Source organism: Cajanus cajan, chromosome 3 (assembly GCF_000230855.2).
Source record: "Cajanus cajan strain Asha chromosome 3, NIPB_CcT2T_4, whole genome shotgun sequence".
NCBI lineage: Eukaryota > Viridiplantae > Streptophyta > Magnoliopsida > Fabales > Fabaceae > Cajanus > Cajanus cajan.
The window spans coordinates 69,784,612-69,856,700 of NC_138519.1; the positions used below are offsets into that span (position 1 = coordinate 69,784,612).

The window sequence follows — 72,089 nt, forward strand, 5'->3', positions numbered from 1 at the left end:
AGCTTCCTAGGATGATACATCAACTGGAAGTTATAGTCCTTCCAGAACTCCATCCACCTTTTTTGTCTCATGTTCAACTCTTTTTAATCAAACAAGTACTTCAAGCTCTTGTGATCACTAAAGACATTGAACCTCGCACCATATCGATAATGACTCCATATCTTCAAGGCAAAAAATCATCGTTAACTTCAAGTCATGAGTCGAGTAATTCCTCTCATGAGTCTTGCCTTGAAACATATGTAACTACTCTTCTTGAATGCATCAACACATAGCCCAGTCCCTGGTAAGAATCATCACAATACATGTTAAAGGGTTTACTAGTGTCTGACAATACCAAAACATGAGAAGTAGTCAACCTCCTCTTCAGCTCTTGAAAGCTCTTCTCACAAGTATCGGTCCAAATAAAAAGTTGATCCTTTCTAATAAACTAGGTTAGAGGCATCACTATCTTGGAAAATCCCTCAATGAACCTCTTATAGTAGCCTGCCAAATCCACAAAGCTCCTAATATTTGTAGCAGTCCTCGGATGCTCCCACTACAAAACTACCTCCACTTTAGTTTGATCCACTACAATCCCCTTAACTAAGATTACATGGCCCAAAAGCATCTCCTCACTCAGCCAAAAGTCACACTTTGATAGTTTTGCATACAATTGTTTCTCTCTCAGCACCTTCAAAACTTACCTCAAATGCTCACAATGATCCTCCAAGGTTCTTGAATAAATAACGATGTCATCTATGAACACCACCATAAACCTATCCAAGAAAGGTTGAAAGATCCTATTCATGTAATCCATGAACACCACTAGAGCATTGGTAACACCAAAGGGCATCACAACATACTCATAATGACCATAACTAGTCCTAAAAGCAGTCTTTAGTATGTCACTATCCTTCACCCTTATTTGGTGATAACCAATATCATATCTATCTTTGAAAACACGGATGCTCCCTTAAGTTGATCCATCAAGTCATTTATCCTAGGAAGTAGATATTTGTTCTTGATAGTCAACTTATTTAGTTACTGGTAGTCCACACTCAATTGAGGACCACTGTCTTTCTTCTTAACCAACAACATTGGAGCACCCCACGGAGACATACTTGGCCTCACCATCTGTTTCTCCAATATCTCCTTTACCTATTTCTTCAATTCTACCAACTTAGTTGGAACCATCCTGTAGAGGCTATTGATACTAGTTCTACACTTAACACCAGATCAATACTAAACTCCACATCCCTAATAGGAGGTAACCCATGCATCTCATCCGAAAACACCTTCGAGAAATCCTTCACCACCTCAATCTCATTGATCAAGTTTTATGACTCTACACTCATAGTAACTAGCAAAATGAAGCACTTAGTTCTTCCCCTCAACAATTTTTTAGCTTGACTAATTGAAACTAACACATCATCATCTACTTGGGGAAACACCAACCCTCTTTGAGCACAATCTATAAGTATGTGATTGACAGACAATCAATCCATCCCTAAGATTTTGTCAATCTTCGTCATAGGCAAACAAATTAAGTTCACCTTAAACATTATACCAAATACCTCTATTGGGCATCTCACACACATATCTAATGTCACAACATATATAACAACTAAAGTAGAAATAAATAAATCAACAAGCAAGAAGACACAACCAAACCCAACCTCCATACAATCAACAAAAATGAAGGAGTGTGTTGCTCCTTAATCAAACAAAAATATCACATCCTTACCAGCTACCTTGCCCTTCCTTTTCACCAAGTTTGATGAAATGGAAGCCTCCGCACTAGTTAGCATTAACACCCTCCCTACAATTGTAAGCATAACTGGCCTAGGTGCACTGCTTGCTTGAATAGGCCTTGCTAGGAAATTTGTAGAAATGTGACTCAACTTACCACATTTGTAGTAAACATTCTTAGAATGAGAAAAATCTCTCGCTAGGTGAGCTCCTCCACATCTATAGCATCTAATTGCCTAAGCTCCACCCTGAGGAGTAGAAGTTTGAAGTCTCCTAGTGATAGTACCCCTTGTTGCTGATAAGGTCTATCATAAGGTCTCCTCTGTTAGCTTCCCTTCCTAGACCTAGATGGTCCCTCTTGAGTCTTGACAACTTTGCCACCACCACAACCCTCCAATCTCCCAATAGTCTTCGCCTTCTCAACTAAGGTCGGTAACTCCATGATGGATATAAGGACCACCATACGCTTCAATTCATGCCTCAATCACTTAGCAAACTTCCTACATCTTTAAGCCTCAAATATAGCTTGAGAGTGGAAAAGAGCCAGATGCTCGAACTCCGTAGCATACTCGAAAACAATCATATTCCCTTAGTAAAACCCATAAATCTCACCTCCTTAGTATATCTAACATTATTCAGGAAGTACTTCTCCAAAAAGACTTTCCTAAAGCACTCTCAGTCAATTGACACACCTCTACTCTCAAGCATCTGATGGGTGCCCCTCCATCAGTACCCTGCATCTCCAATAAGCATGTACACTGCATAAACTAACTTCATCTCATCTATGCATCCAAGAACTCCAAAGATCTTCTCCATAAAGGTGTTGGTCAAGCACAACTAAACAACTCCAAAAGTAGTCATTGACTACATTGCCAATCAAAACATGGCCCACTGATAGCTTCACTGGCTCTCTACAGCTAACCTTGCCTTGCTCCCATGAAAATCATTATCATCGTAGTCCATACCACATGGAAAACATATAAGGGTAAGTTATATTTCAAAAACATACACCTGTAAGAATAAAAAATCTATATTATTCACCCATATGTAAACCTTCAAACCAACAACACCACAAGGTTCACATCATACAACAATACTTAAAATAACAACTAGTTTGAAAGCTACACACCAAGTAGTCAAACTCACACCAAGTAATTATCATACAATAAAATGTTCAACCAATGCATATGAACATACCAATCAACAACACACCATATGCATACACCTCAACTAATGCATCGTTACATATTCACCTATGAAGATCTCATAATACACCTGAGTAGTCTAAATGACTTGACTCTATCGAACCAACCTAATCTTTTTCACACTAAAATGTGTCTGCTCGATCATAGTTAAAATGGGATACCAATCTCTCTTTTCATTTATCGAGTGTCGTCACTTACACTAGGAAAGCCTAATTTCACTATCAGAAAAATTATAGTTGGGTATAGGCATACCATGAATTTGGCATGCATTATCAACTCACATGTGGAGTTAGTTTACTGACTATATACAAAGAACCATGCAACCTTTCCAATAATCAGTTAAGGGTTGTAGCCCTTAACTTCATACTTCACTCCACATTGATTAAGGACCTAGATGAGACTCAATAAAATCTATTCCAAGAGTTTTACACCTATTCAAGGAAGGTTTTCAAAAATTGGTCTTTCAGAACATCAAAACAAGATTCCTTATATGAGATCTTCAACTTTCTAAATAACACATTCTCCTTTAATCCTAAGTCAATCAACATATTTTAATGTCTGCAACATTTTTAGCATCAACATCTCAACATACATCTTCTATACACATTATCCCGGGTCAATGCATATAAAGATCAAATCACACAATCATGTATAACATACCAATGCATAACACCTGAACTAAAAATAAATAATAGCATATCAATCATACAAAGCATATCAATGCTCATTACCATTTCAATTATACAAATATAGCATATCAATGTTTATTATCATCACCCTACATACAACATATTCATTATCATTTAGTCGCAAGACAACTCCAACAACAAGTGGTCATCACCTAACTCATCCATCAAGTAAACAATCAACTCAATTAGAAAAGAAAAAAAAAATTGATTAAGTCCCTACGCTAAGTGTGTAATCTCATGCTCAGTCTCAACCACCCAAAGGCACATTCGTCCCTCATGTTAAGCATGAAACTCAAGCTCGACCTCAATCTTCCAGAAACACTTCTCAATTCTCATGCTCAACGTGAAAACTCACACTCAACCTCAAAACTCAAAATTTTCAATATCAATGAAGAACATCCCCAACAACTATGAACACCACCGAACCTCCAAATCCTCTAAACTTATGCAATAATCCATGCATCAACCCTAAAATCTTCCAATTCTAACAACATACAATTCAAAATTCAAGGAAAAAGGAACATGTATCAACATTCAATCATCTATCACCCTAAATTTCCCCCATTTTTCAAGAAATCCAAACCCTAATTTCAACATGAGACAATTTAAACTCAGTCACGAATTTCAATGATTCTTAACAAAGATTAAGCTTTCTAGAAAAATAAATAATCAAACAACTCATATGACAGTTGAATCTAATTTCTCTTACCTCGATTTCGAGCTTCTAAAGCAATGAAAGGAAGAAGAAAAAAAAGAGAAGAAGAATTCCCAGGAACACTATGCCTATACCAATGCCTTCTGATCCTTGCGCACACAAAACAGAGTTTTCCCACACACACAAGAACCTCTCTGCCTAAACTTAGAGATCTGAAGGGCAAAAAAAAAAAAATTAACCGATAACTCTTATTTTCTCGACTAACATTCTCCTAACCCTCTCATAAAGCCCAATATTACAACTAACCCAAACTATAAAACACCGGCCACGACCAATCATCCAATCTTGGTATAAGGAATTTGATTTTGACAACTTCATAAAACTCACGACATTTTATTTCCAAACCAAAAATTTCCTTCTCCAATATATTATATATACCATATACCTGAACACCAATTAAGGTCCCATACCTAAAACATGTTTTTCGTTAGAAATGCTATGAAAGATACTGTACCTGTCTGAGGGGCACACTAGTAATCTTCTCGTATTTGGTGGGCCGAACGAGAGTTCCGATCGAATATTCCGGTGAGGGGGGATGCACCTGCAAAAGGCACTCCGACGCTCAAGTCAGGACAAAGCACAAATATCGATAGCAATTAATGAACAGTGACGTTACCTCGTGACATGAGCTATTTATACTGACATTTATGAGCCCGGATTCCCATGGGCCCTGCAACAGGATTACCGGATTAGGTAATGTGCCTCTAATCGGCTTATTGGTATGATTAACTCTTAATCCCTAATTAGGGGGAGTCCTTAACTTTTCATTAGTGGAAATCTGGATCTATGGATCATGTGGTGGCTAATCGGCCACCTGGTTCGGCCACTCGGGTGCCGATTGGGTGTCGGAGCCAGGTGGCCGAATAACCCTACTAGTACACTTGCCCCCTAGCCTTGTGAAAGGGAGACCTTTTGCAAGGGTATAGATGTGAGGTTAAGTGATGGGGCAGTTGAAAGGTTGGGATGATCTCTAGCGTTGGATCTTGAAAATTAGGCAGTTATACTTTTTCGAATTTTTGAAATTTTCCCGCCTTGTTTCTTTGCTATATATAGCGATGAGTGGTGGGGCCTTTTACACATATCGCTCTCAGCCGAATCGTGTTGTCCGAGCAAGTTTGAAGATTGAACTGCGCGCCGAGTGACCGTTGTGAATTCGCAGTCTTGGTAAGTCTGCTTTTATGACTACTTCATCTGAAAGCTCTTTGGCTAGTGAGGTTCGGTCATCATCATCCGAGGGGTCATCATCCAGTGATTCGGGACATTCGCCGAACGAAGATGGACGATCTACTGAGATTATGAGCGCATCCGAAGGGGCCTCGACCAGTGGAAGTGAGGGGGAGCCAATTAGGACTAGGCGTGCCTCAAATCGACAAAGATATGGGCCTTCCGAAGTGCCGGGGTATGAATGGGTGAATGGAGAGGTGACTTCATACTACTCGCGTTACCGAGATACCACAATGATTACCAACCTATTGGATTACACGAAGTGTTTACATTTTGATGCGAAAGAGGAACCATACCCGATTGGGGTTCGAGCGTGCCGAAACAATGCGTTCCCCGATCCCAACACGGTCTACTTAGACAAGCAGGCCGAGAGGATGGCGTCTTTCTATATATATGACTGCCTTTTGAGAGATTTGAAAGTGACGCTGCCCTTTGATGAGTTTACAATGGGAGTTCTTCGGGTTTTGAATGTGGCGCCGACCCAGCTTCATCCGAATAGCTGGGCCCAGCTTCAAGGGTTCAAACATCTATGCCGATGTGTAAATATTAGACCTTCTCCCTTGCTTTTTCTTTACTTTTATTCGTGTCGGCTGTCAGACTTGGCAAAGTGGGTATCTCTTAATCGAGTGGGGACTCGGCAACTTCTGGATAGCTTTACGTCGTCCTATAAGAACTTCAAGGCTGGGTTCTTCCGAGTGGCCATCCGGCCGAATGGACGTCGTTTCTTCTTTGGTGTGGACGACAGGAGTTTGTTTCCGTTGTACTGGACACGTGCCCCTCGGCCATATGATGTAGTGCCGGATGAGCTTCTCACAGCCGAAGAGCGACAAAACGTCCAATTTTTGCTTCAACTTCCTCGGCGTTTGCCGACGAGGTCGCTAATTAACTTGGTCGAGTCATCCCGATGGGATTATGATTTGATAGGTAAGTGACTTTCTAGTTTCAGACTTAAGCTAAATTCATATTGATGTTCACTTGGTTATTCGTGCAGGAATCATGGTGAAGAGTGGTGCAAACGAGTTCAACATTCGTGACCTCCTTGCCAGTCGGGTGCACCAGGTGAAAGCTTCCGGAGTTATGGGTAGTTCATCAGTTGCTCCATCGCCTCGGCCAGAACAAGACAACCGGGCTCCTCCTTCACCGACCCGCAAGCACAAAAAAGGGAAGAAAGGGAAGGAAGTGGCCGAAGAAAGACATAAGAGAAAGGTTGCCGAAGAGAGGCCTGAGAAAACCAAAAAGTCGAAACAAACCGTGTCTTCACCAGGCGGAACGGTAATTTGCGTCCCTCCGGGGTTGATGTCTAGGGCCTTTTGGGGTGAAGGTGTGTCTGCCGATTCACTCGTTCGGCCGGAGGGCTTCTCGGAGCAGGGCCGGGAATTATTGAGTCAGATGGACGCCACGTCCAAGTGGAAATATTATTGCGAATTGCAGTCTCGGTCTCTCGCATTGGTGAACCAACTTGCCATGGGGCCGATAGGTGAATTGGTGCAGATGAGGCAGAGGTTGGAAGAGGCCGATAGAGCGGTGGCCGAAGCCCGTGCTACAACCCAAGGGGCCCTAGCTACGAACCGCCAACTTGCCGCTGAGCTAGACGTTCAAAGGCGTAATAATGATACTCTTCGGCTGGACCTTCAGAAAGCAGAGAACGAGGGGAAGCGTCTAGCCGAAGAGGCACAGGCCGAGCTGGAGAGGGTTAAGGAGTCGGCGAAGGATCAAATTGTGGCGCAGCATGAGGCCGGATTTCGCCACGCCATTCGACAAGCAAAGTACTTCAGCCGTTTTCGCGAGGACTTTGAGTTTGACATGACCAAGGACTTTTACCAAGGGTCTTTGATGTCGTTTGCCGAAATGCCTGCGGGAGCTATGCCTGATAGTGATGGACCGGATGATACTCCCGAGGGGGAAGAGGCGCAAGGTGCTTCGGACGATGAAGCCGAGGATGATCAAGAAGGGTCGACCCACGAGCAAGAGGACGAGCCCGAAACTCAGGAGGGTGCCCCCACTCACCCTGATGAGTGACTGCCTTTTTGTACTTCGTAGAATATGAATAGTGTAGGATTTAATAGGCCGATAGAGCCTTTTTTGTATTTTTGCTCCAAGTAATGAAAGCTGACTTTTTACTTGCATTTCGTAAGTATCTGGCGTATTGTTGAATTGTTGAATCCGGAGTTCACGTAGAACCGTAAGTTAAATACCGCCGTCCTAATGAGAATCAATCTAAAGTTGGTCTTTTACTAAAACCGAACAAGGTCCGCTTAAACGAGTTAAAACCGAATGGACTCTTTAGGAATTATTTGTTCTTTGAATCAAGGCCGAATGGGTTCGTTTGGTCATGAAAAACTGGGAGAGTTCCCTCGGATTTGATTGAACTGAACCGAGTGGAGTCATTCGGACTTGATTGCTTTTGGACAAAAACCGAAAGGGTTCTTCGGGATCAAGACCTTTTTTAATTAAGGCCGAACGGAGTCACACGGAATTGTTGCCTGAATCATAACCGAATGGATTGATTCGGAGTTGATATCTTTTGAGTTAAAACTGAGTGAGGTCATTCGGAATTGGAGCTTTTTAGGTCAAAACCGAATGAAGTCATTCGAAATTGGAGCCTTTCGTGTCAAAACCTAATGGAGTCATTCGGAGTTGATGCCTTTTTGAATTTAAACTGAATGAAGTCATTCGGAACTGGAGCTTTTTAGGTCAAAACCGAACGAAGTCATTCGGAATTGGAGCCTTTTGAGGCAAAACCGATTGGAGTCATTCGGAGTTGATGCCTTTTTGAATTTAAACTGAATGAAGTCATTCGGAACTGGAGCTTTTTAGGTCAAAACCGAACGAAGTCATTCGGAATTGGAGCCTTTTGAGGCAAAACCGAATGGAGTCATTCGGAGTTAATGCCTTTTGAGTTAAAACTGAATGAAGTCATTCGGAATTGGAGCTTTTTAGGTCAAAACCGAATGAAGTCATTCGGAATTGGAGCCTTTTGAGTCAAGACCGAACGACTTCATTCGGGATTAAAACTTTTTTAGAAGGTACATCCTTGGCCGAGTTGGTTACTCGGGAGGGAAACCTTGAGTGAGATTTGAAGGTACATCCTTGGCCGAGTTGGTTACTCGGGAGGGAAACCTTGAGTGAGATTTGAAGGTACATCCTTGGCCGAGTTGGTTACTCGGGAGGGAAACCTTGAGTGAGTTTTGAAGGTACATCCTTGGCTGAGTTGGTTACTCGGGAGGGAAACCTTGAGTGAGTTTTGAAGGTACATCCTTGGCCGAGTTGGTTACTCGGGAGGGAAACCTTGAGTGAGATTTGAAGGTACATCCTTGGCCGAGTTGGTTACTCGGGAGGGAAACCTTGAGTGAGATTTGAAGGTACATCCTTGGCCGAGTTGGTTACTCGGGAGGGAAGCCCTTTTTCGAGTGCAACTTTAAGTAACGAATGATAAGACTGAGCTGGAACTTTCATTTCATTGATATGTGCCTCGTTAAAAACCTTGTCGGCCAAAACCTCTTTTCACTTTTTTCTAAGAGGAGAAAAGACCGATCAAGGAAAAGAGTGCACTCTGTATGTATACATGGATCACGATCTTTACACAGAAAATTGCTAACTAAAATAAGCCTTCAAGTGAGTTGAGTTCCACGTTCTTGGGATGATCTTTCCCGAAAGCTCCTCAAGCTTGTAGGCACCATTATCTAGAGTGTGACGGATTCTGAATGGGCCGTCCCAGTTAGCTGCCAATTTTCCTTCGCGGGGGTTGCGCCTTGCCGATCCTTGTACACGCCATACTAGGTCACCCTCCTTGAAACATCGCTTCGAAAGGGTGGAGTTGAAGCGCCGGGTCATTCTTTGCTTGCATGCTTCCGCCATTATACGCGCCTTGTCTCGGATCTCGTCTATGACATCAACTTCAACCCGAAGAGATGCATCGTTGCCTGCTTCATCAAAATGTAAACGGCGGAAGGAAGGTTCACCTACTTCCACTGGAATCATGGCCTCAGTACCGTATGTCAATCGGAACGGTGTTTCCTTTGTTGTGGATTGAGGCGTACATCTATAAGCCCATAAAACTTCTACTAGTTCTTCGGCCCAGGCGCCCTTAGAATCTCCCAGGCGCTTTTTCAACTCTGTTAAGATGACTTTATTTGCCGCCTCGGCTTGTCCGTTCGATTGAGGATGTTCAACCGATGTGAATCGATGCCGTATGCCTAAGTCTTGGATGAACTTGTTCAACTTTTGATCTGTGAATTGGAGACCATTGTCGGTTACAATGGCATATGGTATACCAAAGCGCGTGACAATGTTCTTCCACAAAAACTTCTGCACCATACCAGCTGTGATCGTTGCTAACGGTTCGGCCTCGATCCACTTTGTAAAGTAGTCTATGGCAACTAACAAAAATTTGCATTGGCCCTTGGCTATAGGAAACGGACCGAGTAAGTCCATCCCCCATAAAGCAAATGGCCAAGGGGAGCTGATGCTATGCAGCTGTTCTGCCGATGCATGGATTAGGTTGCCATGTTTTTGACATTGAATGCATCGCTTAACAAATTGTGCGCAATCACTCTTGAGAGTTGGCCAATAATAACCTGCCCTTAAGACTTTCACCGCAAGAGTCCGTCCGCCAGAATGTGACCCACATATGCCTTGGTGAATTTCTCTCATCACATAATCGGCCTGCGCCGAGTCTAGGCATTTCAGCAATGGGGTTGAGAAACCCCTTCTATACAATTCACCCCCGATGACAGAGTATCTAGCAGCTTGGGCTCGTAAATTTTTGGCAGACGATGGCTCGACCGGTTCTTTGCCGTGAAGAATGAATTCAAGAAGTTCCGTTATCCAGGTTGCATTGGATGCCGCCGAACTTGATTCTTCCACTGCTAAGTTTTCAGCTGTGGCTATGCTCGGGGTAGGTAACTCAAAAATGTAGAGTGGTTCTGAGCTGGCCTGGTTTCCGAGCACTGCTTGCCAATCGGGCTAGTTTGTCGGCTCGTTCATTGTTTTCTCTCGGCGTGTGTCGTACTTGAACTTCCTCGAAGTTGGAGCACATGTTATGGAATAGGTGATAGTAACGTAGCAAATTTGGATCTTTCACCTGGAAATGATTATTAACTTGTTCCGATACGATCTGGGAGTCTGTCCAACAAACCAATCTTCGGACCCCAATGTCACCTGCCAGTCTTAGTCCCGCTAAAAGTGCCTCGTACTCGGCCTGGTTGTTAGAGGCTCGAAATCCGAAATGCATGGATTGTTCAAGGATTACCCCCATCGGCCCTTCGAGTATTATTCCTGCCCCGCTGCCTGTATTGTTTGAAGAGCCGTCCACATGCATTGTCCATTGGTCGCTTTGAAAGTGACCGTTGGGATGTAGCTCATTGACGAATTCAGCCCAGTGTTGCGACTTAATCGGCCCGCGCGGTTCGAATGATATGTCGAATTCTGAGAGCTCGATGGACCACGCCATCATTCGTCCCGCCAGTTCAGGTTTCCGCAGGACTTTAGCAATGGGGCAATCTGTCCGAACTACAATCTTGTGCCCCTGGAAGTATTGCCGAAGCCTTCGAGCTGTATGAACAAGTCCGAGTGCTACTTTTTCCAGCAACTGATATCTAGTTTCCGCTTCTTGCAGCATGCGACTAATGAAATAAATAGGTAGTTGTGTGTCCCTCTCTTGGACCAAGACCGAACTGATGGCCTCATTTGAAACGCACATGTATATTATGATGGCCGATAAGGGATCGGGCTTTGAGAGGATTGGAGGCGTTCCGAGACACAACTTTAATGTTTGAAAAGCCGTTTCACACTCTTCGGTCCATGCGAATTTGTTAGATTTTCTCAACAACCCCAATATTGGTTTGGCCACCTCTGTGAGGCATGGAAGAAACCTTGATAATGCAGTGAGACGGCCAGCCAGTCGTTGCACTTCTTTAACATTATGGGGACTTCTCATGTCGATTATTGCTCGGCACTTGTCAGGGTTGGCTTCAATACCCCTAGTCGAAAGCATGAAGCCGAGAAACTTGCCGCTTGCTACCCCGAAGACACACTTTTCCGGATTGAGCCGCATGTCGTGTCGTCGAACCTGGTGGAAAATCTCAATTAAGTCCGAGATATGATTATGAAGGTCATTTGACTTAACAACCATATCGTCCACATAAACCTCCATATTCTTGCCGATTTGATTTTGAAATATTTTATTCATGAGTCGCTGATATGTGGCGCCGGCATTCTTGAGTCCGAAGGGCATTACCTGATAACAATAGTTAGCCGAATCAGTAATGAATGCAGTCTTCTCCTCATCTTGTGGATGCATTTGAATCTGATTGTATCCTGAATAGGCATCAAGAAATGTCAACATGTTATGCCCCGAGGCACCATCAACTAGTCGATCGATATTGGGCAATGGGTAGGCATCCTTTGGGCAGGCTTTGTTCAAATTTGTGTAATCCGTGCACATTCGCCATTTCCCACTCGTCTTCTTGACCATAACTACATTTGCAAGCCATGTAGTATATTGTATTTCCCGGATGAACTCTACTTCAAGTAGTTTGGCCACTTCTGTTTCGACCGGTTGTTTCCTTTCGGTACCCATCTTCCTCTTCCGTTGTGCTATCGGTCTAGCCTCCCGACAAACAGACAATTTGTGACACATAACCTTTGGATCTATACCTGGCATATCCGAGGGTACCCAAGCAAAAAGATCTTTATTTTTCTGAATAACCTTGCTCAGTGCGTGGCGATCTGCCTCATGCAATCCCGCCCCCAAGTATGTAACTTGCAGAGGTCCCTGGCCGACCTGGATTGCCACCTTCTCCTCGACTGCTTCCATCCGTTCATCTTCATTCATTCTTGGATCTAAATCCCATGTCTGGGATTTATCTGATACTGGAGGGTTTACCACATGAACTCTCCTTGACTTTGATTGCTTTTCTTCCACAGGAGTTACTCGCAAACTGGCAAAGTAACACTCTCGGGCAGCCTTCTGATCAGCATGTATTGTGAGAATTTTGCCTTTGTCAGATGGGAACTTCATTGCTAGGTGCGGCGTTGAGACAATAGCTCCCAACATATTCAACGATGGCCGACCCAGAAGAATATTGTAGGAAGTGTTAGCATGTACTACTATGTACTTCACTTGGATTTCCTTGTATTCCTGCTCGTCAACACAGAAACGAGTGAAAAGCTTAATGTATCCCTTAGTGCTGACTCTTTCTCCCGAGAAACCAACTAGAGGGTCGTCGTATGGAACGAGTTCCTTTTCCGAGATGCCCAACTGCTTAAAGGTGTTCCAGTACAAAATGTCGGCCGAACTACCCTGATCCACCAACGTTTTCTTCACTATGCAGTTGTGGATTTCAACACTAATTACCATTGGATCATCTTGCACGGGGTCAATTCCTTGAAAATCAGCATCAGTGAATGTTATTGCTGGTAACCTCCGAACGGGTTGTCTATCGACCGAATTGACCGAACGAACGGTGCGCAAATGCCTCTTTTGTGCCGAAGAAGTTGAGCCTCCACCGGCAAACCCCCCGGCGATGGTGTTGATGACTCGCCTATGGGAAGCTGTAGGCTCATCTTTCCTTTCGCGTGACCGGCTTCGGTCGTGGCGAGGTCTATCAGTCCGGTCTTGTCGAGGTCGGTCGTGTCTAGGTTGATACTGGCGCGATCGATGCGAATCGGGCCGATCAACGAAATTATGAAGCTGGCCTTGCTTGATTAAATCCTCGATTCTGTCTCGGAGGGCCGCACACTCCTCGGTAGAGTGCCCCCTATTGCGGTGATACCGACAAGATTTGCTAGTATCGGCGCGCGGTGGCGTGGCAGCTCTTTTTGGGACGGCCAACACCTCTGATGCTAGGGCTTGTTCAAGCACCGCAGCTCGGCTTGCATTGAGGGGAGTATAATGAGTGTATTTCGGACCCTGCGTTGGTCGGTCACGAAGAGTTATCTCCTTATTTCGCCCCCGATAAGATGGTTCTACTGGCTTGTCAGACTTTCCCGATGGTTCAGCTCGGGCTTGATTTCGGAACTCAGCCAACTCCTCCATCTGCATATATTTATCGGCTCGTCTTCGAAGTTCATTCATGTCTGAAGGGGGTTTTTTGCACAGGCTATTGACGAATGGCCCGGGCTTCAAAGCTATCGTCAGATGATGGAGTGCCACTGCGGGATTAAGATCCCGAATTTCTAAAGCGGTTTTGTTAAAACGATCCATGAAAGCCCGGAGAGTTTCCTTCTTATCCTGCCGAAGACTAACCAACGACAGAGATGTCAAATTGTGAGGCCGACTCGTTGCAAATTGAACCGTGAACTGAGAAGATAGGGTGTTGAACGAGTCAATAGAGTTGGAGGGAAGCCGAGTGAACCAGCTCAAAGCTCGGCCTTTTAACGATGTGGGAAAAATCCGACACAGAGCAGCATCGTCCGTTGTGCTTAATGTTACCTGCGTAAGAAAAACATCAAGATGTTCGTCAGGATCCGAAGTACCATCATATTTATCAATCGGCAGCGATTTCCAATTATCCATTAAAGGCAACTGCATGATAGAAGGTGTAAAAGGATGTCGGTGTGATCCCACTGTTGCTACATCGGTGGGACGTCCAACTGTAGGCAGGGCCGATTGAAATTTTTGTGGTGCCGCAGCCGAGGCATGGATAGCCGAGGTATGGATGTCATGGGATTGGTAAGATCCGTGTGTTTGAGTGTTAGTAGGCTGGGTAGGTTTCCATGAGGAGTCTTGACTCTTTAACGCCTCATTTTCGGCTCTCAAAGCCGAAAGTTCCTTTGCATCCTTCTCTCGCTGCTGTTTCATTGCAGCCATCTCCTGCTTGAGCAAGCGCACGGTCTCGGTGAGATCAGTTTCGTCCTCAACTTGAACATGCTCTTCCTCGGTTTGGTGATTTTCCGTGTTCATTCTCCTTGTCTTCGTCATAGTCTTGTTAAGTCTTCAAGTCTTTCTCGGTTCGGCCCCACGGTGGGCGCCAAAATGTACCTGTCTGAGGGGCACACTAGTAATCTTCTCGTATTTGGTGGGCCGAACGAGAGTTCCGATCGAATATTCCGGTGAGGGCGGATGCACCTGCAAAAGGCACTCCGACGCTCAAGTCAGGACAAAGTACAAATATCGATAGCAATTAATGAACAGTGACGTTACCTCGTGACATGAGCTATTTATACTGACATTTATGGGCCCGGATTCCCATGGGCCCTGCAACAGGACTACCGGATTAGGTAATGTGCCTCTAATCGGCTTATTGGTATGATTAACTCTTAATCCCTAATTAGGGGGAGTCCTTAACTTTTCATTAGTGGAAATCTGGATCTATGGATCATGTGGTGGCTAATCGGCCACCTGGTTCGGCCACTTGGGTGCCGATTGGGTGTCGGAGCCAGGTGGCTGAATAACCCTACTAGTACAAATACTATAGGGAATAAATTCGTCAAACCATTCCTTCTATCAACACATCAGTTCAAAATTTAATGTTTTCACAATTATTATTATTTTTCTTTATTAACAACCTAATGAATCAATCTAGTATCGATTCTTTTTGCCATTTTCTATCCTATAGATGTCCTTTCCACACAAACTCCATAAAAATTTAAGTCAACAGATATCGTGTGAGGTTTTATACCAAATGACATTATACTCCTTTAAAAATTCCCACTCTCCACTTAAAACTAAACCAAATAATATTTTTAATCCCCAGACCAGTCCAAAATTTTAGTTGGCAAACCTTTACCACATCACCTTAAATATTTAAATTATAAATATGGTTGAATATTAATTTTTAATGTAGCATATTTAAATATTTTATTTGATTTAATTTTTTAATATTAAAAAAACATAAATTTAATATTTCAATATTCTACATTAAATATTCAATCAAATTACTAACCGATATCCTATCATTTTTAATGTTTTTTCAATAAAAAAAAATTAAATATGATAAAGTAATAACTGATCGTGAATCACAAATTTAGTTTCTAAAATTGTAATGGTCAGTCAAATAGATTATAGTCTTTAAAATTGTAAATTAATTTAGTTTCTAAAATTTTAATGATTTGTCAAATAGATTCTTGAAATTAAAAAAAAAGTTGCAAAATGATACTTAAAAATCTTAAAAATCAATTTTAGTTCTTATATTATTAGCTATTGTTATCTAATATTGTTAAAAGAGAAAATTGACACAATAACTAGGCATACATGATACATTCATAGTTATCACATCATATGATATATAGAAATGACTGAAACATTGATGGAATAATGATTGTTTATTTCCTTCCCTAAGCCCATGTCCTTGAATTTTTTTTCTTTCTGAAATAATAAAAAATATATTTTACCCAATTGAACTGGTCAGTAATTTATTTACCTAAACGATACTGATTATTGTTTATAGTTAGAATTCAGTTTTTGGGAAGTCGAACCTTCGTAATTCTAAAAATTAGTGAATCTCCCTCTCGAAATTCGGATACGGGGAAGTTGAATTTCGATTTTTTAATATTTTTTTTAAAAAAAGAATTTTTTAAATAATAATTTAAAATTTTAGTTAATTATATAATTAAAATTAAAAATTTTGTTATTAAAATAAAATAAAATTTGCATATAAAATTAATAATAAACAATAAATAATTATATTTATATATTTATTTAAATTTGTAAATTTTTTAAATAATTTTTAATATTAATATGATAAAATAATTATGAATAAAAATTTTATTTAAATAAAATAAGTTAATTAATATTAAATATTAATGTGTATTAAAATGTATAGTTAATTTTTTTAAAATTAAAATTTTTAATATTTTAAGAAATTTTTTGTTATTAATATTAATAAAATTAATAAATAATATTATGTAGATATATATATATATATATATATATATATATATATAATTTAAATCATAATTCAGAAAATATATTATGTTCTATTAAATATTAATTTTTATTGATAAAAATTAATTATGAAATTATAAAAAAAAATTTAAATAATATTTTTATTGTTATTGATTTGAAACATTGTTAGTGATTTTTTTAATTTTCGTATAAATAAATCATTTTTTTATTAAAATATTAAAACTTTAATTTTAAATAAATAATTAACTATAAATTTTAATAAACCTTAATATTTATTAATAATTAAATTAGTTTATTAAAAAAAATTTATATTCAAAATAATTTTATCATATTAATATTAAAAATTATTAACACAAATTTACATATTTAAATAAATATATAAACATAATATTATTTATTATTTTTTATTAATTTATATACAAATTTTATTTTATTGTAATAATAAAATATTTAATTTAATTATATAAATAATAAAATTTAAATTATTATTTTAAACAATCATTTTTTAAATAAAAAAAATCTTCAAAAGCATGGAGTTCAGAATTCTGACCATGAACAATAATCAATACCATTTGGATAAATAAATTGCTAACAAGTTTAACTGGGTAAGATAATTGTTTTTATTATTTTAGAAAAAAACTCGTCAATCCTTACCTATTAATTTTGTATTAGTCTTCTTATCTATCTATTGAGGAAATTTCACCACATTAATTCTTAAAATCAAGTTTATGAAAGATGAGATCAATTTAAATTTATTTCTCATTTAATTATATAAAATATATGAAAATTTAATTTTCAATAATTTCATAAATCAATATTAGTTTTTTTTCAGAATTAGTTATTCAAATGTATGAAAAAAGTTATCTTCCATAATTTTATACTCAATTTTTTTAATATTCAACCAACATTAAATATAATAAATGTTCATTAATAAGGGTCCAAAGATAAGCTAAAACAAATCACTCCAACAAGTTCCCAACAAACATACTATTGAAAGAGGCTTAAGTCGAATATAAATGACAGAGCTAACAAAAGTCCAAATACATATATTTCTAAAAAAACAAAAGTCTAAATAAAAAAATATATCTAATCTATTAATAGTTTGTTTGGATTTGCGTTAAGAGGGAATGGATATCCAAGTCTCTCCCAAAGCTACTCTCATAGCTTATCCCTCTATGTGCCATTTGACGTAATTTAAAAAATAAAATAAAATATGTGAACTTTTGACGCATAAAACATGCATTAGTTGTACTCCTTTAATAGGTCTTCATCATTGATATTAGATTTAAATGGGCTAATTTATTTTTCATTTGAAAAATTTTAAATATTTGAAGATAAAATATTTTATTTGAATGAAAAATTTATAAAAAAAATTGAAATTAATTTAAGTATTTATAAATTTTTTTAAAATAATAGAATTTTAAATTCTCCTAGAAAAATTAAAAATTAAAATTTTTTATTTTTTTCTGATCTCACCTATATATCTTTTATTTCTCTCCTATCACTTCATTATTAAATATTTAAAATATTTTTAAATTATTAAATATTATCTAATATTGATTTTTAAAATTATTCATATTTAAAAATTATTTAATATTTATTTTTATAAATTTAATCTTAATATATATATATATATATATTTAAAATCAATTGTACCATGATAAAAATTAAATTATCATATTCAAATTAAGAATTTAAAATTTTAAAATTTTGAATTGATTTATTCAAATAAAAACATTTAAAAATAATTAAAATAATTTAAATTTTAAAAATTTCAAATTTTTTACGGTTCTAAAATTCTTAACCCACACATACCATTAAAATCAAATTATAAAAAATATGCATTATTTAATGGAAAAATTCGGACTTTCTAACATTAGTTAAAAAATACATAATTGAACACACATGCTTAATTTTTAAGTCTTTTCTCTCGTGCATGTTTCATTACTTAAATATCATATAAATACTATCTTTTCAATATTTAGTCAACATTAAATATAATATTTAAATATTCTATAACATTAAATATATTTAAATATTCAATCAACATTACGAACTAATACCCTATCGTTTTATATGATATTTAAGTTTTTTTTTTTTTAATTTCTTTTAGGTATTCATCTTTATAACATGGTAACATAATATTTAAATATTCAATCAACATTACAAACTAATATTCCATCATTTTATATAATATTTAATGATTTTTCCTCTTATTTTTTTTTCAGTATTCATCTTTATGACATGGTAACATGTGTGTTTTTAGTTGTATTTAACATGTCAATTCATCCCTCTCATGGTAGATGATACTAACAGTTAAATGAGAAACTCTAAGAATTAAGTAATTCTTATGAGTTTTAGGCTTTTAGGGATTTTTCTAGGTAGAAGTCTAGTTTGACTTTGAGGAAAAGGTATATAAGTTTTTTTTTTAATGACTTAAACTTTATAAATTCATTTTTTAAAGAAATCTTAGAGAGATAGTAGAGAGAAGAACTTAGGAATTTTGATATTCTTTTTCTTCTTTCTATCTTTCCAAGAGTTGTAGAAGTTCATAATTGAATAACTGATTGACGATTCAAAGTTGTTGAAGCTAAGAATTGTAGTGGGTGCAGTGTGGTATGGAGCTTTTTGAAGTTAGCTCAGAACCCATCTTCTTCTTCCTCTTTTCTTCTTTGATTCTCAAGATTTTGAGGTAAGAAAAGCTCAAATCCTATGTTTGAATTGGTTGAGTTGCATGTTGATTGATTTCCACAAATTGTGTTGATGTTGGTAAATTTTAAGAATTTAATGTTAAAGTTGGTTTTTTGTTGTTCATGAGATGTGTTAAAGTGAAAATTTTGATTTATAATCAAATTGGGGGTTGCATGTTGGTTATGATGTTGGATTTAGGTTATTTGAAATGCCTATATATGTTGTTACATGTTGCATGCTTGGATACTTCGAAGTTTTAGGTGTTTTTGGCCAATTCATGATTTTGTTGAACGTAGATTTCACCATTGCATCATGCGCAACTTCAAGGCGCCAAGCATGACATAAGTTAGAGGCTCTTTGCCTCAATGACACCAGACGTGGGGTTGGTAATGTCAAACATGAGTTAGAGGTAAACTCTTCAACTTGATCACCTTAGGTATGGATTGAATGGCGTTGAACATGATGAGAGAGAAATGCCTTAAACTTGGTGATGTCAAGACCAAGTTGAGTGATGCCCAACGTAACCAAGATAAAAACTCTCTACTTAGACAACATCAGACACCAATTTAGTGATGTCAAACGTGAGTTAAGTAGAGGCTCTCCACCTAAAATGGGTTTAGGCATGGATTTAGCCATGCCAAGCATGATTGCAACGGAGGTTCGCTGCCTCATTCACGCCAAGTGTAGGTTAAGTGGTGTCAGACGTGAGGTAGCCTGAGAGCTCGATGCCTCAATGGCATTGGGCTCGGGGAGGATGGCATCGGGTGTGAGTTACCTTATGAAATTTTATTGTTTTCTTGATAAAATGGTGAACATGTATATGTTAGTTAAATGTAATACATGTATATTGATATATGTTGTTTGTTCTTTATACATTGATATGAGATAATGTATATAGATGATGCTATTGTTGTTTTGGTGAGGCGATGGTGTTGAGAATACTTAAGGCATTATGACATGTTGTGTTGATTAACTTAGGATTAAAGGAAAGTATGTTTTAGAAAGTTGGATATCTCATTGTGAGGATATTGTTGTGGTGTTCTACGAGCTCAATTATTAAAAACCCTTCTTGAGTGGTTGACTCTCAAAGTGGATAGATGTGTATCCTCTAAGACCTTAGTTGATGCGGAATGTCGGTAAGGTCAAGGCATACCATCTATAAGTTACCATAGTATGGGGATCAAGTCGAGCCATACTAATTACAAGTGATCAATGTTGACTAATTTGAGTAAGGTACAAGGTCAAAAGCTAGAATCCTTAACTAAGTACTATAAGGGTGTAGTATTTGGAGGGTAATCGGCATGCTAATCCTATAGGTGGCTTAGTTATGCAAGCTAATGTCATGGTAAACTCACACCTAAGTTGCTCTACCCTGATAGTAATAATATAATTTATAGTTTAAGTGGTGAAATCCGAAAAGTCATGTTATGGATTGGTATCCAAATTGGTTGTTTATCCAACAGGTGTATGAAAATCATGTTGGTTCGGTAGGGTCAAACTTCTTAGACTGCTCATCTTTTTTGTAAGAGATCTTCGTAGTTGAATCTTAGACGATGAATATATTTGAGGTGTTATGTATATGATGTGTTGGTTATGGCGATGCTCATGTGCTATGTGTTTTTTTTTGTTGTCAAATTGCTTGGTTGTGGTGTAAGTTGATATAAGGTGATATGCTTATGTTATTTACCTTTTTAAGATCATTGAATGTCCTATTGAGGTGCTTGTTAAGGTTGTAAGCCATGTGGAGGTGTTATGTTGTGTGATTTCCATGTGGATTGGTAGTATAGTTGTTGCTACTTCTATACTTGATATGTTTTGTTCTTTGAATACTAGCTTACCCTTAAATATTTTTTTGTAGTTGGATTGTGATGATCATATTTATATGAGAGTAAGGTAGGGAGAAGTTGAAGATAAGTGTCAAGTTGAGAACCATGTTGGATGGTGGCATAGCTAGGTGCTACCGTTTTATATATTTTGTAGATGATCGACAACTTAGGTTACATTTCTAATTTTTTCTTTACTATATATAAATATATGTGCACAAGATAAGTTGTAGTTTCATTTAAGAACAATTACCTTTTGGTTGGTTGTATCCTTATGTATATATCTATATTATTACATGTATTTTTCATGAACTATTTGTATGTTAACCTTAGGCAGATGTTTTATATTTTTTTTGTGAGTAGTTAAATTGTTAAATGTAGGGACCTTGATATATTGTTACATATCTTACTAATAAACAACAATGTTTAATAGTAATGTGCATTCGAGTGTAATGACATGACATAAGAAATTGCTTAAAAATAAGCAATGACTAAACAACATTACTTAGAACACAAATCATTCCCACAAATAGAAAAACAAATATGCATCATCAATCCTTTATCACTTATGAATTAAAAATTAGTCACCCATCACAATTATATATTTATCATGGTTATGTAATTTCTTTTCTTTTAATATTTAATATTTTTTATACGTATTAAATTAATTGTGCAAATTTTATTATTAATTTTTATGTTAAAATATTGTTTATTATATTTAATTAATTTAATATTTAATTATAATAATAACATTAATTTTTTAAATTATTAAAAAGTAAAATATAAATAAAAATTTATAAAAGTGTGAGTTTATTATAATGTAAGTTATTTAAAGCAAAATAAGAACCTTAATAAGTTATTTAGATTAATCAAAGATTTAAAATTTAAAAACTTGTTTCATTATTTTTGAACTTTAAGAATCAATATAACCAAACATTAGAATTTTAGAAATTAAATTAACTACTAATTTACAATTTTAAAACTAGATTAATTGGCAATTCATAATTTCAGGAACGATTTTATTGTTTTATTAAATTTTAAGATCAATTTAATCAGACATTATAATTTCAAGACTGATTTAGTGATTCGGTCAATATTAATTTGTAAATCATGGTTAAACATTTTTATTCATTAAAAAACATTAAGATTTTATAAATTTATATTATTTTATCTTTATATATATTGTCATTAAAATAATTACTAATTAATTAAGTTAATTTTGTATAATATTTTTTTCAATTTATTTTTCCATATTTTTATAAAGAAACACGTTTCACGGATACTTATTAGTTACTAGTTAATCTTGTAAAAAAATACTAATTACTAGTTAATTTTAAAGTTTAAGACGTTAATAATATTTTCTCCCGATCTTATTTTGACTTATGAACGAAATTTATAGTTTACTTTTATTTCTGAAAATTTTGTGGTAGGCACCAAAAATATCCTCACAATAGACAAAAAATAATAATTTATTTCAAAAAGCACCGAATTAGATTTTGTGTCCCCCAACTCTTTTTTTCTTCTTCTGTAAATCTATTAGGTTTTTTTTAAAAAAAACTTGAATAAGTGCGTAATAGGTGGTCAACGTATGGATAAAAAAATAGGTGGTCAAAGTCAAATGTACCTATAAAGATATACTAATTGATGAATTTAATTATCCTTTATTCATTTTTTATAAATAAAATATTTGTAATAACTAAAGAATGCAAGACATGCCCCTCAAAAAAAAGAATGCAAGACATGCATTTTTTTTTTCAACTAACCAACATTACAAGAAAATTACCTTGCTTTTATACTTAATATTGTTAAAGAGCTTAATTAATTAATGTAGTGAAGATATTTGTATTTATTTATTCAAATTCAACAATTTACTAACGCAATTTTGAATTGAAATCAACATCGGGCATATATGTCAAATTTCTCCTTTGAGTTAAAATATTTAAGTGATGTATTTTAAATATAAGAACTTTAATAAAGAAGAAAATAGATTATAGAGTTATGATGCAAATAATTAATTTAAAATAATATAAAATAATTTTACGGAGAATATTACGCAAGAACATTAAACTCTTGAAAAAGAAGGAGAGAAGAGGTAACATAACAGAACATTATATGATTGCGCGTGTGTGGGTGGTGTTGTGGTGTGTTGTGTTGTGTGGGTTTATGAGAGAGCATGGGAAGGGTTTTTGTTCTTGATTTGGATGGCAGATCTTACGGATGCAGATTATGCGATACCCCTCTTGCCCTCGCTGATAACATTCTCTCTCGGGTTAGCTTCCATTTCAATGCCCTCTTTTTCTATTATTTTCTTTTCAAGAATTTAATTAAAAACTCGCTTTTTCTGCTGCTTAAAGGTTGAATTTTCGCCGCTTTTTTAAAATGGATCAGGGCCAGGACGACCAAATGGATTGGTCGTTTCGAAAGTTGTTTTCTTTTTGTAGATTATTGGTTGCATGCATCTGGGTTGGGAATTGCAATCAGTTTCTGGAAACGTATAATCCATTGGTTCTTTTTGTTTTCATTGGAATGATGTGTCTAATTTGATATCTGGAGAAGGATGATTTGAGTCTCTAAATTGAGGCGAGCGTGTTGTACATGGTGCTGGTTTTTGGAGTTTGGAAATGCCTAAATTATATGAGATGATGCTAGGTTGGAAATTGGGGCAAATGTTTATTTCATGAGCTCAATTAATTAACTTTTTAGGCTTTTAGCATCGAAGTGAGAAGCTGTTGGGTGAAAATTCAGGGAGGGAGAGTAACCTTATGAGTTAATTTAAATCTGTAAAGAACCGTATGTTGAGCTAACGTTGGATCGTGTGGGTAAAGAAGCTCATATGAAGAGTTAATTCTTCGAAGTGAGAAGTGCTGACTTTTCTCATAGGTAAATAAATCAATCTTTTAGGGTCAAATTGAGGTTAATGAGGATATTTTTTTGTTGAAATTGGAATAACTTTTAATGAGAGAACAATAGAACTTTAATTTGGGGGAAAATGTAAATATGGAGGTAGATCATGTTTCAGTCCACAACTCCACTGTAAATTCTGATGATGAAAGGGAATCCATGGATTTGGAAAGTAATTGAATGAACATGTGTGTTATGTATTCTTCTAGAGCCTGTGCCCTGTGGAAGGATGTACATGGGTGGTGTTTTTTCCCCCACTTATTCCCATGCAAGAGACCAAAGAAATGACTTGGAAGTTGGAGCAGGAGTTTTGTTTTGTTTTTTTGCCTTTTTTTTTTTAAATACTCGATGCACACGAAAAGGTGTTTGTGTAAAATATAAGACAGCTTTGAGAATGAGACACTTGCCGTTATGTTTTGTCACACTTCTACTACACCACATCCATTGTGGGTGTGAGACAGGGAGCTCTGTTTTAAAATGAACGTCTCCATACGGTTGGTTAGAATTTGTTTATTTTGCCAAAATTTTGTTTTCTGTGGCTATATATGATACATAGATTAAATTTTACTAAGGTTCTGTAATTAAAGATGCATAACGTTTTAAATTTTCCTTTTATCTTGAGCTTAAATGCAAAGAGTAGACAGTGGGCCAACATCTGTGATTGCTTTTGCTTTGAAAAGGAAACTGAGTTATTTCATATCTTGATACTTTTGGTACATTTATGCTGGCTACATTTAGAATATAATAGAACAAGTTATAGATATCCAAAGTCGTGAAAATAAGTTCAACAGTCAAATTTAGTCCTGTCTTAGCTAATTATCATAAATTGCTGTTACTTATTCCACTGTTGAAAATGTACCTAGTTTGTTTCCATATGCTCTAGCTATTTGACTCTAGTATGTTTCCCTGCAATTATCAGAACTTCAACTGCAGTCGAGGGAGAGCATACCTTTTCAGCAATGTGTAAGTTGTTTGAAACACTTTCTATTTCCTGGCCCTCTCTCCCATCCCATGTTCCTTGTTTTTTCAGATTATTATTGTACTTTCATATCAACCCGCTTCAATATTTGTTAAGTATTTTGTGATGGACGAATTTAGTTGTCCCACCCTCAGGATCCTTCCCCCACCTTAAGTATTTTGAATGAAACATCATGGTTTTGTCAATGATATTGAAAGAAAAAAAATGATTTTCTTCTGACTCGCATAATTATTGCCTTTCTTTTACCTATCAACACCTTACCTTGAATCTTTGTGACTAACTATTTTTTCCTTGTTTGTTAACTTTTGGCCTCTAATAGGGTGAATATAACCCTTGGGCCTCAGGTGGAGAGAATGATGATGTCTGGATTGCACACAGTTGAAGACATATTTTGTTGCTGCTGTGGACAAATTCTTGGATGGAAATATGTGAGTTTTACCTTTGCAGCTCTAGTTTCCTTTCTTTCATACTTTATACATGAGGGTTTTCCTCAAGATCATTAATTAGTGGTTGGGTGAGTCTTGAAAGTTAAAACTGGCAATGAAGTTGATTTAGTGCATGTTTGGTGATACCGTGAGTATGACAAATAGTTGCTTTTGTGTTGATTTCACCATGATTTTATCCTCATCATGATTTCTTACCACCAATTCAAACACACTATAAATAAGTGAGCACATCTGAAATTTAAAATCCGATACTTTTATGTCAATAACCCTGCGAGTACAATGAATCTTATACATAAAATCATATTAAACACTCAAATTTACCCTAATTATAGTTTCCAACAATTTTATTGCTAATAAAAATAATACAGATGAGTAATTTCTGTTTTCCCAATCTATTGTCTATAAATCCATTTATGATCTAACATGAAAAAAGTAAGCTGCATTTAGAGGGCTCATTATCTTTTTAACTGTAAATTAATACAAAGAGTTGTTTTCTATCCCACTGGATTTGTTTAATGTAAGTCATGTTTCGACTCAAATTAAATTAGCTATCATGGAAAGAGAATCCTAAATTATTTAAACATTTGATGCCATTAAGAAAGATGTGGTCTCCGGATTCATTTAAAAGGATTGTCTATTAAAGCACCCATGGTAACAATAACATCGTGTACATGCAACCACTTGTTTTAGTCTTTCTCTGTTTTCCTCTTATTAACATATATCAGCATAACGTTTTTTATGAGCTCAAAGCAGTTTGAAGTAATAACGAGTTTGGATTCATATTCAGGTTCTAGCACATGAAAAGAATGAAATGTACAAAGAAGGGAAGTTCGTGCTTGAAAGGTATAGTGTCAAAATATGATTATGAATTTGATCATGTCAAGTTAAGCTAAAATTTAATTACGGTTGATGCATCTAACAGGTGGAGGATAGCTGACAATGTTGAAGAGGAGTTAAATTTGGATGCTCAAACTGGCTCTCAAGCTGGCTCAAGTGACACAGAAAACGCTTAGCGAGTTGCTTCCCTTTCATGAATTTGAAGCATTGTAGCTAGCAATTATATTACACCTATAGTGTCGTAGGCTGCAAATATATTATACCTTTAGTATTCATCAAGATGCAATTTTACATAGAAACTCCTTAGAGCAACATAAGCTTAGCTTATTTCCAGCATTTATAAATAGTCACAGCGCATCGAATCCTTTCTAGATATTTATGGAGGGCATATATTCATCTTATATTGTGAGTCGAAGATCTTTACTTTGCTTGATCTCAATAATTCAGATGTGTGGATAATTAGATTACGGTGCTAGCAATAAGTTTACAATTACAATTTTACAATAGTTGAGTTTGTTATGTAATTACGTGCATCCCAACCAAGTAGCGTTCAACTTGTTCAAAAATAGAAATGTTCGTATCCTTTGCTCACTAGTTTGGCGGTCTATTTCCTTTCGAACAAATTGTAGACACGTACAAATATAATTTATCATTTTTTTGGGGACAAGTGATAAAGAGTGGCTTCCAAACACTTGTGATTGTGGATTAAAAAGTACTTTCTATATTTCTTTTCACCTTCAAAACTATTTTTCTTCTCCCCTTATCCTTTTCTCCTCTCCACACCTTCCTCCCAAACTTATTAGTTAAGAAACTGTTTAGAGGAATAAGGAACAAGCTCAAATGTGACCGGGCCGGTCTTGTGTGCAATTAGTTGGCCCAGTACTAGTGCTGCATCAGAATTGTTAAAAATAGTAGAAGTGATATAAAATGGGGGATAAAATGAAATTAGGGAGGAAGAGGAGAATTTTAACAGTTTTGGGGGATTGTACATTCTATTTTGTTTTGGTATGTCCGTGATACTGAGTTATAAAAGTTCTTCTAGATTGCTTTGTTCTTTTCTATTTTTTTCTTTTACTCATTCCTTACGGAAAACACTTCACTTTATCTTACTCCAAACTCCCTTTCTTCACCCTTCATCACCTCTTTCACATCCTCTTTACCTCTTTCTTTTATAAAATATGGAGGACGAAGTCAATACTTTTTTGGCAGCGTGGCTAGTTTCTATGATGCAGTGCGTTTATATAGAAATTTTTTCTTCCATCATAGGTTCTAAGTAGTCTAGAAAAGGACAAAAAAAGTAAACACGATAATGAACAAAATTTTCTGATTTACAATTTTCGGAAGTTCTCAGCGTGTAAGAAGTGTCTTGTCTCAAGAAACTCTCAGTATATACGGTGTGGAAGTGACGCACCATCAGATGGTGGATCAGATTATATTAGTAGGGCGATTCTGCAATCTAAATTAAAAAAAAAAAAAAAAAAACAACTTGATGGCAGGTAAACAGAGGAATACCAAGACTCAAAAGGTAATATAATGATGTGTGTCATCATGAAAGCAAAATGGGCCCATTCTCAGCTGCGGTGTAGGTTTTGCCTTGATTATTATGATGCCTTGTCATTTGAATGTCACGTGAAAAATGGGTCCTGGCTTTTGCATATGGGGCTGCTCTTGCTGCAAGAGAAAAGTAGCATGAATTTTCACTCAATATAATTTCTTGATGCTTATTGCTTCACAAGGTCATCCGTGGGAATTACAAGCACATGTTGGCAAATGGGCCGACCAACCAGACCCATTAAAAAGTATTTGGCATCAAATTAATTCTAAGCATTTTTAGTTCGACCTAAGAGCATTTCTAGTGAAGGTTGCTTATAAGCAACCTCCTGTGCCACATCATTGCCACATTAGCTCTGGTCTACTTTATGAGTTGTTTAAATTTTAGTAAAATTACTTTATAAGTTGCTTAAATTTAAGCAATCCATAAAGTGAACCAGAACTGATGTGACAATGATGTAGTACATGAAGTTGTTTATAAGCAACCCCCAACTCGAAATGCTCTAACTAAGTTTTTGAAATAGTTCATCAGTTAAATGAGTTGAACCAAACATGCGAGATGGAATCATGGAAGTGAAAGTGGAACATACAATGTGTTTTTTTTTTTTAGCGCAACTGTAATCCACAGATCATGAGTATCCCTTACCTGCTATTTGCTGAGCTCGGAGGATATTATGCCTCCTTTTCCACCAACAAACTGAACAGATAATAAGGAGGAGAAATGTAAAAGAAACCCCTAATCCAATGCTGATTTTACCACCGGCAGAAAGATGAGGCCCACATGTAGGTAATCCAGGTATACCACAAAGACCTGCATTATCAGTAAAACTGCAGGCATCCACAAGTTAAAGTAAGAAATATTTGTTACTTAGCAAAAACAAAGTGAACAAAGATGTACATGCGGAATATCCTGTCGTAGCACTAGTGATTACGTATTATATAATTGTCTATAGTTTAATATTTGATAACATACTTGAAGCTAGCTCTGTACAGTAATCTTCCTCCTAGAGTTGCTGGGACCTTTCCAGACAGGAGGTTGCTGTTAAGATTCCTGCATGAAGACATTTGGATACAGATTTGTTGTCCTCATATGTGTTTTATGGGTTTACTTAAACACTGGAAAATCTTACAGTCTTTGTAATGATGTCAACTGTCCAAGGCTTTCTGGAATTGATCCATTGAAAACGTTGTAGGATAGGTCACTGCATGATTACATGGCACTCAGAAATGACAATAACATGATAGCCAAAGCCAAGACAACAATTCATAGAACGTGTTTCCCACCTTCACAAACTTAAAACAAGAAAAAGAAAGAGGCAGAGATTACTTAACAGCACTTGCAGACCAGTTATTGTACCAAGTGAGGATGGAATTGCTCCGTGGATGTTGTTCCTACTCAAGTTTCTGCAATTCATATGCTAATAAGTAATAAGCACAAAGAAATGGAAAACGAACTAGCTGGTCGTTTCTGTATGTTGAAGAATAATAAGTTACAATTGAAAAAAATCCAAAATACTAGACTCAAGAAATAAACACTGAATTCTGAATAAATTACAGAAGTAATATGATATTTTAGGCTAGATACGAGTAAAAATATCAATAAACACAAGGTTTCCCCTCACAAGGTGTTTCCGCATTCAAAACACTAGAAATGAAACACTAGGAATAACATCAATAAACAAGTCTGCCACCTAGCAAACATCAACAAACATGGAGTTTCCCCCTTCAAAACATTATAAATAACAATCTGACACCATAATTGTCTTTTACTGTCACACAACCTATATACCATTATAATGGTCATAACATACAACTGCCTATTCTGAAATTAATATAAAAATAACTACCTAACAACTTCCTAATACAGAATTATAATTTGTAACCACTTAATTCAAAACTTGGCCTATTATAATGCCTCTCGTACAGATGCAGCCTTGTCTTCATGGTTGAAATAAGCAAACTGTCCCTTGTAGATCAGCATTGAAATTTAGTTCCAGTAAATCAACCCCTTTGAACTCTTCCCTATGGAGTGGCAAAGTGATTGGCCAGATAGAAAACCATGATTTTCTTTTAATATATTCTTGATAAGGCAAATGCCTTGTGTCCCTATTACGAAATTGTGTAGACTGGTTGATGCTAAAATTGGCATTTGAATTTCCAGTCAAGGCCAATGGGCAATGATTTTAAATTGTAGGTATAACACTGTTCAGTAGCTCGACTTAAATTGTCTGGAAAATAACAGTTTCTCCAAGCAACTCGCCTTCAATCAGTCGTTTAAGGAAGATTGCCTTTGGAACACTTTGCAGGTCATGTATTCGCACCATCCTTCTAATTAATGCATTGATAAATGTTCAAACAACATTTCAAACTGCAACAGATAATCTTACCCAACTTGTTTAATGGATACCAGGAAGTTGCCCAAAAGGATTCCCTACTCCACTTCCAGCATATGTGTTGAGCAATTTTGCTGTCAGTCTTTCCCAATCCATCTCAAGCAGTCTGTTTCTCAATTACCAAAACTAATTTACAGCAGAGCCCTCCATTTGCACAAAAGCTAGAGGCATCTTCATCTCTAGTCTTGTGTTATGAATTTTGAAATACTTTTCGGTCTGAGCCAACCAACCTATTGGATCACTTAAACCAAAATTGGGCAATTCAACTCTCTGTTCCGCCTATTTGAGTGTTTGTGGAATTTGCATCCAAATGTTCATGAGGTTGTGTTACAGGAAATCTTGTAAAACTAGGACTTCTGCATCATGATCACATCTCCAGAGCCTTTTGCTTCATCTATTTCTATAACAAATCAATGAATCATGCGTCTTATACAAATTATCATTCTTCCTTTTATTTCATCAAAGTTCCTTTGGATTTCTTCTACATTCTGCCCTTTGGTCCTCAGATGATGATGATGGTCAGAATTGGATCTGCATTACTCACATCACTAGACTAACAGATCAATTCCGCTTGCCTTTCCAAGCCTTCTACTTTTGTGTTCATCCTAGTCCGTGGCATTGGCATCCAACATGATGCACCCATTGTTGGACTCAAGAAATAAACACATTAAATTCTAAAGAAATTATAGAAATAATAAGGCTTTTAGGCCAGATTTGAGTACAAACATTAACAAACACAAGTTTTCCAGTAACAAGGACTTTCCGCTTTCTAAAAACTAGAAATAACAATCTTACACCTTAATTGCTTTCTACAGTCTTATAACTATCACTATAATATCATAACACATAACTACCTAATCCAAGATCAAAATAAATAATTGCTAAATAACGTCCAAGTACAGAATTATAATTGGCTAACTAAGAACTCGGCCTACCAATACCAAGTTATGAGAAATTACTCAATTATTTGTCTCTAGTTATTCAATTAAGCCCTTCATATAGGTTTTTATGATCACCAATACAGCAAGCATAACACGTGCATCCATGCATTGATATAAATATTTAGGCATACAACATCTTTTCCAAAAATACTTGGAAAACCTTTCTGGAACTCACAGGATTTGTAGATTAAGTAGTCTGGATATATCATCTGGCAAGAAACCTTTCAGACCTTGATTGTCAAGACCACTGTTCATCAACATACGAAGCACTCGTTAACTAAAATATAAAAACAAAAATACTAACATGGAATATTCAACATGATTAAATATTCAAAACAGTTTTCAACACAAATCGCATATCTATGTACCCGGTGGAACCAATCTCTTAGCTAAGTGCTGGGTGTAGTTCTACAATTTTTTAGAGTTAAAATATATATTTTGTCCCTATATGTGATAATTTTAATTTGATATCTATATTTAAAAAATTCAGTATGGTCCTTAAACATAAGATTGTTTTCAACTTAGCTCATCCTTTTTGTCTTTTGCCATTATAATACAGCGAGATTAACATGTATTACTTTGAAGTATGACTAGGAGCCAAATTGAAAATAATTCTCCTGTATAGGATCCGAAAATATAGTATTTCTAGTTCTTATATGTAGCACTTATTTTCAATTGGATCCATACACTTCGCTATGTAACAATTCCAAACAAATGACGCGAACCCATTTCAAAACGATTATACATAGAGGGATTAAATTGAGAAATTTTCATATAGGGTCTAAATTAAAAATTAGCCATATATAAGAACAAAAGTTGAATTTTAACCTCTCTAAAAATGAATTTTTCCCAAAGGAATTTAAGAATGGGGAGGATCAATGCAAGGGTTACATCCTCAAATAAGAAACATAATAATAAAGTTGATATCACCAAACAGAGTAAAAATGAAGTTACACTTTGAAAAAGACGTATATTCACTTAGTGTTCACATGAAAGCTGTCATTGTGCATACGGCCAAAGCACAAAAATTTTCCCCTTTTCTTCCTAATAGAAGGTTATCCATTGATAAAGTGAAAGTGAATGAAAGAATTATTAAGACGAAAACTACCACACAATTAAATGTAATAAAACAAAAAAAGCTTCACGTAAGGATAACAAGAAATTACAGTCCATCAATGACCCAGCTGCCACTACTTTTGTTTAATTGGCAATCCACTCCACTCCATGGATGTTGTTGAGGAACACAAGGATCACCATTCCATCCCAACCTGGGTGGAAGCCCCAATGCTTTCTTCAATGTTTGTAAAGCCCGAACTAGAGTAAACGTCAATAATAAACTTGCAAAAGTTAACATCCATTCGAGTTACCAAAAGCAGCATTTTCTACCATTAATAGTTCATGAATAAGAGAGCACGTAAACGGAACAAGTATTATAAACCAAGTGGTCAACAAATTTCATCTCTGATATGGGTAAGTAAGAACTCCAAAAGCAGTCAATAAAGGAAAAGCATAAGGAGACAAAGGGATCTAATATGTTTGAGTGGGAATAAATTCCATGGTGTACTCTTCACAAGCTATAATAGACCCAAAAATTAGAGTTTTTGAGATGTCTTAATTGATTAGAAATAAAAAGAAGCTAGAAACTGCATATTCCAACATCAATAATACAGCTCCTAAGCACATGACATACACATAATGTTATCACTCGCTTCCAATGACCTAACACTAACCTTGATCGTGGATATTTCAAAGTCATTCAAGTTCTGAGCCAAATTCAATGTAGGTTTTCTTTAATAATACAATAAATAGTTAAATATCATATATCATTAGTATGGACGTTCTTTTCGAAAAAACTGTAACACTAATAGGGATGAGTACACGTACCTTCCTCTGATATAGTTTTTGACTCGGCCATTATAACCTCAAATATCTCAATGGCATTGATTATGGCGAGACTCCCTTCCTTTGGGTTCAATGTTATTGTCAGAATCCTCCCATTAACAGTAACAGTTGTATTAAGCACAAGGGCCGTATAGAGATCCCCACTCAATTCTACAATGTCAACATTTTTGAAAGCAAGATCACCGTTTATTATAATATCAAAGACCCTTTGCCCCGCTGCAGTCACTGAATTATCAATCTCTGCAAAATGTAACAAAACAGAATAGTTTCTGTTGGGATCCACCTCCAATGCATATGTTAAATCAGGCTGACTATTAGTACTAACAAGAGCTGACTGATAAAGAGTTTCTGGATAGAAGTTTGGTGAATGCGAAGCATGTTTGATCATAGTTTCAACAGACCTTGGTTGATCAGATTCATAACCCTGACCAAAAGTTTTAATACTTTGCCAAAATCTGTCCCCTCCCCAAGGATCCCCACTATAATCTACGTCAAACTTTGACTGCCCAAAGCCACAACTCAGTCTTTTAACTGTTCTAAGTATTATCCTTTGACTCAACTGGGGGACCAAATAAGCCTTATCATCAATTTGAAGGATCTCGATAGAAAGGATTGCTGGATCCCCATGACCAGTGCTATGGAAACAGATTGAGATAGAGTCATTTGTAAGAAACACTAGCGCCTCAGCAAATACTTGATCATTCTGATGCATCCAACCCGATTTCAGAGAATATATTTGCGTGCCTTCAATAGAAATGTCAAATAGGGGTTCAATGCCATCTCTAATCTGACCAACAAGTCCAAAGAAGATCCTGACTGAGTAGTGACCCTTTGGCACTCTATCAATGATGTAACAATTTTGTGGACCTTCAGACAAAGGAAAATAGCGAAGAGTGCTGAGTGGTGGGGTAATGTAGCTTGGACGAGATGCATTAGCGGCTATGCCTCCTGTATACCCAATATCTTCGTGCCAAAGGGTATTGGTTACTCTTGTTTGTACATTTTGACGAGCCCCACAGCTCAAGCGCATAGCAAATGGTGCTGCAGTAATTTCAACCAAATCAAAAGAGGAGAAAACACAAAAATAACATACAAATAAAAGTTTTGAAAATCATAATCCTTTGTAGTATGTACAATTTTGACACAGCTACAATCACGTAGAAACTGCTCTGTCAGTCGTAAATCTCGATATAAATTTCGTTCATTCCCAAAATATTGCGAAAATGAAACTCGATCACTTGTCTCAAAAGTTGATGAATTATAAGCAATGGTTTCCAAATTCCACAACATGTGTGTTCATTTAAAACATAACAGACAAACCCAACCGGACAAATTCCAATATGGCAGTATCAGTTATCACTCAGAATAATGCTGTTTGACAAACCTTCATTAACCGGAAAAATTCTAGAAAAAAATTGTGATAAAATTACAACCTCTGTTTCAACAATGAAAAACATCAACATAAAAGTGAGGTCGTAACTCGTAACATGTTTCAACGTTTGGACAAGCTTCTCAGGATCAAAGTATTCAACGTGTGAGAAAACTTTACAATCCAAATTTAATTGATACACTTCAATGCGTATAAACGATAGAGAAGGGAGAAGAAGGAGCGAGTTGAACCTCACCTTGCCGTGCAGCAAAGGAAACACAAGCAAAACAGAGCATCCAAAGCAGAAGAAATCGAAGAAGCATTGCGGTGGATTCGCCTTCTCTCTCTCTCTACAACTTCTTCTTCTTCTTCTTTGTCTCTTTCTCTCTCACACTCATCGTGTCCCCATTTTTGTTGAGTGCTTTTCTAGAGAGAGAGTGTGTGTGGGGCGTGCGCTTGGAAAATCTTCTTCGTTCAAGTTTACTCGCTGGGCGCCAAAGAAAACACGCACTTGTTTCCGTGCTGCTGAGTCTCATCATAACCGATGCAGTTTCAATCGGACGGTGCTGATATGCTCTAAGTGCCAACTCATCACCCTTATCTTATTTATATATGAATAGAAGTTTGAGGTAATTCATATCTCTAATATTTATTTACAAATAGAATTATTAGAAGGTTATGTAGTTATTTAGAAAAAATATAAGAATTATTATTATTTTATATTTAAGAGATATAATGATTTATTAAAAAAATGGGGAATTAAATATTTTAATATTTTTTTTATAATATATATAGAATAAGTGTATTGGATGTGACGTGGATTAATTACTCATTGAGATTCATGGAGCCAATAAAAAATTAAAAATGTTTATGAAGGAAGAAAATTATTTAGAGGAAACATCCAAATAGTAATTTGTTTTTTATTAGTATTTCTTTTGGTAATGTTTATGGTTAAGTGAAGATTGTGATTGCTGGTGATGATACTTGTACTTTTAGATCCGACGGTGAAGAAAGGTCGTCGATGGGTTGATTGAGCTTTTTGACTTTTGGCCTACAGTGAGTAGTGGGGAGGGATCAGTGCGCAATCATCGGAGGGCATACAGGATTTTTCTACATCAAAGTATAAATGTGAATTAATGCCCACAAAATGTTGGTCTTGTGGCAGCAAGTAAACTCATAGTATCTGACAAGAACACGGACTAAAAGCACATGTTCTTATGAGAGTTTATAATAGATCCGGTGTTTTCAACAAATTAGCATTGGAGTGGATGAATCTATGAGTATCTTGTTTGAGTTACTTAAATAAGCAACATTGTTTTCCAAGTTCTGACTAATTTTATGAGAAAGAAATGTTATAAAGTGAGAAAATATTACTATTTTATGTGTTATGAAAATGTTACATATATCGATTTACAAAATAAAATTAAAACCTCACTTACATTATAGTGAATAATGTAAAGTTCTTAAACTTGTATGGTAGTTTAAGACTTACAAATAATAATGAGATATTGACTTTAAAATATCAATTTAATGTTTGCATGAACTAATAATTTGACATATATGATAAGTCATATGACTTTTATATGACTAAGAAACATAAAATTTAGAAAAATATAAAATTAGTTGACTTAATTACACTTTTGGTCTTCCTAATTTAGTGTAGGAGTAATTTTGGTTTTCATAATTTGAATTGCTTAATTTTAGTCCATAAATTTAAATAATGAGCAATTTTAGTCCCACAAACAATTTACCATCCAAAATTTAATAGACGTTAATGATATGAATTTTATGCTAAATAAACATTAATTATATATTATTTAATTTCTTATGTGTCAAATTATTTAATATTCAAATTTTAAAAATTTTAAATTCAAATTCGTTTTCTCATCCGTCGTACCCTTCCCTTTGTTTCTTCACCAGCACCCTCGCCAGCAACGCCGTGTACTCCTCCAGCACCTCCGCCACGATCGCTACCAGTATCATCTCTTTTCAACAATCATTGCGAGAATTTTTTACTGAAATAAAATTTAATTTTTTTTTTACCAAAACAGCACCTGTTCCAATTTATTTACAGAAGTAGCACCTTTTACTGTTCATGATCAGAATTCGGTTACCGGGGAACCGAATTTTGAGTAGTGTTTAAATTTTTTTTTTCTTTTCTGTTTGTAGTTCAGGTTGTGTTTATGTTGCAACTGGAACGGCCTGTTCTTCAAGCAGAAGGGGTCGTTCTGTTTGCATGCGTAGTCTGTTAATTTTGAAACTAGAACGCCCAAGTAGAACGACCCGTTTTGATCCATTCGTCATTGTGTATTTTTGCATCCAGAACGGCCCGTTCTCCTGTTTTGCAAGTACTGCATGGAGAACGGACCGTTCTGAAAGGAGAACGGGCCGTTCTGGATCTAGTTTTACACCATGCTCAGATCTAAAATTGCAAAAGAAAAAATATATTTAAAAAATTCTATTTTAGTGAAAAATTCTGACTATGATTGATATCAATACTCTTTTCATTTTGTTTTCAATATTATTTGAATTTAAAATTTTTAAAATTTGAATATTAAATAATTTGACACGTAAGAAATTAAATGATATATAATTCATGTTTATTTAGCATAAAATTCACATCATTAACGTCTGTTAAATTTTGGATGGTAAATTGTTTGTAGGACTAAAATTGTCCATTATTTAAATTTATGGACCAAAATTAAGCAATTCAAATTATGAGGACTAAAAATACTCTTACATTAAATTAGGAGGACCAAAAGTGCAATTAAGCCAAACTAATTTAAAGAGGATTAAAATCCATTACTCTATATTTAATTCTTTATTTAGTTTATGTGTTTAATTAGATAAACTTCTCTAAAAATATTTTTAATAGAAAAAAATGAAATAAGATTCTCCATATGTAATAACTCATACATATGTTAAAAAAATAAGTTATAAAATAATTTTTCCAAATTGAATTATAAATAAATTAATTTTAACTTATAAAAAAATCTTTCATTTTTTATTATTTTTTTCTTCTAGATCTTTATAGAAAAGTTTATTTAAATAGATGTTATATGTAGTTTACCTCCATTATCTTTTTCTTACTTGCATTTATCTCACCTTATAATATGAACACTATATTAAATTTTTTTTTGATTAAATACGGGGCTAAAAAACAGCCCAAACTAAACTAAAATCCACGAGGGAAAATTACATTATTAGAAGAATCAGCAAATAAAGGAGTCATCACCCAAGGGGGGGAGCTAAAAATTTGAATCCCATCCAGAATACCTATACCCCTCTTAGCTAAGCAATCTGCTACCTGATTGGCCTCACGAAAGATATGGTTGCACTTCACATCTAGATTATTGCCTGTCATATTAACTATGAGATTGACCAGAGAATAACATGGATTTTCTCTTGAACACCCTTCATTGAGGAACTTCACTGCTAGAGCTGAGTCCGATTCAATTATAATCGGGTCAGAAATTCCTCTCTCATTAATGATCCGCAATCCATGAAAAATTGCCCATAACTCAGCTTGGACCACAGAACATGTCCCCAACATACTTGTGAAGGCAAAAACAAAATCACCTGAACTATCCCGTAACACTCCTCTGCAAGCTGCTATAGAATTTACGTCAACTGCACCATCACAATTCAGCTTCAATATGCCTTCTGGAGGAAACTTCCAACCAACCGAAACAAGAGCACCTTGCCTTCTATCACATACAACCTCTTTTAGAAAAACTTTTTTCATTTCATCAACCCTTCCTTTAATCTCACCCACTATTCAAGTTCTGTGAAAATTTCCTTGCTGGAAGACAATAGAATTCCTTGCTCGCCATAAAGAATCCATTACAATCACGAAACTAAGACACCATCGGGGATCTACATGGGTTAAATTTTCTTGAAGCCAAGTCACTAGTAGAACATTAAAAAACTCGTTGAGAAAGCCTTCCGTACCTATTGCACGCCATATTTCTTTTGCCTCATTACAATCACGTAGAATGTGCATAATGGTTTCACTATGATTGTTGCACACAGGACAATTTCCATTTAGAGTGAGACCTCTATGCGCTCGCCATTCATTCGTACATAAACTTGAATGTGCCACCCTCCAAAGAAAGCATCAAAGTCGTTCTGGCCCCTTCCACTTCCAGATAACCTGGAAGAGAGGAACATGACTCGTAGCATCCCGGAGAGACTGGTAGGCCGACTTTAAGGAGAACCGACCATTTGACGCTGCACCCCAGACCAATATATCTTCATCGGGAACTAGAGAAGGCGGAGCATACGCTAACAATTCGTTCCGCACTGAGATAGGAAGCAAGCCTCGGATTTGATCCAAATCCCACTTTCCTCCAGGAGAAACATAATGTGCAACAGACTTATTTAGTTCATTTGCTGGAACAAGCTGTGTAGCTTTTATCCACCAGTTTGGTACGTGAAGGGAGCCAAGAATCTTTCCAAAATGATACCATTTTCCATCACCTATATTCCAAGCCATGCTTCTCTGGATATCATCCCATGCATCACAAATCCCTCTCTAGAAGTTTGAGCTGTTTGGCCTTTTAACGACCATAGGTATATTCGCTGGTCCACATTTATATTTCTCGCGAATGACTTGAACCCAAAGCTTATTTTGATCAGTGCATAGAGACCACCCATTCTTCATCATAAGTGCTTTGTTAACATTTCGGGAATCCCGTAGCCCCAGGCCTCCTTCTGCTTTCGGTTTGCAAATTATGGGCCATGCCACAGCATGGATACGATGCTGTTCTCCCTTGTGGCCCCATAGAAAAGAACGACACTCTTTGTCTATATCATCACAAATTTTGCGGGGGAGAAAAGCCGTCTGCATCGTGTACATTGGGAGGGTAGCCAACACAGACTTTGTAAAAGTGAGTCTTCCTGCAAAGGAAAGAGTTTTCGTCTTCCATGAGCTCAATCTTTGATTGACTTTGTTAATGATTGAGGCGTACAACCTTCTATTAACCCTGTCATGCTGAATTGAGACTCCAAGATACTTCCCCAGATTATCCGTTCGTTGAAAACCCAAGGCAGAACTAATCTCCTCCCTAACCGACCACCCAACGTTTTTGGAGAAAAAAATACGAGTCTTTTCAAGACTCACTTTTTTGACCCGAGCTTTTACAGAAAAGCTCTAAACAGGCTTGGATAACTTCTACTTGATCAAGAGAGGCCTCAGAGAAAAGGATAAGATCATCTGCAAAGGCCAAATGAGATAAAGGAGGGCCTTGTTTAGACAAATTGGTTTCCAAAGCTTTTGAGCCACTGCAACTTCAATAATATGGAAAAGTCGCTCCATACACAACATAAACAAATACGGGGACAAAGGATCTCCTTGTCTGATGCCCCGAGAAGGATGAAATTCTTGCAAAGCTTCACCATTCCAAAGCACACGAGACGAAGGTGTTGAAATACAAGCCCAGACCAACTCAACAAAGTTTTGGGGTAAACCAATATCTGACAGAGTATCTCGAATAAACCTCCAATTCAAACGATCATATGTTTTTTCCAAGTCAATTTTGATTGCCATCCACCCTTTATTCCCGGTTCTTCTCTTCATGGAGTGAATTACCTCCTGGGTAATAATGATGTTTTCTGAGGCTTGTCTATGCGGCACAAAACTACATTGATTTGGGCTCACTAGGTCAGCCATCACTTGCCTAAGTCGGTTTGATAGGATCTTGGTAATAATTTTGTAAGAGACGTTGCATAGGCTAATCGGATGCATTTGTTTCAGCGAAGAGACGTTTTCTGTCTTTGGAATAAGTGTGATGAGCGTGTTGTTTATCTCTGCAACCTTGCTCGGGGAAGCTTCAATGGCATGAATCAACTCACAAAAGGTCTGACCAATAATGTTCCACTGGGACTGATAAAAAATGGCATGCAAACCATCTGGGCCCGGGGCTTTTAAACTACCCATTTTCTGTAGGGTATTCTGAATATCTAAATTTGAAATAGGACAAGCAAGCTTATCAATATCAGGCGCGTCTAACTTTGGGAAAGAGTTAGATAAACAGAATTGTTCATAGTCACCTGGATCTGTGAAAAGCTGCGTATAAAAATTGTTTATCAAGTCCTCAAGATTGCTTTTCCCAGTAACCCACTCACCGTCATCATTTTGAAGTGTAACCACCCTATTTCGGCGTCTTCTAATGAGGGTCGTTCCATGAAAATACTTAGTATTCCTATCTCCAAGTTCCAGCCATTTACACCTAGATTTTTGGAACCAAAGGATCTCTTCCCTATCTAGAATTTGTTCATACTCAGACTAGAGTCTTCTTTGAAGGTTGACAAGGAAAGGTGTTTCTTCCTACATAAGCTTACAAGATATACCATTCAGACGTTGCCTTAATCTACGTTTGGCAAAAAATATGTTCCCGAAAGTAGATCTATTCCAATTAGTCAAAGAACTTTGGACGTTTCTGACTCTGTCAGACCAATCGTTATGCTTAGACCAACTTCGTCTCACCATATTTGGAAAATCCTGATGTGTGAGCCAAGCGGCCTCAAAACAAAATGGTCTTCTCCCTCTACAATAACTTACGGAGGATTGAAGCTTAACCAAAATGGGAGAGTGGTCTGATTTAAGAGGGTTTAGATGAAACACATCAGCCTCAGGAAACATCCTCTGCCAATCAAGGTTGACTAAACCACGATCCAAGCGTTAAAAAATATTTCCTCTTTTCCACGTGAATGGAGCACCATGGAAGCCCATATCAACCATATTTGATTCATTAACAAAATTTCTGAAGTCTTGATCACCTCTCAACCATGTAGAAACACCACCCTTCCTTTCATGGTTATGTAACATTGCATTGAAGTCACCTATTACGCACCAAGGTGCGCCCATAGCTGCTGCCAGACGTTTTAAATCTCTCCAAAGACCAACCCTGATTTGCGAATGTGGGCTAGCATAAACCACCGTAAGAAACCAAGTCTGAGTAGCACCAGAGACCAAAAAATGAATGAACTGGAAAGATTTCTCAAGAACTATGAGATTCCATTGAGTTGAATTCCAAAGGCACCAAATGCCACCTGCACATCCTCTACCTTCAACCAACACCGATCTGTCCATATTGATACGACGAATAATTTGATTCGCCCAAACGCTACTAACCTAAGTTTCAAGTAAACATACGATACTTAGATCATGCTCTTGTATTAGATCATTCATTAGAGGGATAAAAGACTTGCATCCAGCACCCCTACAATTCCAACTTAGGACATTCATTATAAGTGATTGTAGGTGTTGGGTTTCAAACCCTCTACATCTGTACGTGCATCAGGCCTAGCAGGCCTTTCTTCCAACACAGTAGAGGAATGAGCTCCCTCGCTCCTGAAGTGTTGCCGCAGTGCATACGCGAAAGCTAAAGTATCCTCATCAGGTCCTTGAACATGTGTCGCTACATCAAATATTTTTCTCGAAGAATCTTTAAAATCTTTTGAAGTATTTTTTAATCCCTCCAGTGCTTTAAAGGTATTCTCGGTTTCACGTACTGCATGTTGTTCAGATGCCCATGCATCACTAGGCTTTGGACGTACTGTGTCCTTTTCAAGGTCAATACCTTTATTTCTGTTAAGTGTAACACGTGGGCCATTACCTATTGAACTTTTAGGTGGTGAAAGAACTGTATTTTTAGCACGTACACTTTGAGGGTTTTTGCCAACCCCCTGATTGCGAACCTTCATCACCCTTTGATGTGAACTTACGTTGAGGGCCCCACCTTGTGTTTTATGAAACATCTTCACTACTTTGTCTTCTGTTTTTTCATGTGAAATTTCCAAAGCCTCCATGGGTGTCTCCGAAGCATCTGTAACCACCCCCATCTTTGAATTTGGGATAGATGGAACAACCTGCTTTTGGTTTCCTACTGAAGGTAAGCCACAATTTTTGGGTTTTTTATTCTTTTTAACTATCATCCATGGCCCATATCTATCCTCCATTCTAGGGGGTTCATGAATCTTAACTGATTCGGGTTCATGGGTTCCTGGTAATTCTGGGATCTTCTTAGTAGGCATTATGTTGTTTGCATCATCATCCACATCCATGTTAGGATTTGTAGAGATGGTATTTTCAACCTGTGGATCAAACTGAACCTGGTCTTGGCAGCTCTGTTGCTTATGGCCGTATTTGCCACAAGTAAAGCAAATAGAGTGCAAACCTTCATATTCCAGGCGGAGGATATGACCTAAAACATTAATCTGTGACACCAGCTTTTTTTGCAAGTCAATTTCCACACAGATCCTGGCGAAGCGACCACGTGACTGGATAGATGTAAGTTTATCTATCTTTAGCATTGTTCCAAGCTTGCTCCCTACCCTCCAGAGGAATCTATCATTAAACAGCTCAATAGGGAGTCCTGGAATCCGAATCCAAGCCGCAATTCTACGAGTTTGCGTTGCTGTGAACGTGAAAAAAGGGCGCCACCTTTGAACTACTATATAATGATCGGCAATCATCCAAGGTCCTTCAAACAAGGCATGTTTGTAATCTTCCTCAGCCGCAAATTGCACCAGATAAAATTCTTGAGATAGATCTACCATACGGACTAACCCTGCCTTAGCCCATTCCCGTTGAATCTTGTTCTCCAGAGATCTATAAGATATCCTTTTGCCCAGGACATTTATAATCAAGGAGTTACGCCAGGGAGAGCACCATTCTTCAAACTCCTCCCGAGTCACTGTGATAGTAGGGCATGGGTCCATATCTTCCCCAGACAGATTGGCCTCATCATCATTATAGACCACGTCTTCAGGGATCTCCATCTCCTTGATAAGAGAGTTAAAATCAGCGAAAGTTTTACCCCATCAGAGTTCAATAAGGAGTCCTTATACGATGTAGATGGACTTTTTCCAGTCTCTTGATCAATCACCCCACCATCCATGCATACATCATTGACTCGAGAACCCTCTGTGCCGGACGCGTCTTTCGTTTTGACCTTTTTTGTACTACGTAGTAGAGAGACATCGCTAGCGGCGTCATCTCTCTCGGAAACCCTAGCAGCGCTCCTAGTCATAAGGCTCACTTCCTCTATGAGAGTGTTTTAACACTATATTAAATAATTGTGTGTGTGTTTGATAAGTTTATGCATTATAAGAAAAAAAAAAACAATTTGATTTCCTCGTGACCGTAAAGCAACAAAAATACACGTTCGACAAATTCACATAAAAAACTCTCAGTGAGCCTTCTAACTGCGACACAAAACACGCTCTAAAATGGTATCAAGTCTAAAGTTTGTGTTAGCCTAAGTTTGTCTGAATTTGTGTCCTTTGTTTTCTACTTTCCAATGATCAATGAACATGAATCAATCACTCACACAACATTAATTAATGTTGATTGTGATTCGACAACAAATCAAAAGACACCATAGTCAGCAATCCATAGTTTGAGACAATATAAAATACTTTACATTCACATTATTACATAAAAATTGAATCCATATAAAAAAACGAGAATAATAATATCCATATCTTAATTTATACCATGTTGGAGATATTGTTACAAAACTAAATAGAGCGTGTCATCTGAATCACTAAAACATAACTCACTAGAAATGCAAAACTCCCCATATGATATTTTCTACTTCTGCAAGAAAAAATTACAAAGAGATCAATTAGCCTTCATGTCAGTGTACGGTTGAGCTTTTGTCCTTTAATGGTGCCTGGCTGAGTGGCTTGGCATTTCCTGCATGGTGATAGAAAAGACCTAAACATTTTCTGTCCAAACCATGTTCTTGTCACACTCCTTTCCTTACTTTTATGGCTTCTTGCTTTGACACGTTGTTCATCACATTTCCTTGTTTGTCCACATGACATCTTGCTATTGACATGATGATCAATTGCTAGCAATGATCTTAGGGAAATGGGGGAGTCTGTGGCGAAAGATCGATTTGGTTGAAATGGTTTAATTCGGCCATTTGAAATAAGCACATCAGCAGGTGTGACCTTGAATGGATTGGCACCAGAATTGAAGTCTGCTTTTATGGTGGAAAATTCGAAATCTAGGTCTTGATTGCTAACCTGATAGTAGTAGTTTGTGTTGTTGTTGGGAGCATGTGGCTTTGGATTTTGATGCTGTTCTTGAATTGAAACGAGGCCAGCAAAAGAGAGTGAATCAGCTGAAATGCTATCTTCTGCAGCATGAGAGGGAAGTTTGTTTCCTTGACGTTGTGTGCCCATTGATTTGTGTTGTGAGACCAACTTGGTTGTCTAGGTTAAAAACGTATATATAGGTGAATTGAAAGAATGTTTTTATGAGATAAAATCATCTTAAACTATATAAAATTTGCAGATAAATTATTAGGGTTAAATTTAAATGGGTAATGATTAGTGGTACAAAAACGAATTTCAACCAAGCTACTTGGTGCAATTTTATTGGAAAGTAATATGTATTTTATTTGAACGTGTTTTGTTATGCAAAATTTAATCCAGAGAACAGTCCAGTCGGATATGTATGTTTGGTAGAAGAATATATTTTAAGAATCTTGTGTTCGTAAGAATTTATGTTTATATAGTATACTAACATTCTCATGAATGTTTTTTTAATTATATTTCTCAACAAAACATTAGGGGTAGGAATTCCATTTACTATTCTCCATAACGTGTAAAGGTTTTAATCATGCTCATGATCTTGAAGAATTTTTTAAACATATCAAACAATTGCATATAGAATTTTTTTTAAATCACAGTTATGGGGAAAACATAATCTAACCGTATATTGTAAATTTAAATCCTTAGTTTTGAATGTAATTATATTTTTTAGAGTTATTTCCAAATTACAGTCTATATATCCCGAGGATGATGTGTTGCTTGATAATTTGCTATTCTAGTTTTCTTAATCTTCCATTTATGAAAGGTGAACAACAAATCTGCTTTTTGGTCAGATCCAGAGCCTGCATTGAAGTCACTAACAAAAGGTGTTGGTGAGTAAAATATTCTTGCTGCAAGTTTTTACTTCCATGAAGAGCTACAGGCCCTAATATGTGATCTTTCATAAGCTTTGAAAAAATATCCAATACAATTTCGTATACGTACGAAGGTAAAGTGCTTATTTTTCAAAAAAAGAGGTTGAGAATAGATGAAGCGGTCCAATAAGAATCAGGTTGTCTCTGTTGTTATATACCGTTACTCATGTTTGAAAAATTTAATAATATGTTGCGTAAAGTAGCATCAAAACCAAAAGTACTTATTAAAATATCACAATCGTCCATTGATTATAATAAATATATGAAGATATAATTAAGTCAAATTAATATTTTAGAAACTAAAACAAGAGGTATTAAAGTAATGGACAATGATTTTGTTTGCATAAAGGTTAAATTTATAGTTAAATATCTGATTAAAAAGTAATTAAATCAGACATATAATTAATTTAGCCGACTATGAACTTGACGATTCAGTTATATACAATATAGGGGGGCAAAAAAGGCGTCAAATGGGATATAGAATATAAATGTGCAATTAATTTACTCAAGTTAGAAAAATTAGGTTTGATTTTTTTAAACAATAAAAATTAAGTTCCAAATTTTTTATTTGTTATAATTAATAGGCTAATTATATTTTTATTTTATTTAGATTTATTTTGATCTTTTATTTATTAAAATATTTATTTTGGTATTTTATCTTTTATATTTGAATCGAATTAATCTTTTTAAAAAATAATTATTTTCAATTTTATCACATAATTTTGAATCAATTTTTGATTAATTCAAGATGTGAAACTTGTAACATTAGACTTTTTTATATGAAAATTATGAAATGTCAAATCCAAAATAATTGCAAATATAGTAAAAATCATGTGAAAAATATATCTTATGAACAACAAGAAAAAATAGAATGAAATTAGATTTTTTTTGAAAATTTTGATTTTTATCATGCATATAACACTTTAAATTTTATTTGGATTCAATAATTTTCTTATAAATAAATATGATAAGATGAGTTTGAAGTTTTGAATTGGTAAAAAAAAAACATTCAAAGGGACTATATTAACTTAAATTTAGGAAATAAAAGACTAAAATGAATATTTTAAAACTAAATGACCAAAAAGTGAATATATAAAATAAAATAAAGGACTAAAATTATAATTTAACATAAATAAAATTGTTTAAAAGTTTTTTTTTCCCAAATTGCTAGTTTGTCATTAAAGTAATTTAAAAAATTATTTTATATATTTTTAAATATTGCAACAAGTTTACATTTAATAATAATTTATAATAATGATGCACTATTCTTTTGTGATTGTTGGGTTGTATTTGAGAGTCTTATATTGAACAATATTGTTATTTGTTAATAGTAATTAACACCTTATTTGGTAAAAACATATTCTTCTATAGTAATTATTGAAGTGAAAGTATTATTTTTAGTGTCTTGTGTTAATTTTTCTGAGATTGGTAATTGTGGCATGATGTGTTATGATTTTTCAAAAGCCTAGACGGGTAAGTCGAGAGATCCACAATAACATGTTGCATGTTCGCATTTTATTTTGTTCAATTGATTTTGCTTCAATCTTGCAATTATTTAATTTAATTTGTGTGTTAGGACATGATCAAGGCATTCTTAAAATTTTTGAGTCACTAGTCAAAAAACTTACTTGAACTACTTTTATTTACCTCTTTGAACGAAACAATGAATTTTCTTATATTTCATTAGAACTTGTTAACCTACACCTTTAGGATGTGGAGAACTATAATTAGTTATAATAGGATAAAAAATATTATACATTTGGTGTAAGTGTGTATTACACCCATTAGAACAAGACTCTAAGTTTGGTGTTGGTGTATCTTATACCCACAAAAAGTTTTAGGAAGGCAAGATAACCTAGGCATTCATGTAAGTATGGAATATTAAGTGCTCATTTATTGCAAAAATAAAAGTTAATATATATATATAATAAATAAAAATAATTATGTAATAGATAAAAGGTGAAAGATGAGAAGGTGCCCAAGAAAATGTGGATAAAATTGTTTAAAAAAGGTTTAAATATCATGAATAGTGTCATCTTATTCTTAGGAGTTTTGACTCCAGAAAAATAATAAATTCCTTTGCAATTTGACTCCATATAAGCCAAGAAGTTCTTACGATTCTTGCACATTTGTGTTGTCATGTAGTGGTTCCAAAAGGAAAAGATGAAGAACAAAACTGAATTGGATGGTATTTGATGCATGAATTGAGATAAACATTAACCCCTTTTTGATTAAACAAATCAAGAATAGTGAGAAGAACAAGTGTATTGAAAATTCATAACTTTGAGTGTCATGATAGCTAGTCTCTTTGAAAATTTTTCATACATTTTTCTAATGTGGATTTGATGTCATTACCATGGTGGATGATGTGATTACTTAAATAGTTAAGAAAAGGAACTTATAAATAATGAGATTTGTTCAACTTGATTTTTTCTTAATGTATCCAATTTTTTTAGAATAGATTGTGTTAGGTTTATGTTTGTACGAGAACAAGTAAGATTCTAAGTTTGGTGTGTTTTGATAATTGTAAAATATGTCAATATCTTTAATCCAATTTAGACATTATCTAACATATTTTATGTTTTAGAGTCCTACTTTTGTCAAAATTTAGTATTTTAATTTATCACATTAACTAGTAGAATTTTTTTTTTTGTTTTAGTTTTAGGTATTTTTGATGGTTTTTTTGTTAGTTTCAAGATGTAGGAGGAATGAGCTAATGTCAAAAAAAGCTAACATTATGAGCGTTCGCTTAAAGCGAAAGAAAAGTGTACTCTAAGTAACTTCATGCTCACTCAAGTGAGCTAAATAGATGCTTTGAGTGAACCAACTCATAAGAAATTCTTAGAGCACCATAAAGAGTTCATTCAAGCAAACCATCTAAATGCTTTAAGTGAGTGGACATCACAAATCCACTTGGAAAAGGCTCATTTAAAACATTAAAAGAATAGGTTTCGGAGAGAATAAAAAAAATACTTCACATATTGTATATTTTAGATAGGTTTGAGAGAATAAAAAGAGTCATTGTTGGAAATTGATGTAGCTACTCTACACCATGTAATTCTTCATGCTTTTATTCTATTAATGTTTTTATTCAATTAATTGTTTTCTTCTTCTCTTTATGTATGGTTTTGGCTTGACCACTACAAGAAATGTTACATGTAGTGACATACAAAAAATGTCACTATAGGTACAATATATGTAGCTATATGTCTATTTGACATATAGTTACACACAATTTTAGTGTTGATTTTGAATGAGATTTAACAACATATTTTGTGTGTCACTATAGTCTATACCCACAATTTTTAATAATATACCAACATATATTGTAGTTATTGTGTGAGTAAAAGTAATTTTTAGTGACATATATAATGTCACTATAGGGTGTGTGTCACTGTATGACAATTTTGTTGTAGTATTTCTATATGATCCTATATAATTAATTGAAGTTGAGAAACTCTTTTAAAATTATGATATGGAGAATAACACTAATAACACTTATTACTATGAAAAGAATAAGTCTTATTAGTCAACATTTTAGACATCTAATCTTAATGTGAGTTGCTTATTACTATGAAAAGAATAAGTCTTATTAGTCAACATTTTAGACATCTAATCTTAATGTGAGTTGCTTATTACTATGAAAAGAATAAGTCTTATTAGTCAACATTTTAGACATCTAATCTTAATGTGAGTTGCTTAACAAACTTCACCAAATAATTAAGATTTTCCTTAAGGTATCTAGAATTTCTCACCTAAGAAATTAGGATTAAAATATTATTGTTGGTTGTTGAATTAACTTGATAATTATTGAAATTGAATAATAATCGAGAAAAATATATGTGAGAAAAGTTAGTGAAATCAATCATTGACATCTTTTATTTTAAAATTTTCAATTATCTTTTCAATCTTTTTATTATTCTAAATCCCTAAAAATATCTCATTTATCTTTATTGCATTCTTCAAATAATTTTATTTTTTTCTAATTAGCATTAAATTATATTAATTAGTTGTTATATAAGTATTTACAAATTCGATATTTATACTTATGTTTATTTTACTACTTAAGACAATTGATATACTTGCTAAATGGTCTAACAAAAATTAAAATAAATTTAATTTTTTTATCTTTATAATTTTATTTACTTTTCTTTTTAGTTTTAATAATTTAAAATATTTCTTTAATTTTAGTCTTGATACATACTTTTTATTTCCTTTCGATCACTGTTGTTTATTTTCATTAACATCATTTTCGTCCCGATGACATACATGTCACACTCTAATGTAGCAATTTTAACATGATTTTTATCTTGTTTAAATACATTTTTAGTGTCTATAGAGTTATTTATTTTGCATTTTAGTGCTACAATTTCTTCTACTTACACTTTCAATTCTTATAGTTTAAATATTCCTATTTAGTCTTTATCATTTATTTTTTATTAATATATTATTTGTGTTGTGATGATTTCACAAAGACCATTTGAAATTGACATTTTCTACATGATTTTTTTATTTGTTAAGTTATTTTATATTAAGTTTCATCATAAACTATCATGACTTTATGTTTGATTTAAAGCGCAAGATTACGATGACTATTGCTGAGTTTTAGTTGTTAATTTTCCACAATGAAGTAATGACATCATAATTTTGTAATTTAGTCTCATAGATCTCATGTTAAAGGTACTAATAATATCATTTTTTTTTATAATTTTTAATAAATTTTAGTTAATAATAAAAATATGCTTAGATTTCTTTCGATCATTTAGCTTAACTCCTGCGTCGGCTTATTAATGCGTGGGTTGGAAACTCGGACATTTCATAATTCTACAATTCAATTTGAATTAGAATAGAAAGGATGTTTCTGCATAATGGCATTATATATGAAACTTTTTATAAAGCGTTTATGATTTCTTCAGTACTACACTTCTATGAGTATAGTGGAAATGATATCATTATAATATTGATGTGGTCCCAGTAATTTAATGTCAAGTTGAAACTCATCGTTACTTTCAATTCTCAATAAATATAGTATGAAAACTTCAATATTTCACAAATATCCAACTGATGTCAATTAAGGTTAACAACAGTTAATCTCCTAAAGTTAAGAAGAAAAAAGAACCTGCTGAGCCCCTGGTTCCTCCGAGAGAGACAAATCCAGGGGAAGAAACGAATAAAAATCTAGGTGTGGATAGTGCTATTTATAGAACTATTAGTCAATTTTATCTAATTGATTAAATTTTCAAAAGAATTAGTTGTTGACATATGGTACAGAGCATTTTTTTTTATCGAGTGGTGAAGAATTCAATTCTTGCCTTCCCTATTTCTTTTATAAAAATAAAATAAAAAAAATAGAACACTTTACAAATACTCCACATAAATATCTTACTCTAACATGAACTTTTGTTTTTTTTTTATAAAAAAAAATACTGCACAAAATTAACTCTGTATGAATATGCTGTAATGCTGTTCGATTCTGCCATTTATTATGTCACACGCATGCGATGACAATATCTACACCAAGAACACTAGGCATATATTTTTTGTGAGGTAAGTTCCTTAGTTTAATACGATTCCTTTATTAGCTTAGAAGTGTTCAATATCCATGTTATCGTTAAGCAATAATAACAATAATTCCTAACAAATGTATGCAAATATCTATTTTGGATATAAAACAAAAAGATAGAGTTCTGACATGAACTGCCTCTCAAATAAATTTACATTTAACAGTTCACATAGGGTCAGAAAGCTTGTATATAGGGAGAATTGCATTAACAAAAACAAGGATATGTGTTATTGTGTATGTACATCAGCAAAAAGAAAAACCAAAGGGGTAAAACCAATAAAACTCAAAAACCATACTTGTGTCATTATTAGCCTCACGAGGCATTACTTGCATTTGCGCAACTGCAACAAATAGAACAAAAAACCTTACTAGCTAGATTAGAAAGTTCTATAGAGTAAACTATTATATAATTCTAGGCCTAAGCATATCTCTGTGACTGAGAGAAACCGGTTTCATAATACAATATCCATTTTTAGAGCAACATCCATTCTTGGTGTGTCTTCTAATGTTATGATGGTAACCCTTCTGCATCTCCAATGTTAATAGTCTTTTCTCTAAGTCATGCCTCTCAAATCCCCTCCTTAGATTCTGCCTCCTAATATTAGCACTTAACCTGTCTTTGTTGTGACATCTTTTGCTACCCACCGGCACAGGCATGGCTTCCAAACCCATTAACTTTGCCACAACCCCCGGTTTGCACCACACCACACTCTCCCCAGCTAGTGTTGGGGGAAAACAACACATACCCTTATTGTTATTATGATCTAAGTCACTAATATTCTCTCCTCCAAAACTTGTCTCACTGCAAACTGATCTTCTTCCCTCCATGTTTCCAAAAGAAGAACGGTACATGGCATCCCTTCCATCAAGTGAAAACCTTGGATACTGATTCAAGGCATTCCTTGCAGATCTCAAGATGTCAGAGTTGTTCACACATGACATCCTACCCCTCATTCCACTATACTCATTAAGCTTGGCTTTTCTAGCCATATCTTCCTCCAATTCTAGTTGTAGTATTAGATCCTCTAGTGTTGGTGAGTTTTGCTTTGAAGGGGGGGAGCTTAGGGTTACCTTGCTTGTGAAGTCACCTTGGTTGTGGTTGTTTTGTTGGTTGAGAGTGGAGGTTGAGCCGTTGTTGTTGCAAAAGGTTTTGAAGCCTTTCTTCATCTTGGCTCCCAATGAGTTCTTGAGGAGAAAGAAAGGTATGTCCTTCATGAGTGTGTGAATTCTGATGAGAAAAGGTTCGTGTGCGAGTGTGTATGAATCTGCATGATTTTCAAAATGGGGTCATGAGTTTTCTTTAGTATAGAGGGAAGTGTGCTAGAGAAAGGCATTGAAACGTGAATGGATTGAATGGGAGCGGTGTGGTGAGGTACTGAATGGAGCATTTTAGTCAAGTGAAATTAGATGAGAATTAATAGCTGTCACGTGATGGGCGAGGAAGGGTTTCACAAGTATTTCATTGCTTTGCTGCAAAGTTGTTTGGATGTTTATGGAAGGGTACGTAAAAAGGGCACCTAATGGCCTTTATGTTGACATCTTAACTTTAAATTGGTTGAGAGAAATGAAGATCATTGAATGAAGTTACGGTGGTAGAATGCGTCAAAAATACTATTTAGCCATCTTTTTCAGTCTTTGGTATATTAGGTAGTTCTAGTACTTGGGAGTAGTTGGTACTTTGAAAATTCTTCAAGTCGTTGCCACTCATTGATCAGTTAGCGAATTATAATTTGTCAAACACGGCTTTGCATGTCTTAATATCTTCCTAATTGTCAAAAGAATCAGATGAAATAATAAAAAGAAAATTGACAGAAAAACCCTGATTATAAGAATTAAAAGTTAATATTAAACAAAAAAACTGAAAAATAAAATATTTCAGAGTAGCATAATTAATAAAGAAAAGAAAATAGAATTAAATATAATTAGGTGTGTTTAGAGAATTCACAATGATAACTAGCTAAAAAAGGAAAAGACAACTTTTTTCCCGTGAATTTATTAAGATATCACCAAAAATAAAATTTATGATTATTTTAAACTATACAAATGTGTGTTTAGTAAAATAGTTTATAAGTTGACTAAAAGTTTAAAAGTAAGTTAAAAGTATATGAAATTATGAATTATACGCTAAGAGTTAAAAAAATTACAAATTTATAAGTTAACTGTTAGAATTGAAAGTGTTGAATAATATTAGTTGATAAACTAATTGATTATGTAAAATTATATATTTATTTGTTTAATAATAAGAGTAAGGAATAAAATGCATGTAAAATGGTTTATAAATTAAAAATGGTAAATAAAATAATTTTAAGTAAATTAATGAAGATAAAGAAGGAAAGAGAATAAGTTAAAAATATATTAGTTATAACTACTTCAATTAACTTATGGATATAAGCTATAACCTCCTAAATAAGGTTTTCATTAAGTAAACTTATTTTGGTCAAATTAGCATATAATTTAATCATAGGAACTTATAAATCTCCCAAATATCTTACTAAACACAATATCAATAAACATGTGAATTAACTAATAAGAAGTTATTCCAATTTAATCGGTGGTGTCAAGTTCTAGTCTCAAATGTACAATAGCCATGTTAGATACTTGGAGAGAGATATTTTGTAATCATGATAGTCTTTTTCAGTTTGAACAAGATTGAACCTAATAAAAAATAACAATGTATATAAAAAAAAAATACATAAGAAAGGTTTGTTTCACATGATCTTCTTCTATTCTTGATAATATGAAAGTAAAAATATTTATTCTAAATATTTATTAAAAAGTTATGCAATGAGATTTCTGAATATCCTTTATTCTTTAAAAAATTACAAGTTTTTTTTTGGCCTGATGAGTGAGTGAAAAAATAATATTCTCATGAGAATAAAGAAAGTTATTTTTTTAACACATTTATAACTTCATTTTCTAATTACTTTTTATTTAAATTATTTTGAATTTTAAAAAATATTCTCAAGATTACTAGAGTGTGATCAAACAGGGTTATAACATTTTGGTTAAAATATTCTTAGGAATGCCTGAAAATACAATATGGAACCCTGAAACAAACCCTCCCGTATTAAAGTTAACATGGTGAATTTGATTAAGAGTATTATATTTAACTGTATTACAGGTGTTTTAATGAATGTTGTTAAAAAATAACTAATGAAAAAAATTGTTAATATGTCATTGTTAAAAGTAAATGTGCTTATAGTAACATGACACAATTAAAAAATCTAATTGGTTGCCAGTGTAAAAATTTTTTACATTAACAATGTATATGTGATTAACTCTAAATATAATATATGTATCTATAAATATATTTGACATATATTTATACATAATTTTAATATAGATTTTGATTGGTATTCAATTACATATATGTTATGTCACTATATCTTATATTTACATTTTTTTTAGTAATTGTAAGAATAAATTTATTAACATATGCTAATATGTATTATGCGTCATTATAATCTACACTTATAAGATTTACTTTCCTCATGATATTTTCATCATATTTATGATTTTTTTATTCAAACATTAATTAGGTGCCTTAATTTGTTTATTGATGAATCTAATAAAACAAGTTGCACATCCTAAATAAATCAAAAAATAAGTTACAAATTGTATCCAAAAATTGAAAATGCTTATTATTTTAGAAAAATATTAACTCAAATTTAAAAGTTAAATTATCAAATTAATTTCTTGAAAAGTAAAATAGCAAAACATATTTTTATTTTTATAATAAAATAAAGGGCAAAAATATTTTTTAATTTAATTCATATAAAAGTATAAAACATTATGGCTTGGCAACGTTTGATTTAGGTAATTAATCCCACAAGTGAGAAAAAAAGTGGATTATTTTTACTGATATAACTTATTTTCATAAAAATTAAAGTGTGAGTAAAATCATTATATATTTTCATACTAATGATATGGACAAATTCTAAGGTGTTTTGGGAAGGTATAATTTCAACCGTTAGATTTTATGGTTGCAATGATATTTTCATCATATTTATGATTTTTTTATTCAAACATTAATTAGGTGCCTTAATTTGTTTATTGATGAATCTAATAAAACAAGTTGCACATCCTAAATAAATCAAAAAATAAGTTACAAATTGTATCCAAAAATTGAAAATGCTTATTATTTTAGAAAAATATTAACTCAAATTTAAAAGTTAAATTATCAAATTAATTTCTTGAAAAGTAAAATAGCAAAACATATTTTTATTTTTATAATAAAATAAAGGGCAAAAATATTTTTTAATTTAATTCATATAAAAGTATAAAACATTATGGCTTGGCAACGTTTGATTTAGGTAATTAATCCCACAAGTGAGAAAAAAAGTGGATTATTTTTACTGATATAACTTATTTTCATAAAAATTAAAGTGTGAGTAAAATCATTATATATTTTCATACTAATGACATGGACAAATTCTAAGGTGTTTTGGGAAGGTATAATTTCAACCGTTAGATTTTATGGTTGCAAGAGATGTAATAATTTTTATTGATTTTCTTTTCTCTCTTCCTCCCTCTTCAATCATCTCCTTAATGACAACCTCCAACCCCTTCTTCCTACATCTGATAAGCTTCTTCGACAAGTTTCTCTCTTATTGCACAAGCATCAAAGAACATCTGTGGTCTTGGACAATGTGTGACCACGTGAAGTTTCTCCATGACCTTATGTCGACGTAAGATATCTTTCGAACCCTATCTACTCTCAATGCAACGCAACCCTAGCTGTTTTTTTTTTTCTATTGTACGATCATTGATGGAGTCTTCATTTGATACCCTCATTGCCAAATTTGCCTTTCAAATTTGTAATCTCTTGGCACAATCACTTTGAGTCGCAATCCCTTAACTTTACATGTTTCTTCAAGTTTCTTATCTCTCGTCTCATATTTTAATCATGGTAGAAAATCCTAAACCCTAAATTTGTAATGTCTCAACACAATCTTCATTGATTCTTGGTTCATGATATATATACCTCCTTTTTTCTATAAGAACACTTCCTTTTTAAAAAAATAAAATTTTAAAATATTCATAATTTTTTGTTTTAAATTTTTTAATTTTACATCCACAACATTTAATTTAGTACTTTTTTTTCACACATCTTTCCTCCTTTTTTCAATTTTTATATGCACCTCCTTATTTTTTCTTCACCCCACCTATTTTGGTAACATGTGAAAATTGAAAGAGAAAAAAAAAAGTGTGTGAATAAAAAGAAGAAAGTAGCAAATTGAAAGTTGAAAGTAAAATTAAATTTTTCTAAAAAAAATTATAATATTTTATAATTTTTTTTTAAAAAGGAGGTGTACTTATAAATAAAAAAAAGAGGTGTATATATTCATGAGCCTTGATTCTTTGGGACTAAGTGTGTTAGGCCCATTTCCCAATCAGATCAACCAGGCCCATCAAGTGTGCAAGAGGAAGTTATTACATATGAAAGGCCCCAAAGGATCTGTAACAAACCACCTTACCTTGATGATTACGTGACTGAATGAATTAGTGGCTGCATATCATTCAAGGGGTAATTCAGTTATTGTATGCGGGACAAGGTTAATAAACTTTTATTCCTTTTTCTTATGTCACGTTGTATGTAAGGTGCATTTATAGCACCATGAATTCAGCACAGAGGGAAACGAGAATATTTACGTAGCTATCATATCTTTCTTTCTGATACCCCTTTTATGATATTCTTCTCTTTCTTTCTGAAAATCCCCTTTCAACGTGCTTGGAAAAATTCAAGATTTTCTTTTAATCTTTGACAACAAAAAATGATAATGATGGAGGAGTGGTGGTGGCCATCGTCCGTTAAAAAAAACAAGGGTAGAGTTGTAAAAAAAGTTGAATGAGTGAGGAATTATCTATCGTGAAAGGCCTAGAATATAATCATGAGGATTAACCTAATCTAACGATAAATATAAATGGTACACGATACACTACTTATAAAAATGGATCACCGTAGCTTTCATTAATGATATGATGCATTATATCAACAATAAAGTTACTAATAATATATATCATTATTTTATATCAATAAAATTATCAATGCTCAAGTTCTATTATTTTCAAGAGCTTGTATCACATCTGTCATAGTTTCCATCCACCTACTATCCTCTACTACTTTAACATAAGAAAATGGTCTCTTTCCCTATGAAATAGAGGCAAAGAAAACACGATGTGCTAGAGAAATTAAAATTATTGTAATTTATATAATGTGATATATGAGATAAGGATTACTTGAGCATAATGTTCATGAGGATGAATCATTGGATGGGCTCATTCTTCTATAGTAGCGTGGGTCACAAATTCTTATGGACGAACAAAGGGTTGTTTTGCTCTATGTCTTCTACCCAAAAGAGGTTCCTTTTATGGCACCAATGTGTTGAGTGATGCATTTACTGCATTATAATTAGAAACCATCTATTTCACAGGTTTCTCATTTGGTTCACCCCTCTACATGTCCACTACGGTTACACTTTCTATAGGATATTGTTGAGTCTATTCACAAGTCACGTCTACCACAAATTCAACAAAATTCCCAACATTCTAGTCATCTTGTTCTTTGGGTGCATTGTCACCTCCGAATCAACAGTGCACACCCAGACCATTCCTAAGTTGTCTTCTTCTACCTCAAATTCAAGCACAACCCATTTATGTCCAACATCTAGAATTCTCATAAGGAAGACTTGTCCTCTAACGGAAGCCAGGGTATTCAAGATGACCAGTGCATTGGCAAACAATAATAACTATAGGCAATGTACGTAGATCAATTATTAAGTATGGAACAGGTACTGTTGGATTCATCCTATTCTATATTTAGCTCTACAATTTTACTTTCATGTTTAGGATGACATTGAAGTCGCGAATTACTTCCCGATAAGGATACAACACTGTTAAAAATGCACCATGTTGGAAATATTTTACAAGTTACTATATGCGCTATGCATGTCAAATACGCATAGATGTGGAAGTTTGCCAAAGATGTCACATTTCACAGTAAATCCAGAAATAAATAAAATGATATACTTAGTATCTAAATATTAACTTAGATTTATGCCAACATGAGCCTGACAAATATTTTAGTATTAGTTTTAAATTACACAGGAAGGCAATTGCATGTGTGGATTAAGTGTATGTTTGGGAACGCATTTCAAATAACGTAATTGACATTTCCCACTTTCCAATGCTAAAATGTTGAAGCAAATAGATACTTGCTTTAAGTTTAACATGCTCTTTTTTGGGTTTCAATGTCAATCCAAACACACTATAACTTGTTCATCCTAGGACCTGAATAGATTATCACAAGTCACAACATACAAGTATTTTATTTTTTCATTTTCTCCCAAAGAACCTTAATTATTGCTATAAAAGAATTAAAGAACCGTTTAATCCAATAGTATACAACAACGATACATTTGAACACAAACTATATTTTTTTTTGTGCTAAAAGGGGCTAATCACCCGAACTAAAAGTCACGGAAAAAGGACACTGCAAAAGCATTCGCTAACAGAGTTAACTATAATCAGGCAGGAGGGATATAAAAAATTTGGATACCCTTTAACACAGTGAATCCTCTCTAGGCTAAAACTTCAGCCACTTGATTGACCTCTCTCAATACATGCCTACAGTTAACAAGAAGGACATTATGAATCATACTAACTACTTTATTACATGGAGAGTAACAAGGATGATGGATGTTGCATCTAACATTCAAGAAATTAACAGTTATAGCAGAATTTGACTCAACAAATAAATCTCCAGACATCCCAATATCATGTGTAAGCTTGATGCCATAGTAAATAGCCCAAAGCTCAACTTGGACAATTGAACACAACCCAATCTTGCAAGAGAAGGCCACAACAAAAGTTCCATGGTGATCATGAATGATTCCCCACAAGAAGCTCTGAAACCAACCACTACAACCCCTATATCAGTTCAATTTAAAGCCACCTTCAGTGGGGTAAAGTCCAATAGGTATGATTGTGAGGTAAATTATAGTTAGAACCATGACTTAACTTAAGTGGAGAAGAGAAGGCCTCATTGATACAAGAAGTCCTAGCCTGAATCTGAATAACAAAACCATAAATGTTAATATCTATATTATGGAAAACATTGTTTTGCATAATCCAGATAGCATCCAAAGCAACAATAAACAAAATGTCCCCTTGTTGATGCAGATTCCACTCTATCCACAACATCCAATCCATAGTAAAAAAATTTCTATGCAACATACCATTGAAAATGATCGGGTTCTTTTACATGACTATTTACATAATATATATATATATATATATATATATATATATATATATATATATATATATATATATACTTTATGTCCATTTACAAATATGTCAACATATTAATCAATGACTATCACATGTAGTTTAATGAACTAATTCAATGTAATACACCTTTTCCATAAGCAACCAATGAAATAATTGCAACTAATTGAAATTAGATGCATGATAACCTCATCAAATAATGTAATGCTTAGTTGGAAAATTTATATTCATGTCAAACATGATCCAATATTGTAATAAGTCTCTCTGAATCTTGTGGAATGCAGTGAACTTAGAATGAGGCAACCTCCATACCATGTAAACTATATATATAGTACCAAAAGGAATGAAAAGACAGAAGTCATACTTTAAAGTATGAGATACAATGTCACATAATCTCACCGAGGAATTATGTTAATTATATATGATGAATATTGTAATGTTATGGAAATACCGAGCTATTTGATAGATATACTTTATGTATATACATATATGTATATATACGTATGTATGTATGTGTATGTTGTTTATATGGATTGGATTGGATTGGATTATGGAGGTGTGAATTTGAAATGTACTTATCTTTGTACATGTTGTATAATTATGTGGTTTTGATTAGTTGTTTGAACAGGGTAGTGATTTTGTAGTATGAGATGAGATATTGTTGTTTTGAGGTGTTTATATAGGCATGTGTATCATGAATGTGGTGAATGATGCATTGTACACCATTATACTGAATTGGTACTAAGAGGGAAGAAGATTGATCACCTTCCTTCTCATCTTAGTTAAGTGAAGTATTATGGCATACAGCTCATTATTCCAAGCATATGTATCTGAAGATGATGTTTGTTTGTGTGTCGATATATGTTGCATTTCATATGGTGGTGAGTTGTGAGTATTGCATAGAAAAGAATAGGACTGGTAGGAGATTGAAAGATAAGAACCTAAGATGAATCTGGTCTTTCTAAGTGAATTTGAGGTTGTTTTAGAGCTTAGAAAGTTGAAATACTGCAAGGAATAAGATATTTGAGGTGAATAGGTGCTAAGGGTGAAATTTGGAAATTTTGGAAAATGGCTATATATGGGGACTTAGGACCGGAGGATTTCATTTTCTCAAACAGAGACAGTTTTAGAGAGAGGAAGCAAAGAGAGAGACTCTGGTTCAGAGGGAAGCTAAGGACACATTTGAGAAGCTTATCAAGTCAGGATCAATCTTCACAACTAGAATTTCAAGAGATTTAGCCTCTAAAGCCTTGGAAAGTGAGATTGAAGTTTGAATTGGGATTTGAGGGTTTTGTTCAAATCTTGCATTTCTGAAGTTTCTAAGGTAAGGGTAGTACTTATAAGACTTAATCTAGTATATATGTGTTTGAAATATCACATTAATTCCATGATTTATGCATGATTAAGGCTGGATTGAGTGGAAAGGGTTTTGGTTGGGTTTCTCCATGATTTCCATGGATTAATGGTTAAGACTTGATTTTATTACTTATTATGTTGTTTTTGGACAGTGGTTATGCCTTATAATGGTTCGAACTGATGTAATTTGGACTGGGTTCATGTTGGGAAGGAATTTTTAAGGTTTTCAGGGGTTTCTGGTTGTAAATGCGTCGGGCACAATTCTTGGCGCCGGGCATGCATTCATCATGGACTACCATTGTCAAATCACGCCGGGCGCGAGGCTAGTTGAGCCGGGTGCGATTTGAAGTGGGAAGTCTCTGGATGGACCACGTCGGGCATGAAGGGAACCACGCCGGGCGTACTAGCAGACATAGGCCTTGTGTTTTGGTTGTTGATATGGCGTTGGGCGTGATCTGAGCACGCCAGGCGTGGAGACTCACTAGGAGTCTCTGTCTAGAATTGCGCTGGGCGTAGGATAAATACGCTGGGCGTGGAGACTCATTGGGAGTCTCTGTCTAGAATTGCGCTAGGCATAGGATAAATACGCCGGGTGCTGAGACCTCTAAAGGTCTTTATTTGAGTTTTGCGCCGGGCGTGTGGTCTATTTGAGGAAGATCTTTTATAAATGAGTCTTTATGAAACTTTAAATGTTGAATTATATCTTCTTTTGATGTTATATATTTGGTATGGAATGTGGCATGGTTATGGAAAAGATTTCATGTAATTATGGAATGTGATTATATGTGTTTGGTTTGGAAAGCTAATAGAGTCTAGAAGAGTAAGGTTATGATATAGATTGGGAGATCTCTTGGTGAGATCTGGATATAATCTTTGAAAAAATATGGAATTTGGAAGTCCCATGGTGAGGATTCCAATATGGAACTTTCCAAAGATTATATAATAAACCACTTCAGATGTTAGGTGGATTCTGAAGTACTCCTCTAAGCATTTTATTTGCTATCGGTTTGAGGGTAAGGCCGAGTCATACCGATGGATGAAGTGGCCAGGATCACCAGGGTTACATGACGACGTAACCCAACTGTATATTTTCCATGAGAGGTTAAGTATATGACATGGGCAGGTGACATGTTCACTAATTCAACACTTGGTTTGGATGTGTTGAGGCCAACATTTGGTTTAGATGTGTTGGCTACTTCATGGGATTATACAGCGGTGTGACGTTTGTTTAGATATGGAATATGTATGCATTGGTATGGATGTGTATACATTGGATTTTGGATTTGGTTTATATTGGTATGGAGTTAGACATGTAATAATGTTGTCATTCCCTTAGTATGGATAAATATTGTTGATGAATATCTAGTTTGATGATATTTCATTTATATTGTACTATGGTTGATTTTATACGTGTTAATGCTTGGGATGGCAAGGAGTCTTTTGGTAGCTGCTTTGAGAAGTGGCTAGACTTAGAGCTTGACCAGCACCTAGGGTGTCTTATTTTGATGTCTTCATGATGTTGAATATATATACATATATTATTTTGGATGACTGTATAACCTTACTGATGATGACTCTTTTATAAAATTATGTTTTATATGATGAAAACAATTTATACGTTATTGTATATTTACACTCTAGTGTAGCTGGCTTTTGCTCTTTCTTTCCTTTATTATATATTATTTTATTTTAATTGTCATATTAGTTGTTGATGTGATGACCTAGGGCGAGTCGTTACAAATATGCTGTGAATTTCTAAAAACATCAGGCAAGTAGTAGAATTAGTAGAAAATTTTAGAAAAAATTTAATAGTATTAGACATGATAGTTTCAAAATTTTCTATCTAGAAAATTCACTTCACCAACCTTGTATGTCTATAAATAGGTAAATGATCCCTGTATTACTTGTACCTCTCAAATGCAATAAACCTATGTTATTATTCTCTATCAACTCTAGTTTTCAATATACACATTTTTCACACAATCTTACGTCATTTACCTCCTTCTAAACAAAATTAATCTCATTTTGATCATTTCTCTATTTTTATTTATTTATTAGTAGTACTAGAGTTATGTTCAACCATTTACTGGATGTAAATTAATTTTCTAACTACTTTTAAAAAAATTCAACTATATTCTATACTATTTCTAAAATACTTTCCAACCTATAGCTACACCAAACCAACGATCATCTATTTTAGTCCCTATTTTCACTAAAAGAACTACGATTTTTGGAACATCAAAATGAAGACATCTTTTTTGCTCTCAAGATCTATGGGACATTATAGAAGATGGATTTATTGTTCTAGAAGATTCCCCAATTCTTATTGTTGCTCAGAGGAAGGAGTTGAAGGAAAACAAACAGAAAGGTTAGGCATTATTTATTTTTCAACAAGTAGTTGATGACAATTTTTTCAAGAATAGTGAGTGCTACAAGTGCAAATGAAACTTGAAACACAGTATAAGAGGAGTTTTAAGGAAATGATGAGGTATGTAACTTTAAACTTCATTCTTTAAGACGTGAATTTGAATTAATAAAAATGAAATAAATTGAGAACATAAAAAATTACTATTCTAGAATAAAAGAAATAGTTAGTTAGATGTGAGGTTGCGAGGAAAATATTCTTGACAAAAGAATTGTTGAGAAAATTCTAATTTCTATATATTCCTCCTAAATATGATGCAATCACAATTATAATTGAACAAAAAAAGATTTGTCTACCTTATCATTGATACAACTAATTGCCTCTTGAGGCTTATGAACAAAGATGAAAAAGGTGTGAAGAAGGCTATGTTGAAAATGTATTTCAATCTAAGCTAAAATTACAATATCAAAATAAAGAATATGTAGGAAATAAAAATCGTGGAAAATTTTCTATAAATAAAGAAAGTTCTATAAGTTTCTCTAAGACTAATTAAGGAAAATATCCTTTATGTGGCATTTGTAAAAAGACAAGGCACTTGAAAAAAAATTATTGGCATCATGGAAAACCTCAATGTCAATACTACAAGAAATTTGAACACATGGAGCAAAAATGTTGCACAAAAAATCGGCAACAAACAAAGTCGAAGTGCACAAAAATGAGCAACATCTTTTCTATGTTACCTAATATTCCAACAATGAATCAAAAGGAAGATGGTACTTGGATAGCTGATGTAGTAATCACATGGCTAATGATCAAAACATCTTCAAAAAAATTGATAACTCTATCAAAGTTCAAGTACAATTGGGAAATGTTGACATGGTAGAGTCAAAAGTTAAAGGCATTGTTGTGGTGGAGACTATAAGAAAGGTATGAGACTTATTAATGATGTCATACTTTTCCAATCTTAAGAAAAATCTATTGAGCATTGGCCAAATGATGAGGAAAGGCTATATACTCTTCACTTTTAAAGAGATGTGTGTTATCTACGATAACAAAAAGTGAGAGATAGCTCAAGTTAAAATGGAGAAAGAAAATAGAGGTTTTTTTTTGATAAATTTCAAATATGCTACTAACATTGCCATAAAGACTAAAAAGGAGAGAAGAAGACTCTGTTGAAAATGCCTTTCAAACAAAGCTAAAATTATGGTCTTAGAATAAAGTATATGGAGGACACAAAAACATTGGAGATATTTCTAGAAATAAAGAAAATTCTAGAAGTTTCTTTAAGATCAATGAAGGAAAATATCCTCCATGAGACATTTGTAAAAAGAAAAGTCACTTGGAAAAAAATTGTTGGCATCATGGAAAACCCCAGTGTCAACATTGTAAGAAATTTGGACATGTGAAGAAAATTTTTTGTAACAAAGACCAACAACAAGCAAATTTTGTCGAAGAGCAAAACAATATGCAACATCTTTTCTATGTTACCCAATAATCCAACAATGGATTAAAAGGAAGATGGTATTTGGATATAGTGGGTGTAGTAATCATATGGCTAATGATCCGAGCATCTTCAAAGATATTGATAACTCTGTTGAAGTTCAAATACGATCAGGGAATGGTGTCATGGTAGAGTCAAAAGGCAAAGGCACTGTCATAGTGGAGACTAAGAAAGGTACGAGACTCATTAATGATGTCTTACTTGTTCCCAATCTTAAAGAAAATCTATTAAGCATTGGCTAAATGATAAAAAAAAGGTTATCCTTTTCACTTTGAAAGAGATATATGTACTACCTACGATAACAAAAGGTGAGAGATAACTTAAGTTAAAATGGAGAAAGAAAATAGAGATTTTCTAATAAATTTTAAATATGCTACTAACATTGCCATGAAAGCATAAGTTAGTGATTCGTGGCTATGGCATCAAAGATTTGGCCACTTCAACACTCAAGCCTTTGAAGCTACTATATCAAAAGAATATGATGAGAGATTTTCCAACTTTAAAAGAAAATAATAAAGCATGTGAAGGATGCCTTTTGGGAAAACAACATAGACTAGTGTTTTCTACTAGAAAAGCCTGGAGAGCAAAAGACATGCTAGAGTTGATCCACACTGACATCTGCAGATTAATGAGGACACCATCACTTTATAACAATAGGTACTTCATCCTTTTCATTGATGACTTTTCTAGAATGACGTGGCTCTACTTCTTTAAAGAAAAATCAAAAATTTTTGGAATCTTCAAGAAGTTTAAAGCTCTTGCGGAAAAGCAAAGAGGAAAGCATATAAAATTAAGGACTAAAAAGTGATCGAGGTAAAGATTACAACTCACACGAGTTTGACAAATTATGTGAAGATGAAGGCATTGAACGAAAAATTACAGTTGCATACTCCCCACAACAAAATGGTGTCTTAGAGAGAAAAACTCTCACTATCATGAAGATGGCAAGATAAATGTTAAAGGAGAAAGGCATGCCTAACACTTTTTGGGTTGAAGCAGTTTACACCGCAATTTACATACTAAACAGATGTCCAACTAAGGTAGTCCAAGATAAGACTTCTATTGAAGCTTGGAGTGGAAGAAAGTCATCATCCAAACATCTATGAGTATTTGGATCTATTTGCTACATACATGTTCCTGATCAAAAGAGACACGAGCTTGAAGACAAGACTATAAGAGAAATATTTTTGGGATATAGCACACAATCAAAATGTTATCAAATTTACAACCTACAAACAAAGAAGCTCATCATAAGTTGAGATGTGGAGGTTGATGAAAATGCTTCTTAGAATTGGGAAAAAGAAAAAGTTGTTAAAAACAATATTTTAATTCCAATATAATAATCTTAAGAAGAAGCAGAAGGAGAGGCAAAAGATTCGAGTTCACTTTCTCCACAACAACAATAAGATTTTTCACCAGAGTTTACTCCAAGACGAGTAAGATCTTTGATAGACATATATAAAACTTGCAATATGACCATGATTGAGCCTGAATGCTATGAAGAAACATCAAAGCAAGAAGTATGGGTCAAGGCTAAGAAAGAAGAGATTAAAATGATTGAAAAGAATAACACTTGGAAGCTTGTAGACTACCCACATGGAAAATACATCATTCGAGTAAAATGGGTATATAAAATAAAGCTCAATCCAGATGAAACTATACAAAAATACAAGGCGGCATTGGTCGCTAAAGGCTACTCTCAACAACCTGGAATTGAGTACAATGAGACATTTGCTCTAGTTGTTCGCCAAGCTTTAATAGCTCTTGCAACACAAAAAAGATGGAACATTTACCAACTAGATGTCAAATCAGCCTTTCTAAATGGAGTGCTTGAGGAAGAGATTTATGTTAAGTAAACACAAGGCTTCATCAACAAAGGTAGTGAAGGCAAAGTGCTAAGACTAGAAAGGAGCAAGCTCCTCAAGCATGGTATATCATAATCGATCAATACTTCACCAATCAAGGATTCAAAAGGAGCAAGAGTGAGCCAACATTATATATAAAGACACAAAGTCAGTATAATCTCATTGTCTCCCTATACGTCGATGATCTTATCTACACAGGAAACAATATAGCAATGATGAGAGAATTCAAAGAAGACATGATAAAGACATTTGAGATGACCGACCTTGGCTCGATGAACTACTTCCTCAGTTTATAGGTGAGACAACAAAAAAAAGAAATATTTATCTCTTGAAAGAAATATACCAAAGCTCTATTGAAGAAGTTCGACTGTAAACATGTCGCCACTCCATTGATAGTAAATGAGAAGGTACAAAAAGAAGATAAAGCACTAGAAACAGATGCATCATGCTACAAGAGTTTGATTAGAAGTCTTTTATATCTCACAGCCATACAGCCAGACATCATGTATGCCACAAGTCTTCTATCAAGGTTCATGCAGAAGCCAAGTCAGATTCACTATGGAACAGGAAAAAGAATCCTAAGACATCTACAGGGCACAAAGGAGTTTGGTATATGGTACACCAACTTAAGGATGATTGGCTTCACTGACAGTGTTTGAGCAGGATCAATAGACGACCTGAAGAGTGCATCAGGATATGCCTTTTAATTGGGATCAAGATTTTTCTCTTGGACATCAAAGAAACAAGCAACCGTAGCACAATCTACCGTAGAAGCAGAATATGTAACAGCTGCTAATTAAAACTACAAGTTAAGCAATATAGCTATGAAGAATTCTTGAAAAAATGGGCGAACAACAAGATGAACTAACTATTATCTATTGCGACAATAAACCAACAATATCAATGACAGAGAATCTAGTCTATCACCAAAGAACAAAACACAACCATTAAATATCACTTCATCAGGGAAATGGAGACAACAAAACAAATTCAACTTAAATATTACACAATAGAAGAACAAGTTATAAACATATTTACGAAAGCATTACCAAAAATTTGAACAACTACAGACTAGGATCAAAGTTACTGAAAATTACATCGAGAAAGAGTGACAAAAATGCTACAATTTATAGAAAGTTAAGTTGTACCTTTCTAATAATTATTCTAGAAAAATATGGAAACCTATGGATTGTAGAATTTTTTACTGGAATAATATTTTTTTTAAAAAAAATTACAAGAATGATCACTGTGCAAGATTATTTACCAAGATAGAACCGTTTACTGTTCAAGCTCAGAATTCGGTTCCCCGGGAACCGAATTCTGAGCATCAAAATGTAATTTTTTTTGCTTTTTCAACTCAGAATTCGGTTCCCGGGGAACCGAATTCTGAGTTGGTTTTAATTTTTTTTTTTTTTTCGTGTCTGGGGCAAATGTGGGCTGATGTGGGAAGCGGAACGGCCCGTTCCAAAAGCAGAACGGGCCGTTCTGCTTAAAGAAACAGAGTGCAAATTCTGAATGTGAAACGGTCCAAGAACGGCCCGTTTCACATTCAGAATTTGCACTCTGTTTCTTTAAGCAGAACGGCCCGTTCTGCTTTTGGAACGGGTCGTTCCGCTTCCCACATCAGCCCACATTTGCCCCAGACACGAAAAAAAAAAAATTAAAACCAACTCAGAGTTCGGTTTCCCGGGAACCGAATTCTGAGTTGAAAAAGCAAAAAAAATTACATTTTGATGCTCAGAATTCGGTTCCCGGGGAACCGAATTCTGAGCTTGAACAGTAAATGGTTCTATCTTGGTAAATAATCCTGCACACAGTGATCATTCTTGTAATTTTTTTAAAAAAAATATTATTCCAGTAAAAAATTCATGGATTGTAATAGAAGCATATCTAAACATGTAAAATATTTTTCAATTATAAACCGCCTTTTGATAGCGGTGATGTGATGTCTATATATATAGGTTGCATATGTACTGCATATGTACTCCCATGTATGAAGAAACAATTTACACATTAATTACTTCCTTTCAGAATATTAACATTCCACTATTTTTTTCTAATTTACTAGTTCATCACATACCTTCCTATTTTTCAAATCTCTACAAGGAAGCATGTGATTTTCTTTTCCCCTCATAGCACCATGATGTAATCGCATTCTATGTCACATTTTTGTAACTGAAGCAAAGTTCATTCGTTTTCTGTACGTAGGCTGAGATCCCTAACTGTTATTATCAGTCTAAAGGAAATTTACATTGTATCTCTATTAAAAAGTTCAAAAAGGGAAAACATAAGACATATATATATAGTAAGAGCGTGAAAAGTGACGAGAGTGAATCTTGGTCAAACTATCATTCATAGATGATTAAGAAGATTGTTTTAATCTCAACCACATCCATTTTTCTCTCGCGTTCTCATATCTCACCTGATATATTCATGGAAAACATATTGCAATTAGATAAAATATTTGTTCAACTAAACAAATAGGTAAATGAAGCATCATTCAATCCACCAGCATGCACAAGTACAAATTGATGCTAAAGTCACCAAAATAATCATCCTCGATTCAACAACACCAAACTCAATCAACCATCCACAACCAAAAAAAGCACAAGAGAACGAATGCATGCATCATTTATAAATAAGCGAAAACCACTACAACACTCGAAAACCAGACATAAATTTTACCAGGTCGAGGCAGAATCAAAATCAACATGAAAATTCAAGCAGCAGCAAAACTGATCAAAAAACAAAAACGGCAAATCGCAGAGTAAATGACTGAATAAAGCACAAGAAAAGCACGAAGATCGCATGCATCAGAAATACGAACTCATACTAAAGTCACCAAAAGTAACCAATAACAATGATTTCGTCCAAGGTTCGACCCCGAACGCAATCACTCATCCAACACCACAAAATCATGAAAGAACAAAAGCATGCATCACTTATAAATAAGCGGAAACACACGAAAACCATAGACAGAAATTGAACCGTGTGAAAGGTAGAATGAAATCAACATGAAAATTCAAGCAGCAGCAAACCGATGATAAAAAAAAAAAACAAAAACGACAAAATAAGTGGAAACCACAGCAACACTCTCAAATAACACCGAAACACAACACTTAAAATCCGTAACACAAAATGAACCACGCGGAGGTAGAATCAAAATCAACATGAAAATTCAAGCACCAGTAATAAAAAATAAGAAAACCACAAATCCCAAACTGAAGATTGTAAAATGTCACCACATGAGTATTTGAAGTTCTTATTTCCTAGGAGTTTATCCAAAAAGGTTCAGCTCCTTTTCTCTAACATAGGGAGGGGGAGAGGGGTACTAAAAAAGTTATAAAATTACCATACATTTTCACTGTTCGGTATAATTATGCGCTTAAAAGAAAATGGTTCAGGTGATTGTTTATTAATTTTCTGCTCAACCCATTGGGTCTAAATTCTGCTACTTCATCTTGTAGGCCAAGATCTGTAAATAACAACAAAAATGAGTAGCAAAAGAATGAATAATAACACTGAACCAATAATACTGAGGGAAAAAAATAGGTATTCATGCACAGCATACATGAGTTAAAAAGATATCCCTTTAAATATTTATAGGAAAAGAAAATAAAAATTAAATTAAATTTTATTTATAAATTTAAAATGGTTAGTACATAAGTTAAAATTAATTTTTTTTAAAGTTATAAATTCTTTTACACATAAATGATTTCAATTTAATTCTGAAGAGAAACTTATCTTCTTTTTTTTTTTTTTTTTTTTTTCTCTCTAAACAGGTTCTTTGAGAGTTTACCATTGGACCGCGGCTGATGACACTGGGTGTGTATAGTTCACCTAAAGTTTCTTCATCTCCTAGAACACGCAATTTATCCTTGTTTATATCATCAACAGATCTTTCACCTCCTAGAATATAGGCTTGTGGATCTTCTACCAAGCATAATTCAACTTCATCAGCTTGCACCACCTCAGTTTTAAGTGCAACATACTGTAAATAGAAAAGTGGTACTTAGAATCAATAAGAAATATGCTACTTAGATATGTCTTAAGATAGAGAGAAAATAACCTTCCGCAGCGTCTTCAATGATACACTAGGTTTGCAGCAAATGTATGGCTCCTGCAAATTTGGTATCCTTTGCTCATCCAAAGAGACAAGCTTTAGGGGGATCTCCATCTGAAAAGTAAGACCAAATTACCCTCATTGTATCATTGCAGTTGTACCAGTTCCCAAGCAAAGAATGATGATTTACAACAGAATAAAAATGAAAGTTTGGCAACTTTTTAGATGAATCTCTAGCCTTGGTCTAAATGTTAGCTCAAGATTACAATTCTCAAACAGGTTGAGAGACTTCGAAAGCAAAAGTTCCTGTAGTCTATAGTCCAATAGTGTTCAAATAATCATTACTAGAAATAAAAATTACCTCAACTTCATCTGCTTCCGAGTTACGGAGATGATTAATTAAACTGGTGATGCGACTGCTCCTGGCACTCTCGCCATCGACTTCGGTGTTACTCTGGTCATCATTTTCTTCACTACCATATGAACTTATATCTATACTCATGTATGGAATATATTCATCATCAGTTTCATCAACATCCATATCCTCAGTTTCCTGCGGAAATTGTGTTTCTCCTTCTCCACAAACAAGTGTACCAGGTGAACTTATTTCTCTATTCACATCTGAAATATTTTCATCACCAGTTTCACTAGCCACAGGAGCAGATTCCTGTGGAGGTTTTGTTTCTTCTTCTCCACCTCCACCTCCTTCCAGTATAGTTTCTGTCATGTCATCATGATTATTCATATCGTCATTGTCATTGGATTGCTGAAGTTCATGAGATGTTCCATTATTACCTTGTGACCTCACAAAAGCTGCAGCTGTTGCCCTAGCCTTCCGCCGTTTACTACCAGCGGCTTCTGTTTGACGTTGGAGAGTCTTAGCAAAGGAATCTTGGGTCTTCTTAAACCCCAAAAAAAAACAAACAAACAAAAAACTTTTAAATATTAATATTACAAGCCAAAGTGAATCTTGCATAAAAATAAATAAATAAATAACTAAAACAGGAACAATGATCAGCAACTTTCTTGATTTAAACCGGAAGTACTATTCATAACAAAACCCTATCCACAATTCAAAAGCATTTGATTCTTTTGATGATTAAACCTCTTGCAACACTGAGCTCAATTGTAAATATAAGAAGAATTGGTGTCTGATTATTTTCTCAATGAATTATGTATGTCATGTTCTACCCTACTGCTTCTTTTATAAAGTCACTTATGAAATCGACAACTAAGGCAAAACCAGCTCGCTGCCCTATATAAACTTCACACATTATACAGCGCATCTATATTAATAATCCAAATTTTAAATAATATGTTAGACTGTTAGAGATCTAAGTTGCATAAAATACTTCATTACAGCACATTTAGCAATAGAAACATTTTAGGCACCTAAATGAATATGAGGAAAAGCATATTAGAAGTGTGAAGGTTTTTCTCATTATATATATAAGCGGCAACTAGTAAGCGGTATTTTAAATTTAGATTAAATTTAAAATATAAATATACATATATTTATATTTTAAATTTGGAAGGAATAAAGCATATATAATTAGGAGATGTCCTCGTCTTTAAGGATAAAGATCTTATTTACTATATAAGATTCTTTCTATACCCTATAAGAATAAATTAAAGAGATGAGACATGTAATATTGTTATATAGGAATAAATTAAAGAGATGAGACATGTAATATTGTTATATAGGAATAAATTAAAGAGATGAGACGTGAAATATTGTTATATAGGAACAAATGAAAGAGATAATATTTCATAAATGGAGAAATAAATTGTGTTAAATAATTATTAATTTATAGTGTTGATCCAAATTCATCAATTACAAATTTTAATATGTAGAACTATTT

At 34.4% G+C, this 72,089-nt stretch overlaps 5 protein-coding genes across 6 annotated transcripts in view; 1 reads left to right on the forward strand and 4 right to left on the reverse strand.

The window, feature by feature from the left end:
- Positions 1-10,467: 10,467 nt before the first annotated feature.
- On the reverse strand, positions 10,468-14,484 carry LOC145956436 (uncharacterized). The gene has a single exon (XM_083072033.1). It carries the CDS (start codon positions 14,482-14,484, stop codon positions 10,468-10,470), a length of 4,017 nt encoding a protein of 1,338 aa, XP_082928159.1.
- Positions 14,485-23,014: 8,530 nt separating this feature from the next.
- LOC109788637 (protein yippee-like At5g53940) lies at positions 23,015-26,488 on the forward strand. Its single transcript, XM_020347412.3, has 5 exons — positions 23,015-23,193; positions 24,745-24,788; positions 25,124-25,232; positions 26,038-26,093; positions 26,173-26,488. The coding sequence occupies exons 1-5, from the start codon at positions 23,098-23,100 to the stop codon at positions 26,261-26,263; spliced, it is 396 nt and encodes a 131-aa protein (XP_020203001.1). The 5' UTR covers positions 23,015-23,097; the 3' UTR covers positions 26,264-26,488.
- An 897-nt stretch (positions 26,489-27,385) lies between these two features.
- Positions 27,386-34,709, reverse strand: LOC109788638 (receptor-like protein 4). Its single transcript, XM_020347413.3, has 9 exons — positions 34,500-34,709; positions 32,857-33,915; positions 32,139-32,286; positions 31,148-31,219; positions 28,971-29,042; positions 28,769-28,840; positions 28,612-28,689; positions 28,285-28,466; positions 27,386-27,758 (listed from the first exon to the last, which is right to left on the reverse strand). Exons 1-9 carry the CDS (start codon positions 34,564-34,566, stop codon positions 27,634-27,636), a joined length of 1,875 nt encoding a protein of 624 aa, XP_020203002.2. The 5' UTR covers positions 34,567-34,709; the 3' UTR covers positions 27,386-27,633.
- Positions 34,710-50,958: 16,249 nt separating this feature from the next.
- On the reverse strand, positions 50,959-52,202 carry LOC109788643 (uncharacterized). Its single transcript, XM_020347420.3, has one exon. The coding sequence runs from the start codon at positions 52,001-52,003 to the stop codon at positions 51,191-51,193; it is 813 nt and encodes a 270-aa protein (XP_020203009.1). The 5' UTR covers positions 52,004-52,202; the 3' UTR covers positions 50,959-51,190.
- Positions 52,203-69,356: 17,154 nt separating this feature from the next.
- Positions 69,357-72,089, reverse strand: part of LOC109788644 (putative E3 ubiquitin-protein ligase RING1b) — a 7,887-nt gene continuing 5,154 nt past the window's right edge. The window contains exons 7-11 of one of the 2 annotated variants that reach the window (XM_020347422.2): positions 71,023-71,125; positions 70,589-70,947; positions 70,234-70,341; positions 69,964-70,155; positions 69,357-69,639 (exon numbers count right to left, since the gene is read on the reverse strand). In XM_020347422.2, coding sequence (XP_020203011.1) covers positions 69,616-69,639; positions 69,964-70,155; positions 70,234-70,341; positions 70,589-70,947; positions 71,023-71,125 — 786 coding nt within the window. In that variant the 3' untranslated portion in view covers positions 69,357-69,615. Of the gene's footprint in view, positions 69,640-69,963; positions 70,156-70,233; positions 70,342-70,588; positions 70,948-71,022; positions 71,129-72,089 lie in introns of both variants that reach the window. The other variant, XM_020347421.2, reaches the window with a different exon arrangement.

Bases quoted from the DNA above. Each gene is read 5' to 3' on its own strand.
- LOC145956436 (XM_083072033.1), bottom strand. From the start codon at position 14,484: ATGACGAAGACAAGGAGAATGAACACGGAAAATCACCAAACCGAGGAA.
- LOC109788637 (XM_020347412.3), top strand. From the start codon at position 23,098: ATGGGAAGGGTTTTTGTTCTTGATTTGGATGGCAGATCTTACGGATGC. The intron at 23,194-24,744 runs GTTAGCTTCCAT...TGCAATTATCAG, and splicing joins CTGATAACATTCTCTCTCGG to AACTTCAACTGCAGTCGAGG. The intron at 24,789-25,123 runs GTAAGTTGTTTG...GGCCTCTAATAG, and splicing joins GCATACCTTTTCAGCAATGT to GGTGAATATAACCCTTGGGC.
- LOC109788638 (XM_020347413.3), bottom strand. From the start codon at position 34,566: ATGCTTCTTCGATTTCTTCTGCTTTGGATGCTCTGTTTTGCTTGTGTT. The intron at 32,287-32,856 runs GTACGTGTACTC...CGTTTACTCTAG, and splicing joins AAAAACTATATCAGAGGAAG to TTCGGGCTTTACAAACATTG. The intron at 31,220-32,138 runs GTAATTTCTTGT...GTTGATGAACAG, and splicing joins AGCTGGGTCATTGATGGACT to TGGTCTTGACAATCAAGGTC.
- LOC109788643 (XM_020347420.3), bottom strand. From the start codon at position 52,003: ATGAAGGACATACCTTTCTTTCTCCTCAAGAACTCATTGGGAGCCAAG.